This window comes from Oryx dammah, unplaced genomic scaffold, assembly GCF_014754425.2.
Source record: "Oryx dammah isolate SB20612 unplaced genomic scaffold, SCBI_Odam_1.1 HiC_scaffold_28, whole genome shotgun sequence".
Classification (NCBI taxonomy): domain Eukaryota; kingdom Metazoa; phylum Chordata; class Mammalia; order Artiodactyla; family Bovidae; genus Oryx; species Oryx dammah.
This window is the reverse complement of record NW_024070212.1, coordinates 88,215,732-88,287,820: the sequence shown is the minus strand read 5'-3', so window position 1 is coordinate 88,287,820 and position 72,089 is coordinate 88,215,732. Positions and strand designations below refer to the sequence as shown.

The 72,089-nt window shown below is 40.2% G+C and overlaps 1 protein-coding gene and 1 pseudogene across 1 annotated transcript; both read left to right on the top strand.

The window, feature by feature from the left end:
- Positions 1–17,487: 17,487 nt before the first annotated feature.
- On the top strand, positions 17,488–22,966 carry LOC120856582. The gene is given in 6 exon segments (XM_040231939.1): positions 17,488–17,706; positions 17,795–17,906; positions 18,095–18,594; positions 19,021–21,197; positions 21,199–21,408; positions 21,505–22,966. Coding segments are annotated over 6 exon segments (4,680 nt in total).
- Positions 22,967–23,150: 184 nt separating this feature from the next.
- On the top strand, positions 23,151–62,116 carry LOC120856581 (annotated as a pseudogene).
- The last annotated feature ends 9,973 nt before the right edge of the window (positions 62,117–72,089 follow it).

Below are 72,089 nucleotides of genomic sequence, written 5' to 3'. Positions count from 1 at the left end.
TCTGAGATTCAAATTGGCAGCTGTGCACAGAGGTTGAGTTTTTGGCATCAAGATCACCAAAGTTTTTTTTTAATCAGATTAAAGATGACAAAATGGCAAAGGAAATTAAGAAGTCAGAGAGAAAAAGCAGGCAACTGTGGAAGTTAGATGGTGCATGGTCAGCCGTGTTAAATCCTGCTGAAAGACTGAATTAGACAAAAACATAAAGGTGCCATTGGATTTCACATCATGGACCTCATTGCTAACTTTGACAAAGGTCATTTCAGTCAAGTGCTATGCATAGAAGCCAAAATGGCTTCACATTCTCTGATTTATTTTTTGAAAAACCCTGTGATGCGTGGATTATTACCACATATAAATGGAATACAATTGGAATAAAAATGGAATTGAGTTGGAATAAAATTTCCAACTCAAGTTTCTGATAAGTCCAGTTTCCTTTCTACTATCTCAAAAATTCTTAAAATAATCAAGGTCCTTCCTTTACAAGCAATGACATTGCAAAAATAAAAGGGTTCCAATCATTTCTTGCAGAAGTTCTGGCCACATGAACTGGGTCCACATGGAATTGCAAATTAAAAAAAATATACTGAGATACAAAATTCCACAGCCTGTAGGATTTCTCATTGAGAGGCACTTTGAGTGTGTACAGATGGAAACCAGGAGTAGGTATGGTCTTCCCATTACCACCTCCCCCAACACTTATTTTATCATTCTTCCCTTAAAGAGCAGAGAAGATTTTGTGTTCTGATCCCTTTATTTTAAGGAAGCAGCAGGGAACTTTAGATCATAACTGTCAGCTAAAAATTCCAAGGAAGCTGTCTGCATGCAAGTCAGGCTCAGAAGATGAAAGGTCAAGTAATAACTGGTGAGGTGATAGGAACTGCAAAAGAGGAAAATGAAAATCTATTGAAAAATGGGGAGTTACTGTGGAAGGCTAAATAGCTGAGAAAGACCCCAGGAGAACATTTCCAGCTGATTCCAGAAAGTCCACGGAATCATGGCCTGGAATGAGTGGCATCCACCAACATATTAAGATGGAGAGGAAGATTTTAGTAAGAATGACGTTTTGTCATCTCTGAGGCTTTAAATTATTTGGAGAAAACCAGGTACATTCCTTATGCCAGTTCCTAGATTTCTCTCTCACCTGGATTTTTGCAATAATCTCCTAATTTGTCTCCCCACCTTTGGTACACCTCCCCAGAATGACTCTCTCCACAACAACTAAGGTGATCTTCCAAAAGCACAAGTCTAACCACCCCTTTAACCTCTCCAGTGCTTCCCATTGCTCTCGGGATAAAGTGAAAATTCCTTAACATAGTCTACTTCTTTTACCTTCTCCACCCTTCTCCCAGCACACACACACACCTCAAATATTCCAACTGCAATATAATATCCTATTGGTTGTGTTTCTCTGGAGAACCTTGACAAAGGGTGTTTAAAACTTGTTATCATCAGATCTTATAGAATTGAAAGGAGTCTGAAGGAACTAATCTAAGTTTACATACTGTATACAAGCAAGTATAATAGAAGTAGCACAGAATTCTGGAGTCAGATTGCTTGTTTTTGTATCCTAACTCCATCTCTTACTTTGAAGAAATTACTAACCATTCTGCACATCAGTTTTTCTCATCTGAAAACCATGATACTGGTAGTGCCAACCTCAAGTTCAATGTGATTTTGAAATGACCTAATATGTGTCCAGCCCCTCTGTTAATGGTCTATTAAGAATTTTATCAAAGTCTCACTTTGTTTGATATATATCTGTCTCTATCTACATTTTTTATCAATCCATCCATCCACACTAAATATATATGCAACATATATACCATATACTTGAGCAGATTATATTTTGAAGTTTAATTAAGATGACATTATTTAATAGTATTTTGTAACAGTTACATGAGACTGCCAATGTCCTTCCTGTCCCTTCTCCTTTCATGCTGCTTATGATAGATGGAGACAAGGAGTGTCTTTTTCTCTTCACTTAGTACTTATGCAGTTTCTCTGCTTGAAGGAGCTGAGGCATACCCAGCAGGAATACTGGCTCTGTGACAAAGACTGTACTTGGGTATCAGAGCCCAAGCTGGATAGTGCAACTTGTCTTCTAGAGAGGCAGAATGATCAATTTCATGTTATAGATAAGGATATAGAAGATTTAGTTTAGAAAAAAAAAAACAAACATTGACTCATGTTGGGACACAGCTAGCACCAGAAAGTAGTTTTCTGCAACTGATGCAAAGCAGCAATATCCAGTAAGCAATTCTGATGCTACTAGAGCTATGATTTCTGCAGTTTGTCCTGTTCTTTTTCTCACTTCCTAACCTCACTATTGACTTCTTCATTTCATTTCTCACTTCACAGTTGATCTTTCTCTTCTAAGTTGTGATAAAGACAAGGTAATTTTTTTTCTGGCTGAGAGCAAAGTGTCAGCAGGTTTTTATTTATTTATTTTTTTTTTTTGAGGGCTTGCAGACACATGCCCTCTTGCTGTGTCCTCACATTACCTTTCCTCCACATGAATCCCTGATATGTCCTTGTATGTCCATGTTTTCTCGTTTCATAAAGACACCAGTCATGTATACAGATACCAGTTATATTGGCTTCATTTTAGCTTAATTGCTTTAAAGACCCTATTTCAAAATACAGTCACAATCTGAGGTACTGAAGGTTCAGTATGAATTTAGGGGGACACAATTCAGTCCACAATACTTACTAATGGATAGCAGCCATTCTGACCAGCGTGAGATGGTACCTCGTTGTGGTTTTGATTTGCTCCTATCCAAAAGTCTACAAACAATAAATCCTGGAGAGAGTGTGGATAAAGGGGAACCCTGTTACACTGTTGGTGGGAATGCAAACAAGTATAGCCACTATGGAGAACAGTGTTAAGACTCCTTAAAAAACTTGCAATAGAACTGCCATATAACCCAGCAATCCAATGCTGGGCATACACACCGAGGAAACCAGAATTGAAAGAGACACATGTACCCCAATATTCATAGCAGCACTGTTTATAATAGCCAGGACATGGAAGCAACCTAGATGTCCACTGACAGACAAATGGATAAGAAAGCTGTGGTACATATACATAATGAGATATTACTCAGCCATTAAAAAGAATACACTTGAATCAGTTCTAATGAGGTGGATGAAACTGAGGCCTATTAGACAGAGTGAAGTAAGTCAGAAAGAAAAACACCAATCAGTATACTAACACATATATATGGAATTTAGAAAGATGGTAACAGTGACCCTATATGTGAGACAGCAAAGGAGACACAGATGTATTGAACAGTCTTTTGTACTCTGTAAGAGAAGACAAGGGTTGGATAATTTGAGAGAATAGCACTGAAACATGCATATTATCATATGTGAAACAGATCGCTAATCCAGGTTTGATGCATGAGACAGAGTGCTCAGGGCTGGTGCACTGGGATGACCCTGAGGGATGGGATGGGGAGGGATGTGGGAGGGGGGTTTAGGATCCAGAACACATGTACACCCATGGCTGATTCATGTCAAAGTATGACAAAAACCACTACAATATTGTAACGTAATTAACTTCCAATTAAAATAATAAAAAAGTACTTACTAATGGGGTTTATGTCCCTATTGTACATTGTCCATGCTTGCTAAGTCTCTTTAGTCATGTCCAACTCTCTGGGGACTCTATGGACTGTGGCCTAGCAGGCTCCTCTGTCCATTGGATTCTCCAGGCAAGAATACTGGAGTGGATTGCCATGCCCTCCTGCAAGGGATCTTGCTGACCCAGGAATAGAACCCATTTCTCTTACATCTCCTGCATTGGTAGACGGGTTCTTTACCACTAGTGCCTCTTGGGAAGCCCATTGTACGCTGTACCCTTTCTCAAACCTTGGATCATACTGGACATTGCCAACTTCTCTTCAATTTTCATGCATTACAAGCTTGACTCCAAAATGACGGACAAAAGCATGATAATATGACATTATCAAAAGGAAGGTAACACAGTGTACTTTCCCATACTGCTAGAGTTAGTGTTGCTCTTAGTGTTAGTTGCTCAGATGTGCCTGACTCTTTGTGACCCCATAGACTGCAGCCCACCAGGCTCCTGTGTCCATGAGATTTTCCAGGCAAGGATACTAGAGTGGGTTGCCATTTCCTTCTCCAGGGGATCTTCCCAACCCAGGGATCAAAGCCGTGTACACTGCTAGAAGCTAAGTTAAAAACCACTTTTTTGAAACTCCTTTGCAATTAGGGTTCAGGATGCAAGTTAGGATTTGCAAATTAGATGTGTTCATGTGAACTTTTAAGAAAGGAGTAGAAGAGAGGTCATCGTCATGCTTGACTCATGTGCAATGTCATTCCTATAACTGACCTCTAGTCTTGAGCATCAAGATAGTTACAGCACTGAGCAGATTCAGTGCTCTGTTGCTTAGTCACCAAATTCCTGGAAGCCAAGTGCAGTGGTGATGATGGCAATGGGAGCGTCACAATTGGGCTTCCTGATTTTTCCATTGCATTTGATGAGGTAAATTCTGGAACTTAGTTTCAGTAGCCACCCCCAAATTCCTCATTTTTGGACTGCAACAAAAATATCAGCTATGAGATCGAGGGGGAGGGTCATTCTTGTGATGTACTGTAACGTTCCACACTTCTAGCCCTTTGAACACTTTAAAAGCCATAACTTCCTTGTTAAAAGATCTTTAACAAATCCTTGAGTGATATATGTTTCCAACACATAAGTCTGAGTGATATCAGTATATTACACATAATATAATAAGACTTATGAAAGAAAACTACAATATTTGTGTTAAAGAAATAAACACATAAAAGAGCATTACAGCCAATGTGGCCTGAGTGTTTAGAAGGTTTAGGCAGGATGAAATTCATGAACCTCAAAAGACATAATTAAATTCAATCTAAAGTCCAGTGGCTATTTAAAAATAAAAATGCCAGGAAATTAATGAGCTACTCAGTTCAGTTCAGTCGCTCAGTCGTGTCCGACTCTTTGCGACCCCATGAATCACAGCACGCCAGGCCTCCTTGTCTATCACCAATTCCTGGAGTTCACTCAGACTCACGTCCATCGAGTCAGTGATATCCAGCCGCCTCATCCTTGGTCGTCCCCTTCTTCTCCTGCCCCCAATCCCTCCCAGCATCAGAGTCTTTTCCAATGAGTCAACTCTTCTCTTGAGGTGGCCAAAGTACTAGAGTTTCAGCTTTAGCATCATTTCTTTTAAAGAGATCCCAGGGCTGATCTTCAGAATGGACTGGGTGGATCTCCTTGCAGTCCAAGGGACTCTCAAGAGTCTTCTCCAACACCACAGTTCAAAAGCATCAGTTCTTTGGTGCTCAGCTTTCTTCACAGTCCAATTCTCACATCCATACATGACCACTGGAAAAACCATAGCCTTGACTAGACAGACCTTTGTTGGCAAAGTAATGTCTCTGCTTTTGAATATGCTATCTAGGTTGGTCATAACTTTTCTTCCAAGGAGTAAGCGTCTTTTAATATCATGGCTGCAATCACCATCTGCAGTGATTTTGGAGCCCCCCAAAATAAAGTCTGACACTGATTCCACTGTTTCCCCAATGAGCCACTACCCATTTAGAATTCATTAGACAGTTTAGACAGATGATTTAAAGGGGAAAAAAAAAAAAACACATTTCCATGTTTATACTACTAGCTTTATTTCTTGGGAAATACACATGCATGCATATAAATGGTTGAAGCTTACCTTACTTTACTAAAAACATGAGGAAGGAAAGAGGCTCTATTTTAATACCAATAAAAGTGACTAATAAATAAAACTTGGCTGAGTATCAAAAGAGCAAATTCCTTCTGATGAACCTAAATTTAAAAAGCTCCTCAATCTTGTATATTATCTTAAATTTAGGACATTATCTTTCCTACAGGACTAGTCCCAACAAAAATGGGCCATGCCTTGGTAACTGCTCCATCAAAGAATGGGACAGCCTGTGCTTCATATCCAGTCATAATGTCATTCAGATGCATTTGCCTTGTAAATAAGAAAAGGCATCAGAGATGTTTCTCTCCTTAGGTCAGTAGTATCAGTCTGAGCCCTGGCAGGAAAATGGAAAGCACACTCAAAAATATAATTGAAGAGGGTTTAATGAAAGGTCTATTTACACTTAAGGTCAAGGTTAAGGGACCCAAGACTCAGAGACCAGCAATAGTGATTTACTGCAGCTTCTGCTATGCATACTCTTTTTACCCTGTCCATTCAGAACTAGGAACCATTGTGGCCTATAAGCTCTAACTGGGCAGACAAGATGATCATTATTGGAACATGATGAGAGCTTCAGCCACGGGAAAAAATATGGCTGGCTGGAGCTGTAGCCATAGGTACAGAAAGGCAGCTACTGATAGCCTAGCAGAACAATGGAGCTGGCAATGATACACAAAAAGAAATGTCCCAAAGTGTCAGGGAACATTTAACAGGAGGATTCCTGCATGCTGTTTTCTATTTCTCAAGGATTCTCTGTTCCTTATCAGTTCCTATTCCAAAAGTGAGTAGAGCTGCATGCAGTTCTCAGGACTGAGGTCATAGGATGAGACATACAGTGACTCTTTTCAGCATCAATGACCTTGTATGTATTAGACTATCCATATTGTGGCTATTGATGAAATTTCATCCTGTGTAATAGCTGAGTAATCATCTTGCTAAAGATATATAAGCCTGCATTTCTGCTAATAAAGCACCCTTGCTCCATCAGAGCTTGGGTCCCCGTGTCTTTCTTTCTCTCTCTCTTTCACTTTCTTATCATCGACTCTGGACCACCAGGTTCTGGTCCATTAAAGGACCACAACACCAAACTCCATCCTACATGGTTGGAAAGTTTCAGATTTTGTAGCAAAACAAACAACAAACAAAAAAACTTGCTTCAATATGATGTACTGATCAAATGTTTCGGGGCAGGTTACTTATGTGATCTGAAACTGTCCTCTCAATTTGAAAATAGGAATAATAATGCCAAGGATGTCGGAGGGATCAATGGGGAAAATACATCTAAGAGTGCTCTGAAAATGATAAAACACAAGAGAATGGCATTTATTTTAATCATCATTTCTATTGTGTTATCTTCATTAATCATCACTGTTATTATTATCATCTTCAGAGACACTCTAACTTCAAAAGAAAATTTGAATAAGCCATCTTATGACCAAATATGATTTTCTTACATGCAAGTATGTTTCATTGCTTAGTAGTCCCTGCTGGCTACTAATATTTAAATATCAGGGATCCAGGTACAGTAACATTTTCAGAGATTAATAGAATAGTCTTAAAAGAACTTATAGAAACACAAGAGAAAATTTCCTAAATTTTTCTCTATGTGAAAATTGGGAGAGATGTTCATTCAGTGGGTCCTTAAATCTAATGCAGCAAATATAGCACAATTTTGCAACGCCCACCTCATGCACTCATGGTAGACATTACAGAGCCTAGAGATAACATTAGAACCAAACAACATTAGGGTTCAAGATAACATTAGTATCTTCCTTAATTCAGCATTCCAAACAGTCACCAGTGAGTTATTGATTGGAGGTGGCACATGAAATGAATCATATCCACTATCCCTGGATATTCAACTGATAGGTACTTTGTTGAAACATACTGGTTTAGGTATTGTTTTGGGTTTCACAGTGGATTAAGGATTTCAGTAAATTGGAGAAAGTCCAGAAAAAAGCAATCAATTTAGTTGAAGTTTTTCCTAAAAATGAGAAGACTTGGGAAGGATAAAAGTAAACTCTTCAAATATTTGCAAGGCTGTATGCTAAAGAAGGGACAATCAGTTTCATTGTGGCCCTAAGAAAAGAACTTGAGCCAATGCATAGAAGTGTCTGAGAACCATCTATCAGCTCTTTAGCATCCAGAGCTAACCATCATGGTATAAACTTTTAAAATCCTAAGTTTAGCTAAGCCTGGCTGAACCTTTGAAAGAGGTGTTTTGAAATAAAATAATTTTTGATTTAGGAGAGTAGGGAAGCTAGACAACTAGTAATAGCCATTCCAGGTGTAAATTTCCACAGTTCTAGGTCAATCTGGGTGTTCAGTGGTGCACAGCAGTTCTCAGAGGGCAGTTGTAAAGGAAAGTCATACTGGTTCATTTGGGAATCTTCAGATGGGTATAGAATTGGCAAAGTCCCATTCGATCCATTTGCCAGCTTTATTTTATAATGTGTCAGCCAGAACACCTATAGCCAATATTTTGTGCCCCAGAAAGGAAAGCCCACAATGCAGTAAATTATCTGTGATGCTGCCAAAAAGGAATTTCACTCTCAGATCAAATTTGGATTAAATGTAGTAAATCCAGAGCATTAGTGTTTAATCAAAAAGTTCTGTTGATGTACTTTAAGAGAATAAAACTCCCCTCCTTTAAAGGTCTGTTTGATGTAACACTTGAAAGTTGAGATGCAATCAATCATTAACAATGCTTAATATTCACTACCTTCTAGAAATACAATACAGTCAAGGTGCTGAGGTGTGAAAACTGGCCAAAGCTCAATTCTCATATTAGATGAAACCACTTTTGAAGTATCATTTTCATCTCTTCATTTGATTTAGCCATTTCTTCAGTACATCACCTTGATCCATCACCACTTATTTAAATTAAAACTTTACCTGTTTCTTGAGTCTCCAGGCACATGTAGAGACAAAAGAGGACCTAACATAAAAGACACAAGAAGAGCAGATTCTAGTTCCCAATTTCTGTGTAAAATGACCAAGCAGCAAAATGGGATTTAGATTGACTAGGTATTTATTTAAATATGAGCTAACAAATATCTGTAATGCCGCCTCCTTTGAGGACAACCTTGAGCACATAGATTCTGTCTTCTCTGTTTCCTTAACTCTCAGCACGGTGGTTGAAACATAACAGGGATTAATAGGTATGTAGTGAATTGAATCAAATATAAACCGCCAAGTGCTGCCTTCTCTGTACTCCTCAGAGTATTCAGCATGTGCAATTATCTTGTTTTGTTTTGTTTTTTTCTTTCTTAAATGTGTTTCCCGCCCTAGCCTATGAGCTCCTTTACAGCCCAAAGGATTACACCTTATGTCACTGATTCCTAGTGTCTAGTTCAGTGCCTGGTGGGCACTCCTTTAGTGTTTGTTGAAGGAATGATTTCTGGAGTGATATTACATCCACATACTCAAACAGGCTTTACTGAAGCCTGGGTGGTAAGGAACAATGGTTTTCAGAGTGACTGGAGTCCTAAATCAACCATTTACAAACCATGTAATCTATAGAAACATATTTATTCTCTATGAGTTCAACATCCTTATTTGTAAAATAGGAAGAGCAGTAATTTAAATATATGACATTTATCACTTACAAAGCTCTTTCGTACATATATTCATTCTATTCCGTTTTCATCTTCCTAGTCACAGTGGATGTACTCTAGGCAAGACGGTCACATGACAAGTAAGAGAAAAAGCTTTAGAGTTGGGTTTTCTGATTTGAAGCACAGATTTGATTCCTTAGAGATTTGATTTATTAGATATTAATTAGATATAGGGAGACTTACTCCTATGCCTCAAGTTCCTCTTCTATAAAATAGGAATAGGAATAGTAATAGTACCTAATTTACAGACTGTTGCATGTAAAGCGTGTAGAATGGTGTTTGGCACATGTATACAGAAATTTTAGCTATGAATATGACTATTATTGGTATTTCTGCATCTCTGCCTTCCTTTGAATAGAACCTGGAAGCTTCCATGTATTATTTAACCCAATTATCCAGCTGCTTGAACTGAGAATCATCATCATCATCTTCTAATGACATTTTCTTGATAAAGTGATATTGGCTCATATTGTCTTTTTATTAATTTGATGAGTTCCAGAGCTACATTTTTATTCCTCTAGTCATTGAGTAGTTTATAGAATCACTTAGATCCAACTTTAGCCCAGTAATCTAGCCCCTCTACAGTGAGATCCATCTCAATTAATTTTTCTTCTACCTCTCCAGCAACTCTGATTAAATGTTTCAAAATTGTCTTCCCTCTCCCTAACAGACTTTTATCTCAACATCTTAGTCTTTCTTCATAATGTCCCCCAAATCCATCTTTATACTACTAAAAATGTAGTTCAGATCACACCATCTTTTACCTAGGCAATTGAATCAGCCTCCTAACTGGTCCTTCAGCTTGTAGTCCCCCAATTTCATCCTCTATTCCACAGTCAGGCCAACCTTTCCAAAGCACTGCTTAAGTATTATGAGCCTCTCCTCAACCTTATTCAATAAGGTTCCAGATTGCTGACAACGTAAAAGTGAAATATAAGGTTAACATCTGTAGTTCACTCAACCAGCACCCCTTTGCCTCTCTAGAAATTAAGTTCCAAAATTATATGGGAGGGGAGGGACTTCTCTGGTGGTCCAGTGGTTAGGACTCCATGCTTTCACTTCAGGGGGCAGAGAATCAGTCCCTGGTCAGCAAACTAAGATATTGTATGCCACTAAAAAAAAAAAAATGGGGTGGGGGAGGGCTAATATTTATTTTAGAGCCTACCTGAGCTAGAATGATGCTAAGATTTTCTGCTCCATCTTGATTCTCATACATTCACTAGCATATGTCTTCCAGCAGACATAGGAACTACCGCAGGCTACTTTCCTTCCAGAACAGACATGATGCCAGACTTACTCACCCACCCCCATTGCCCTCTGTGAGTCTCCTCTTTACTGGTTGTCATTTTTATTTGTATCTGCCTTCACAGTCTGCCTCCATTTCCTGGCCGTGACCCACTGGATCAGTGATGGAATTTCAGAGTACTCAGATGGGCCATGATCTAGTATTTCCTTAATGTACTCCTTTCATGAGCTGCAAACATAGAAATTATTAGCAAAATGTGCCTTTTTGAGCTTTTGGAACACTGTGAGAGCTAGACGTATGTTCCAGTTTCTGGAACATATGCCCACCACCACTGCAAGGTGGGCATTGTTACCCCATTCTTAATGGAAACTGGGGCTTAGGGGATGGTGAAGTACCTGGTTCAAAGATGCACAGCTAGCAAGTAGCAGATCCACAATTGGAGTCCAAGTGGTTTGAGGTGAAATCCTATGCTCTTTTCCAAGTACGTGCTTCTTGCACAGATAGCAAACTAGGTCACTTTGTTCTATGTACTTACACAATTCAGTAGTAAAAACAACATATCATATTAGGTTGGGTGGTGAAAATTCTTTTCTGTACTACTGTCTCCATTCCTAAAGTCTCTGGAATAAAGTAAACTCTGACTTCTCATAATCAAATAGCCGAAAACATCCCCTTACATTATGGAGGCAGCGTGAAAGAGAAAAGCCTTAAGAATCAGACCAGACAAATCGTAGTGTACTAGCTTGATGACCTTGAGCAAGTTATTAACTCTCTGGAGGCATTTTCTTATGTAGAAAATGAGAATGTACTTCTCATTCCTATGTCTGCTGGGTATTGGGGAATGAAAACCATATTTTAAACACCTAGACAAATCAACAAACGTTAACTCACCATCTCTTTTATTCCCTCAATGACTATCTCCTTCTGCCAATAAAGAATGTTTTTAAAGAAGGAACTTATTTTGCCCATAAAATTCTACCTCTTTCAATTATAGTCTTCCAAAGAAGACTGAATTTGGCTTTGTTTTGAGTGTTAACACCTTCATATAAAACAGCATCTATTGGGAAGTGTTGGGATCAAATGAAAGATCAGTCTAATTCCTTTCTGTAGATTCATTATTCAAGGAAGGCTAGAACCCACTAGCTGCCAAAGCCATGAGTAAAGCGTAATTTCAAAAACTAAACCATCTTACCACATAAAGAGCAATACAATTCTAACCTCAGAGTTATCCAACCTCAGATGGAGAGAAATGAAATAAAAATATGAGTTATATAAGTGAGGAGCCCAGAGCCAGTTTGCAATATTTTCCAAGAATTTCTTTATAAAAGCCATGGAAAAAACACGGAATAGTTATTTTGGCCTTAACAGTGTGTGTGGCAGAGCACCTCACAAAGTTTTCTGATTAGTTTTTACTGCTATTTTATTATACAATCTGTGTTGTATAAATGTTTCAAAGTCAATTAGATTCAGAAGGTCCCTATTACATGATCTCAAGCAATATTCCACTTAGGGAGAGCCTCTCATCCTCAGTGTACAGGGCTGAATATTTACCCCCTGCTTGAGGGAAGAAAAATAGTGGGAGGGAAGATAAAAATAGCCATAAATGGTTATGAAACACTGTACTTCATAGGGTATTACTAATATTAAATGAGGTTACAGTACTCTTTATTCACCCAAATGTTACTTTCTTTGAGAAAACTGGCATTGAATTTAGCTCTAATAATATTTTTCTAGGTTTTACTCCTTTGTAAGTTCTTTATTCTCTGCCTATCAGCTAGTCAGTGTCCATGGTGGGATGTCAGCCTACATCCTCTTCTGTGATTCTTCTTGACAAGCTATGCATATACTGATTCAGTCTCTAACTCTTCACTGGTAATTCTTAAGTCTCTAGCTGAAGTTCATAACACTATCGAGCACAAGAAACCATAAATCTGATTTCTAAATATCTTCACTTGACATGAAAGAGAAAACTTAAAAATTTAGTCCAGAATTGAACTCATCATATTTACCCTCAAATTTCTCTTTCTTCTTGACAATTAGTCAAAAGTATAATAAACCTTAGTGTTTACTTAGGGGCTTTCAACTCAAGTTCTAGAGTCAAAGCAGAAGTCTAAACCATAATTAAAGTGAAGTCGCTCAGTCATGTCTGACTCTTTGTGACCCCATGGACTGTAGCCTATCAGGCTCCTCCATCCATGGGATTTTCCAGGCATGAGTGCTGGAGTGGATTGCCATTTCCTTCTCCAGGGGATCTTCCTGACCCAGGAATCGAACCCGGGTCTCCCGCATTGCAGGCAGACACTTTACCATCTGAGCCACTAGGGAAGCCCCAAAAGGGAATAAGAATTCCCCCCAAAGTATCTGCCACTAGCAAATACTCAGAATCTGATCAATTTATAGCAATGTTATTTTCTTTAAAAAAAAAAAAAGACTTTTTGAGAAAGTATAACTGATATGCAAATTACCTCTTTTTCTAGAACATAATGGAATAACAAGGAACATATCTGCTTTACTCCTTAAAATAACTTGAAATCTGTGAAAAAATACATACAAAAAACTAGTTTTCAGGTATTGGCCAATAGGTAGCACAAGACTGAGAGAAGGGAAACAAACAAGATGAGTCCTTTGCCCAGCCTAGTGTTGAAGAGCAGTGTAGAGTTGCAGAGTAGTCTAGAGAACACTCAAATAGATCAGAGTTTGACAGGCAAAATTTGCTAGAATTTGAGAGACACAGTATCAGATTGTAGGGAACTCCAGAGATCTGCAGAAGGTTCCTTCAAATTTCTGGCTGAGGACTAGTCTATGCTTGCATAAAAGAAAATCATCTGAAGTCAGGGAAGAGCCATATAGAGGGCTGAAAGAGCGTGTGTCAACTGACTAGAGTTAAGTAAAATATAATAGTTAGGGCATCAGGTCAAGTTCTCAGAAAGAGGATCATCTTAATAGTGGCACTAAGTTAGCTTTAGATATAAATATACTCTGGACATGCCTTTAAAAATCTTGAAAGCAAACAACTGATTCCAAATAACTTAGCCACATGCCAAAACAAAAAACTTTGCATTATGTAAAGGAATATAACAAAACTCAGCACCTAACAGTGTAAAATCACAATGTCTAGCATCCAATACAAAGTTAACAGATATTCAGAGGTGCAGAATAATATAAGAAGTAACCAGGAGAAAAATTAATAGAAACAGACCCTTGTGTGATTAAATTAGCAGACAAGTATGTTAAAGCATATGTTCTGTATATTTATGAAGACACAAAAAACATAAGGAGGATGCAAAGGGAAATGCAAGAGATAAAAATGAGACTCACATGAAACATATAGAAATAAGAAAAGCAATATCTGAAATGAAAAATAGATGGATTATATCTTGAAGAAGAAAATTAACTTGAAGATCTAACAGTTGAAACTGTCAAAACTGAAACACATAGAGAATAGGAAGCAGAGCATCAGGATAGACCAAAGGAAATATTCTTCAAAATGAAATACATTGTCTAAAAAAATTCAAGACCAACAAAGTAGTATGGAATTCACATACAAGCAGATCTGCACTGTAAGGTTTGTTAAAGGAAATTCTTTAGGCAGAAAAAAATGCTACCAATTGGAGATTCAGATCTAAACAAAGGAATGACCCGCTGCCAGAATGGTAAGTATATATTTTCTTATTGTTAATATCTTTAAAACAATTAACTTAAAACAATAATAACAATGCTGAATTATAGAACATAGATAGAAGTAAAATTAATAATAATAGAAGAGGGAAACTGAAGTATGCTGTTGTACAGTTCTTACACAGTACATAAGGTGGCATAATATTAATTGAAGGTGAAGTGAAGTGAAGTGAAGTTGCTCAGTTGTGTTCGACTCTTTGTGACCCCGTGGACTATAGCCTGCCAGGCTCCTCTGCCCATGGGATTCTCCAGGCAAGAATACTGGAGTGGGTTGCCATTTCCTTCTCCAGGGGATCTTCCTGACCCAGGGATTGAACCCAGGTCTTCCGCATTGCAGCAGACGCTTTAACCTCTGAGCCACCAGGGAAGCCCCAATTAAAGGTGGACTGTAATAAATTACAGAAATATTTTGTAAACCCTAAAACAACCATCAAAAAATTTAAGGAAAAGAGATTAAGACAATAGTGAGGAAGGAAAAAACACTAAAACTATTCATTCCCAAAGAAGGCAGGAAAGGAATAAAGAATAGAAAGAACAACTAGAAAACAAATTGCAAGATGGCCATTTAAGCTCACCAAGTTGATAATTACATTAAATTTAGATGGCCAAAATGCCCCAGTTAAAAGAGAGTGATTTTCAGACTGACTACAGGAAATCCATTTTAATATATATACATTGATGTCTAAAAGTTCAGTTCAGTTCAGTCGTGTCTGACTCTTTGTGACCCCATGAGGCATGCCAGGCTTCCCTGTCCATCACCAACTCCTGGAGCTTGCTCAAAGTCATGTCCATAGAGTCAGTGATGCCATCCAACCATCTCAGCCTCTATCATCCTCTTGTCCTCCTGCCTTCAATCTTTCCCAGCATCAGGGTCTTTTCCAGTGAATCAGTTTTTCCCACCAGGTGGCCAAAATATGGGAGTTTCAGCTTCAGCATCAGTCCTTCCAATGAATATTCAGGACTGATTTCCTTTAGGATTGACTGGTTTGATTTTGCAGTCCAAGGGACTCTCAAGAGTCTTCTCCAACACCACAGTTCAAAAGCATCACTTCTTTGGTACTCAGCTTTCTTTATGGTCCAGCCCTCACATCCATACATGACTACTGGAAAAACCATAGCTTTGAAATAGACAGACATTTGTTGTTGTCTAAAAGTAGAACTTTGCCAAAAGTATACCATGTTTACATCAAACAAAGGAATATTGGAATGACTATATTAATATTAGGCCGAGTAGATTTCGGAAGAAAGAATATTACTAGAGTTAGAGAGGAATATTTTATAAAATGATTAAAAATGTTACTTCATCAAGAAGGTATACCAATCTGAAAATATATATATGTGCATATAAGAACAGAGTTTCAAGGTAATATGAAGCAAACCCAAGCAAAATTGAAAGTAGAAACAGAAACATCCACTACTACAGTCGGGTATTTCAAAACTTCACTCTCAGCAACCAGTAGAACAAAAATGATAGAAAAATACCAGGATGTAAAAGTCTTTAACAACACTCTCAGCCCACTTATTTATAAATAAATAAAATTTATTGGTCGTTCCACTCCAAAAGCAGAACACAAATTTTGCAATAAGATAGATCACAGTCTGGGGGGTACATATCAGGTCTCAATAAACTTACTCATACATAATTGATTTGACCACAAGAAATTTAAACTAGAAATGGATGTCAAGAAGATATCTGAAAAATTTCCAAATATTTGGAAATTAAATAATACACTTCTAAATAGCTCATTAATCAAAGAAGAAACAGGGAAATTAGAAATTACTTTGAACTGAATGAAAATGAAAACACAACATATCAACACTTGTGGAATACAGATAAAGCAGTTCTTAGTGGGAATTTTATAGCACTAAATGCTTACGTTATAAAATAAAGTTCTTAAAATGATCTAAGATGCTATTTAGGTCTTTCCTGGTAGCTCAACTGATAAAGAATATGCCTGCAATGCTGGAGGCCTGGGTTGAATCTTAGATTGGGAATATTCCCTGGAGAAGGGAAGGGCTACCCACTCCAGTATTCTGGCCTGGAGAAGTCCATGGATTGTATAGTCCATGGGGTTGTAAAGAGTTGGACATGGCTGAATGACTTTCACTTCACTTCAAGATACTATTTAAGAAACTAGGGGAAAAACAAATTTATGTACATTCATTTTTAATGTACAGTTTAGTAAGTTGTGATAAATACATGCTATCTATATGACCATAATCACCACCAAAGCATCTTTGTGCTCTCTGAAGTTAGACTATTCCTACCACCACTATCACTGATACAAGCCCAGGGTGACAACTGATCTGCTGTTAGTTATTATGTTAGGACCAAACAGGAGCCATGACAGGCTTCAGGGGGCCAAGGTAGGCCTAAGTCTCCTTTACAGAGGGGCTGAGCTATTGCCAAGGAGGAGCTGAGATCATCCTCCACCAGCGCCAGGACTCGACCAATCAGTATACTCCCTGTAGCCTGGTCCAAGCTTATCAGGACAAGGACGAAAACCCCCCTGAGAAAGCCCGCGCACGTGAAAATCTAGCCAATTAGTAGATGCTAAGGAACCCTTGCAACCAATCCGCCCCTGTCAACTCCCTGTCTTTGTCTTAACCCTATAAATACTGCTGTGATTCAGGGCTCGGGGCCCTTGTTCCACTCCACTGCGCTGGATGAAACTTGGGTCCTGGCTCGAGCTAGCAATAAATTCCCTTTTTGTGTTTGCATTGCTGTGGATGTCTTGTTTTCTCCGTTCTGGGGATTGGGACCTTGGGCATAACATTTGGGGGCTCGTCCGGGATCCCCTGACTGAGAAGAACAACACTTTCCAGGCATAAGGGAAGCCTCACTAGGAGGAGGTATATCTGGACGCCGGCATCAGGTCAGGGGGCGAAAGAGTCGCCCAGCCAGCATAAGTCCAGGGCCCAGCATTCGAGCTGGAAGGCAGCTGGTTCTGTGAGCCATTCTGTAAAGGAACGGGGGGAAACGTTTCTCCCGATCCTGAGTCTGGTGGGCAGTGGATGCTCTTCGGTAAGGTAACTTTGGGGAACAGGACAACAGCAACCCGGGATAAACCTAGTTCAGTGTTTTTGGCCGATACTTGTTCGTCTACTGTCTGTCGTTTGTCTTTGTGTGCCAGCTCCGTGCCTTTTAGTGTGTTTATTGTGGGTGTTGCCGTCATGGGTCAAAGTTATTCTACAATGACAAAGTTATTCTGTAATGACTGACCATTTTTCTGATTTTAAGTCCAAGGCTCAGAATCTATCCCTGCTAGTAAAGAAGAGCAAGCTGAAAACCCTATGCTCATCTGAGTGGCAGACATTCCAGGTCGGCTGGCCGCTGGAGGGAACTTTCGGCCTGCCAGTCATCCAGGCTGTTAAAGAAAAAATAATGGCTCCTGACCCTCGGGGCCATCCGGACCAAGCTCCTTACATCCTGGTCTGGGAAAATCTAGTAGAAGACCCTCCCGTCTGGCTGCACTGAAATCTCGCCTCCCCCATATATCCCACCACCCTTGCTCCCGCAGGTACCTCAGGTGTCGTCCAGAGAACAAAGGGGGAACTCAGAACCCTCGGCTCCGCAGCAGGAGGGGGGCCAGCCCAGGGAACTCGCGGAAGGACCTGAGGGGGTGGAGACTCGTTTGACTACGGGAGCCCAGAGGCCCCTTTGTCTACCGTTCAAGTGCTTCCTGTCAGGGTGGGGCCGGCCAATCCTGATGGGGAACGGAATTATCAATATTGGCCATTCTCTACCAGCGACTTATATAACTGGAAAGCTCAAAACCCCTCTTTTTCTGAAAAGCCCCAAGGCCTTATTAATCTTTTAGACACTATCCTGTTTACTCACACTCCTACTTGGGATGATTGTCAGCAGCTGTTACAGGTGCTTTTCACCATGGAAGAACAGGAGCGAATCCTCTCGGAAGCGTGGAAACACGTTCCCGGAGCGGATGGGAGACCGACCATGCAGCCCCATCTAGTGGAGGAAGGGTTCCCTTCCATGCGGCCGAATTGGGACTTTGAGCGCCCGGAAGGTAGGGAGCGTCTTCGAGCCTACCGCCAGATTCTCATGGCTGGCCTAAGGGCAGCTGCCAGGAAACCCACGAATTTGTTGAAAGTAAGTCTTGTAAGACAGGAGCCAAACGAGAGCCCGGCAGCCTTTTTAGAAAAGTTAATGGAAGCCTTTAGGCAGTATACGCCCATGTACCCCCAGGCTGATGAGTCACGCGCAGCAGTTCTGTTAGCTTTCGTGAACCAGGCAGCTCCAGATATCAGGAGAAAGTTACAGAAGATAGAAGGGCTGGGGGAACTGTCAATACAGGACCTGGTAAGGGCAGCTGAGAAAGTGTTTAATAACAGAGAGACCCCTGAGGAGAGGGAGGACCAGATTAGACGGGAAGAAAGAGAATATGAGGAGCGGATTAGACGGGAGGAAAGGGAATATAGGGCTGAAGAAAACCGGAGAAATCAGAAAGAGCTGGCTCAGATGCTTTTTGCGGGGACGAGAAAAGCGCCCGAAGCCCCGAGAACTAAAGACACCCAGTCAGGAGGAAAGGAAAAACCAGCTAGACCTGCCCTTAAGAGAGACCAATGCGCTTACTGCAAAGAGCAGGGACACTGGAAAAATGAGTGCCCCAAGAGAGATCTGAAGAAAAAGACTGTAAGAACGGAAGACTCTTCCTCGGGGACCCACGTCTTATATGCAGGGGAAGATAGTGATTAGGGGTGTCAGGGCCCAGCACCTCTCCCCGAGTCCTGGGCAACTATTAATGTGGAGGGGAAACTGGTCAGCTTCATGGTGGATACGAGAGCCCAATACTCAGTTCTCAACCAAAAATTGGGGCGGATGTCCAAAAAGACTAGCTTGGTCCAGGGAGCCACTGGGACAAAGAGATATTACTGGACTACTAAACAAAAAGTGGACTTGGGAGCCCAATGGGTGTCCCACTCATTTCTGGTGATCCCGGAATGTCCGGCCCCTTTATTAGGAAGAGACCTATTGGCTAAAGTCAATGCGCAAATTCACTTTGACTCTGGGGGGATATCAGTCACAGACGGGCTTGGACAACCAATCCATGTTTTATCCCTAGCACTGAGAGATGAATACAGACTATATTCACCAAAGCCCCCTGCAACTGTGGATCCTGCTATGCAACAGTGGCTTCAGAAATACCCTCTGGCCTGGGCAGAGATAGCGGGAATAGGACTGGCTAAACAAAGACCTCCCATTGTTGTTGAATTAAAAGCAAATGCTATCCCTGTGAGGGTGAAACAGTATCCCATGAGCCAGGAGGCCCGGCAAGGAATTATGCCACACATCCAGTGCCTCCTAAAGGCAGAAATTCTCAAAAAGTGCCGGTCCCCATGGAATACTCCCCTGTTGCCTGTGAAAAAGCCTGGGGGAACAGACTTTAGACCAGTCCAAGATCTTCGTGAAGTCAACAAATGGGTGAGTGACATTCATCCCACTGTCCCTAACCCATACACCCTCCTGAGCAGCTTGCCACCAGACTATGTCTGGTATACAATTTTAGACTTGAAAGATGCCTTTTTCAGCTTGCCTTTGGCACCCCAGAGCCAGGAAATCTTCACATTTGTATGGGCTGATGAGGACTGCCAAACTGTGGGGCAGCTGACCTGGACTCCCCTCCCACAGGGGTTCAAAAACTCGCCGACGTTGTTCAATGAGGCTCTAGGCGAAGATCTCTGTGAGTATTGAACCAGCCACCCCGAAGTCGTTCTGTTGCAGCATGTAGATGACCTAATGCTGGGCGCTACGACTGAGGAGGTATGCCTAAAGGCCACAGGCGATCTCCTCCAGACTTTGGGGACATTGGGGTACCAGGCAAGTGCAAAGAAAGCCCAAATTGCTAGACAGGAAGTCATTTATTTGGGATATAAAATAAAGCAGAGACAAAGATGGTTGACTCAGGCTATGAAAGAGACTATTCTACAGATCCCTGAGCCAACAACTCCCTGGCAGGTGAGGGAGTTTTTAGGGATGGTTGGGTACTGCAGGCTATGGATTATGGGCTTTGCTGAAAAGGCCCGACCTCTATATGAAGGAAGCAGAGAAAATAGAGACTGGACTTGGACTGAGCCAATGAGGCGGGCATTTCAGGAACTTCGACAGGCATTACTGGAAGCCCCAGCCCTTGCCCTTCCAGACCCAGCTAAGCCGTTTCAACTGTTTGTGGATGAAAAGCAGGGAGTAGGGAAGGGAGTCCTGACGCAGCAATGGGGACTGTGGAGATGGCCTGTGGCATATCTCTCTAAACGACAGGATCCAGTAGCTGTGGGATGGCCACCCTGTCTCCGTATCATTGCGGCCACTGCTCTCCTTGTCCATGATGCTGACAAGCTGACTTATGGACAGCGTCTCCTGGTCTACACTCCTCATGCCATAGAGGGAATCCTCAAATAGCCACCAGGTAAGTGGATTTCTAATGCTCGCTTAACCCATTACCAGGCCCTGCTGCTGGATGCTCCCCGGATACACTTTCAAACACCTTGTTTTCTGAACCCTGCCACTTTGCTACCCATCCCGGAGGAGGACGGGCCCCTCCATAACTGTGTTGAGGTGTTAGCTGAGGTAACCGCCATACAAAAAGACCTCAGTGACTTGCCATTAGAAAACAGTGAGTTGGTATGGTTCACGGATGGGAGCAGTTTTATAAAGGATGGACAGAGAAAAGCGGGGGCAGCTATAGTAGATGACACTGGAAGGATCATCTGGCCTGAGGCCTTGCCCCCTGGAACATCAGCCCAAAAAGCAGAACTGATAGCTATGACACAAGCACTAGAGAGGGCAAAAGGAAAAAGAATCACTATTTACACTGACAGCCGATATGCATTCGGCACTGTGCACATTCAAGGCCCCATATATAAAGAGCAGGGGCTCTTGACAGTGGAGGGAAAAGAGATTAAACGTGCCTGAGATTCACAGACTCTTGGCAGCGGTCCACTTGCCCCGGGCAGTGTCCATAGTGCATGTCCTGGGACACCAGAAAGGAGAGGGTGCCAGGGCCCGAGGCAACCGTGCTGCCGATGCAGCAGCCTGTGAGGCAGCTGCTGGAGACCATGAGGCCCATATACTGACTGTGGGATTGCCACCGCCGGGGATGGGAACACTTTCTCCAAGCCCCATATACTCCCCCTCTGATTTGAGCTGGGTGCAAGATAATACCACCCGTCCTGCTGGCAAAAACGGATGGTATCGGGACCAGGATGACAACCTGTTGCTTCCTGCCGACCTGGGCAAACATCTCTGTACCCATTTACATCAAACCACCCATTTGGGAGAGAAAAAGACTTTGACACTCCTACAAACAGCGCAGTTGCGGTTTCCCCAACAGAAGAAAACCATCCAGGATATAGTCCGTACCTGCAAGGTCTGTCAGATGATGAGACTGGGAAAAGGACAGCACACAGGTGTAAGATATCGGGGGGAAAGGCCAGGACATCATTGGGAGATAGATTTCACTGAGGTAAGGCCAGGCAAGTATGGGTACCATTACCTGTTAGTTTTGGTTGATACGTTTTCCGGGTGGGTAGAAGCTTACCCCACTAAAAAGAAGACAGCGGTAATGGTGGCTAAGAAACTCCTAGAAGAGATTACACCTAGGTTTGGGTTGCCAGTATCTATTGGCTCTGACAATAGACCTGCATTTGTGAGTAAAATTGTGCAAGGACTGGCCTCAGCCCTGGGGACCAAATGGAAGTTACATTGCGAGTACAGTCCCCAGAGCTCAGGACAGGTAGAAAGAATGAATTGGACACTAAAAGAAACTTTAACAAAACTGGCAATTGAGACTGGCGGGGACTGGGTGACCCTCCTTCCCTTCACGCTTTTTTGGGTGCGCAATACCCCCTATAAACTAGGTCTGACTCCCTTTGAAATTGTATATGGAAGTCCACCTCCCATTTGTCCAGTGTCTGAAGGAAAGAGTAAACCACCTCTTTCGTTACGTGCCTTCCAACAGGAAATGCTAGCTTTGAGTAAGGTGCATAAACATATCTGGTCACTGATGTGGAAAATTTATGAGAGCCAGAATGAAGGGACCATCCTGTCCCATGATATAGGACCGGGGGATTGGGTTTGGGTCAAGAGACATCAGTCAAAGACCTTGGAACCAAGATGGAAGGGCCCTTATGTTGTTCTCCTTACCACCCCTACTGCCCTCAAGGTGGACGGAATTGGACCCTGGGTACATTGCAACCACGTGCAACAGGCCAGTCCAGAAGAACAAGAACAAGAGGGCTCAAAAAGAATGGAAGTCAACACTGCATCCTTCCAATCCCTTAAAGTTGAAGCTCATCCGACAGCAGATCTTGGATGGATCACTCTGACTCTCCTGATGATGGCTGTCCTCCTCGACCCTGGAACTGCCAGCACTGACCCACATCAACCTGTCAAGATCACCTGGAGACTTCAAAATGGGCTGACACGAGAGGTACTCAATACGACCACTGAGACACATCCTCCGAACACCACCTGGTGGCCTGACTTATATTTTGACTTCAAGGACTTATTGGACACCCCTTGGTCAGTGCTTTTCATCCGATCTAGAGGTTTTGGGGCATGTCCTGGTCATAAAAGTGACGAGAAAACTTGTGGGGGTATACAACATTATTTCTGTAGGTCATGGAGCTGTGTGACTTCAAGTGATGGGGTAAGGAGATGGAAAACTAGCAACTGAGATTTAGTCAACTTCTCCTTCACTCAGCCTGTGTCAAGAGATGAATTCTATGAATTCTATGATCAGGAAGATGAGATACCTAAAGATGAGATTGCTCAGGTAAAATTAACATTTAACCAGAATTTGGGTATGCAGGAAAAGTGTTGGGTGTTTGGATTATCTTGGGGCTTCCAGCTATAGGCTGATGAACTGGTTCAATGTAAAATCTGGGGGAATCTTGATTGTAAGTCAGATCATAGAACCTATCCGAACCCAAACTGTAGGCCCCAATCAGATTGAAAATCCGGACCCACAAAGGGTGTTTAAGGCAGATCCAACTCAGAGGGCTACAACTCTGATCCCTACACCCTCCGTTTCTCGACCAGGAGGCCAGCCTAATATAGCGGAGGCCCTCGACCCCTTGTCCTCCACCTCCAACCTAGAAACGTTGGATCTGTTATGGGATCTAGTTAAAGCAGCCTTTAAAGCCCTAAACCATTCTAACCCCAGAGCAACTCAATCTTGTTGGCTCTGCTACACTCTTTACCCTCCCTTTTATGAAGCAATAGGCTTGGATGTTTCTTACAACCTATCTACCAGCTCAGGTCCACCTCAATGTCCCTGGAGAAAACATAGGGTTGGTCTCACTATGAAAGAAGTTTGGGGAAGAGGACTTTGCTTAGGTAAAGTTCCACTTGAAAAGACTCCCTTGTGCGCCCGGACAATCAATCTCACAGAACTGGACCAAATAAAATGGATTGTGCCCGAGGCAGGGGGATGGTGGGTCTGCTCACACACCAGGCTGACTCCGTGTCTATATGCATCAGGTTTTAACCCAAATAGAGAGTTTTGTGTATTAGTGACTGTGATGCCCAAAATCTTCTATCACCCTGAAAAAGTTATGTATGACTATTGGGCCAAGGAGACTATAGATCAGTTAGGGAAAAGCAGAGTTAAGAGAGAGCCTATCACAACCATCACGCTAGCGAAAATGTTCGGTCTCGAGATTGCCGGGGCAGGGACAAGAATAACATCCCTGACTATGCAAAATCAGGGATTCACTTCCCTATGAGCGGCAATAGATAAAGACATTACCCGTATAGAACAGTCAATCAGCCACCTCGAAGAATCCCTAATTTCACTGTCAGAAATGGTTTTGCAAAACAGAGGGGGCCTAGACTTGATCTCCCTACACGAAGGTGGATTATGTGCGACTTTGGGGGAAGAATGTTGCTTTTATGCAGACCACACTGGGGTGGAAAGAAAGTCTATGGCAAAAGTGAGGAAAAGATTAGCACAGCAGAAGAGAGAGCAAGAAGCCCAGCAGGGGTGGTTCGAGTCCTGGTTCCATCAATCTCCTTGGCTAACAACGCTAATTTCTATCTTACTCGGACCGCTCATTATACTCCTACTCATTCTAACTTTTGGCCCATGTATTTTAAATAAATTGATAACCTTTGTAAGAGAACAAATTAGTACCGTTCAGGTAATGGCACTGAGGCAACAATATCAGGCAGTGTCTCAAAATGGAGAGGAAGATTCCTCTCAAGGATAAAAAGACAGCGGGGAATGTTAGGACCAAACAGGAGCCATGACAGGCTTCAGGGGGCCAAGGTAGGCCTAAGTCTCCTTTAAAGAGGGGCTGAGTCATTGCCAAAGAGGAGCTGAGATCATCCTCCCCCAGCGCCAGGACTCGACCAATCAGTATACTCCCTGTAGCCCGGTCCAAGCTTATCAGGACAAAGATGAACCCCCCACCCCCACCCCCCGAGAAAGCCCGCGCGCGTGAAAATCTAGCCAATTAGTAGATGCTGAGGAACTCTTGCAACCAATCCGCCCCTGTCAACTCCCTGTCTTTGTCTTAACCCTATAAATACTGCTGTGATTCAGGGCTCAGGGCCCTTGTTCCACTCCACTGCGCTGGATGAAACTTGGGTCCTGGCTCGAGCTAGCAATAAATTCCCTTTTTGCGTTTGCATTGCTGTGGATGTCTTGTTCTCTCAGTTCTGGGGATTGGGACCTTGGGCATAACAATTATAGATTATTTTTGCTTATTGTAGAATTCCATATAAATGGATTAACTCATTATACAACTCGTGTCTCTGGCTTCTTTTTCTCAGCATGTTTTTTGAGATTTAGCCATTCAATTTTATGCATCAATGATTTTTTTTTCCCTTTTATTGCTGGGTAACATTCCATTATAAGAGTAACACAATTTGATTATCTGTCTACCTTTTGATGAGCACTTATACTGTTTCCATTGACTATTATGGGTAAAATTGCTACGAACACTTGTATAAAAATGAGTTTGGGACTCACCCAAAATTTTACATTTTCTTGGCTTCTTCTTCCCTAACCTGCTCCACCATTCCTTTACTGATAGCCTCAGGGATATTTTATTAATCACTTGCACCAGAATTCTTGGCTCAGAATCTGTGCTGAGAAGAACCCAATCTAAAACATCACCTGAAGCAAGTACTCTCAATATAATGCTTATACTTAAGATTTTCCCGGAAATCCCTCATTGCCTCCAGACTGATAGCCAAAGTCAAGTCTTAGTACAGCTTAGGCAGGAAATTGCAGTCCCTGCTCCAAGAGGAAACATCTTTCTCCTAACATTCACAGAACCATAGGGTATATGTAAGAATAGATCTTGAGGTGTGGGATCTAAGGAGGCAGAATACAAGACTAGGTAGGCAAGAATTTTTTGACTTGAGATTCAACATTCTTGCAAGTATATCTGTAACTAGTTCTAATTCAAGATCTTGGATTTTAAAGGGCCATACTGAGATGGAAGTGAAAGAAAATGATCAGAAAGTAAGAGAAGTAAGAATATTAAAATGGATTTATTAGGTGAGAATAGCATAAGGATAAGGATCAAGAGGATATTCAGTTTATCAAGGCAACATATACTATGCTATTATGTTATTTATTCTACATAAAATGCTATTGGCATCTTTGAGAAATTCAGTGATTATTGACCAGAGTGGGCAGGGGAGATGCTGCTGGAATTGTAGAGGCCAGAAGATAATATTCAACCATCAGAGATAAAGTGGACATAATTTCCAAAATGGGAAGCAACCTTGGAGTGGCAATTAAGATGCCTTGGCTTGCAGGGCTCTGTGGCGATAGCTAATATATCATGGAATTTCTAGGGGTGAAGTAGGTGGACAACACTATCTCTTAAAGTTTGCTCAAATTCATGTCCATTGAGTTTGTGATGCTATCTAACCATCTCATTCTCTGTTCCCTCTTCTCTTTTTGCCTCCAATCTTTCCCAGTGTCAGGGTCTTTTCCAATGAGTTGGCTCTTCAAATTGGTGGCCAAAGTATTGGAGCTTCAGGATCAGTCCCTCCAATGAATATTCGGTGTTGATTTCCTTTAGGTTGGACTGGTTTGATTTCTCCTTGAAGTCCAAGGGACTGTCAAGAGTCTTCACAATACCCACTCAAGACCCCCTTGATAACATATCCATTTGTTGTCTTTCTCTGCTTTATTCTCCAGTGTGAAAGAGCTGTTACATGAGACTCTATTGCTTCCATTTCCTACCAAGTTACTCAAATTTAAACCAAAGCTCTAGCTCTGAATTCTAGGAAATTCTGATTAAGCAAAGAGGATGCAAAATTATTGTTATTTCAAGGTGATGACTATCTATCCAGAAAGTCAAAGAGACATAGCAATAACTACAATGAAACTCTAGGACTAGGATTCAATGCATTGATTCATGACAAAAATGCACAAAAATTAATAACTGTTCTATATGTCAGTAATAATAAAAATTGAGTAAAAAGTGAATATACTCAACCTAAGGAAGACAAATGACTATATTCTGGGCCATAAAAGACATGAATTATTGGGAAGACATGCCATTTTCTAATATGGAAAGCTTAATGTTATAAATATGCCAGTTCTCCACAAATTAGCCTGTAAATTTAATAAAATCTTAATTAAAATTTTAATTCTTTAGACTAACAGCTTAATTTCAAAAGACATTTTAAAAAATAAACTCATGAAAACAGCCTGGGATATTTTTACAAAGAGTAATAAGAGATAAATAACCCTGATAGGCAAGTCTGATATAAAGCTATAGTTTAAAAATTATCCATTACAGCTGTAGACAGTTCAGGAACCCAGTCCAAGTAGAAACATATAATATATGTTAAAAGTGGCATAACATATCAGAGGGGAATTCTTGGATAGGTTTTAATAATAATAGCAGCACAATTGACTAGTCACTTGGGAAAAAATATATCCCCCATCACCATTCGTATAAAAATAACTTCCAGATGTAAAACAGTATCTTAATTTATTTTGTGTTCTTCCATAACTTTATTTTGGCATTTTCTTTTTCTTAACATTAAGGATTGCTATCCAACTTCATTTATTGACATTTACCTCTGGGTAGTGGAGTGGGACTGAGTTTCAGAGTGATAATAAAAAGGAGTTTATCATAAATTAGTTAGTTCATTCAACAAGCAATTACTGAGTGCCTGATGTGTGCTGGACACTGTTCTCAGGGATACAGTGAACAATAACTCTGCCCTCCTGATGCTGCATTCTAGTGGGGAGGAGAGAGACAAAATACATAAGTAATTATATACATGTGCTAAATGGTGAAAAATGCTACAGAGGAAAATAAAGCAGAAAACAGGATAAGAAGGCCAGGTTTCACTGAGAAAGAGACATTTGAGTAAAGACATGTGAGAGGTGGGGGAGAGAGCTAGGTGCATTGGGACTATATGCTCAGGCAGAGGAAACAGTGAGCAAAAAGATCTTAGGTTAGGAGGGAGTGAGCTTGGCATGTTCACTACCCTGAAATGGGTGCTGTTCCTTTGCATTGTTTGGAGACAGAGTAGTAGGAAATGAGATCAAGAAGATGAGGCCTTGCATGCAGGGTCTTCAAGGTGTTTAAGGATGTGGTAGCTGCTCTGAATAAGAGAGAAAGTTGTTGGAAGGTTTTAGGCCAAGGACAGGCACGATTTAACTTATTTTTTCTTAACAGGACTACTATGTGGTTGTTATGGGGAGAATTTTGCAATAAGAAGCTCATGATCTGAGCCAAGTCAGTTCCCAGTCTTATTTTTGCTGACTGTATTCTCCATCTTTGGCTGCAAAGAATATAATAAATCTGATATGAGTATTGACCATCTGGTGATGTCCATGTGTAGAGTCATCTCCTGTATTGTTGAAAGAGGCTGTTTGCTATGACCAGTGCATTTTCTTGGCAGAACTCTATTTGCCTTTACCCTGCTTCATTTTGTATTCCAAGGCCAAACCTGACTGTTATTCCAAGGCCAAACTTGACTGTTATTTGTATTCCAAGACCATACCTGACTCCAGGTATCTCTTGACTTCCTATTTTTGCATTCTAGTCCCCTGTGATGAAAAGGACATCTTTTTTTGATGTTAGATCTAGAAGGTCTTGTAGGTCATCATAGAATCATTCAATTTCATCTTTTGGGGGGTTAGTGGTTGGGGCATAGACTTGGATTACTGTGACGTTGAATGTCCCAAAGAAAGGCAATTCCAAAGAATACTCAAAGAAAGAAAAAAAGAAAGTGAAGTCATTCAGTTGTGTCCGACTCTTTACGACCCCATGGACTGTAGCCCATCAGGCTCCTTCATCTATGGGATTCTCCAGGTAAGAATACTGGAGTGAGTTGCCATTTCCTTCTCCAGGGGATCTTCCCGACCCAGGGATTGAACCTAGATCTCCTTCATTGCAGGCAGACGCTTTAACCTCTGAGCCACCAGGGAAGCCAAGAATACTCAAACTACTGCACAATTGCACTCATCTCACATGCTAGTAAAGTAATGCTCAAAATTCTCCAAGCCAGGCTTCAGCAATAGGTGAACCATGAAATTCCAGACGTCTAAGCTGGTTTTAGAAAAGGCAGAGGAACCAAAGATCAAATTGCCAACATCTGCTGGATCATTGAAAAAGCAAGAGAGTTCCAGAAAAACATCTATTTCTGCTTTATTGGCTATGCCAAAGCCTTTGACTGTGTGGATCATAATAAACCATGGAAAATTCTGAAAGAGATGGGAATACCAGACCACCTGACCTGCCTCTTGAGAAATCTGTATGCAGGTCAGGAAGCAACAGTTAGAACTGGACATGGAACAACAGACTAGTTCCAAATAAGAAAAGGAGTACGTCAAGGCTGTATATTGTCACCCTGCTTATTTAACTTATATGCAGAGTGCATCATGAGAAACGCTGGGCTGGAAGAAGCACAAGCTGGAATCAAGCTTGCCAGGAGAAATATCAATCACCTCAAATATGCAGATGACACCACCCTTATGGCAGAAAGTGAAGAGGAACTCAAAAGCCTCTTGATGAAAGTGAAAGAGGAGAGTGAAAAGTTGGCTTAAAGCTCAACATTCAGAAAACGAAGATCATGGCATTTGGTCCCATCACTTCATGGCAAATAGAAGGAGAAACAGTAGAAAGAGTGTCAGACTTTATTTTGGGGGGCTCCAAAATCACTGCAGATGGTGATTGCAGCCATGAAATTAAAAGACGGTTACTCCTTGGAAGGAAAGTTATGACCAACTTAGATAGCATATTCAAAAGCAGAGACATTACTTTGTCAACAAAAGTCCATTTAGTCAAGGCTATGGTTTTTCCAGGAGTCATGTATGGATGTGAGAGTTGGACTATAAAGAAAGCTGAGTGCCAAAGAATTGATGCTTTTGAATGGTGGTATTGGAGAATACTCTTGAGAGTCCCTTGGACTGCAAGGAGATCCAACCAGTCCATTCTAAAGGAGATCAGTCCTGGGTGTTCACTGGAAGGACAGATGTTGAAGCTGAAATGCCAATATTTTGGCCACCTGATATGAAGAGCTGACTCATTTGAAAAGACCCTGATGCTGGGTAAGATTGAGGGCATGCCGGGAGCCAGCACAGGAGATCCCACCCATGACAAGGTCATGCGGAGAGGCCTGATGGGCAAGGTGAGTCAGGTCTCGAGGGGTCCTCTGTCTGAGCATCTACCGTGAAACCAAAATCTGACTGTTTACTCTCTGCTATACTATACTCTTCTGACATTACCACCTTTTCTCTGGAAAGAGTTAATTCAGAGCTCCAGTTAACAGTCTCCTGCATATAAAAAGAATGTCTCAGCTTAACCCCTTTGATGGCTTTCTAACCTATCTCACCGGTCTGCTTTACAACTTGTGGATTGTTTACAGCCCCCAACTGTGAGAGGCACGAAGCTTAAAACATCTTAAAGATATAGAGCCTTTTAGAGTTAATAATTAGTTTGGTGAAGAGTTTGTTGAGTTAATGTTTGCCGCCAGGCCTCCATATCCTTTATCTTTTAGGTACCTGGGAGGATATTAATCAATGTAATCAGGATGCAGAAATAGGAATATAGTAGTTTTGATGTTAGCAATACTAGACTTTTGAGTTAATTAATTTTCTCTTTGTTATAAATCACTGTACTCCACTTTCTTGTTATAAAATGTTGTATCCTTGCTATTCTAAGAATGTAACTTTATTTAGTGCTTTCTGAGAGTGGCACCAGACTTTGGGAAGAACAACACTATTACCTTTATCAGAAAAGGGCCATAAAATGTTAATTGGCCTTCTGGCCAGAAGATGATGTAAATCACCTAAGACATATGTATACAACTAGGTATGCAGAGAGAAAGCCTGGTCTCAATAAGAGTCAGGGCGGCTGATGCTGCATAATTTTGTATTATCCATTGATCTCTATGTAAAATCAAAAGGTATATAAGACCATTCCGGACAATAGAGGATGGGCCAGTCATTGGAAAGACTGGTTTCCCCCGTGTCTTCTTTTCTTACTCTATTTTCTGGCTGAATTCCCATCTGGGGTGTGGAGGCTCGCCATGTCTACTTATTTGCCCTGGCTTCTAAGATCCGTGAGAGAGGGAGCCCAAGGTGGGGCACCCTCTGATATTCAAATGGGTGCCGGTGGCCCAACGTAGATGGTGCAGATCTCTTGTCCTGAGATTTTATTGGCTTTCCCCATAAACCAAGTTATTCAGCATCTTTTGTCCACTAAATTTTCCTACTATACTATTTCTTCCTAATCTCTCTTTATATTTCTAATTAAATAAATAAGTTTTCCTCGCCTATGCCGTCTCCCCTTCGAATTCCCTGGATCCACCGGGGCAGGACCCCAGAGAGGGCAGGAGGAGAAGGGTCGACAGAGATGGTTGGATGGCATCACCGACTCAGTGGACACAGATTTGGGTAGACCAGGAGTTGGTGATGGACAGGGAGGGGTGGCATGCTGTGGTTCATGGGGTTGCTAAGAGTTGGACATGACTGAGCAACTGAACTGAACTGAACTGATGTTTAATGGTTTGCCTCAAAAATGAACAGAGATCATTCTGTCATTTTTGAGATTGCACCCAAGAACTGCATTTCTGACTCTTGTTGACTATGAAGGCTACTCCATTTCTTTTAAGGGATTGTTGCCAACAGTAGTAGATACAATGGTCATCTGAATTAAATCCACCCATTCCAGTCCATTTTAGTTCACTGAATCCTAAAATGTTGATGTTCACTCTTGCCATCGTTTGATCACTTCCAATCTGCCTTAATTCATGGACATAACATTCCAGGTTCCTAAGCAATATTGCTCTTTACAGCATTGGCCCTTGCTTCCATCACCAATCACATCCACAACTGTGTGTGTGTGTGTGTGTTTTGCTTTGGCTCCATCTGTTTATTCTCTTTGGAGTTATTTCTCCATTGATCTCCAGTAGCATATTGGGCACCTACCAACCTGGGGAGTTCATCTTTCAGTGTCCTATCTTTTTGCCTTTTCATACTGTTCATGGGGTTCTCAAGGCAAGAATACTGAAGTGATTTGCCATTCATTCTCTTCTCCCGTAGACCACATTTTGTCAGAACTCTCCACCATGACACGTCTACCTTGGGTTGACCTACACGGCATGGTTCATAGTTTCATTGAGTTAGACAAGGCTGTGGGCCATGTGTTCAGTTTGATTCATTTTCTGTGATTGTGGTTTTCATTTATCTGCCCTCTGATAAATAAGGATAAGAGGCTTATGGAAGCCTCCTGGTGGGAGAGACTGACTGTGGGGGAAACTGGGTCTTGTTCTGATGTTCTGCGCCATGATCTGTAAATCTGTAATCCAATTTTCTGTCGATGGGTGGGACTGTTCCCTCCCTGTTTTTTGGCCTAAGTCCAAACTGTCAACACACACTTCTACCAGAGATTCCTGGACACTCACAAGCAAGTCTGATTCAATCTCTTGTGAGGACACTGTTCCTTTCTCCTGGCTCCAGGTGTGTACAAGGTTTAGTGACAAATATATTTAAAGGGATTAGATCTGCTAGACAGAGTGCCTGAGGAACTATAGACAGAGGTTTGTGACATTGTACAGGAGGTAGTGATCAAGATCATCCATAAGAAAAAGAAATCCAAAAAGGCAAAATGGTTGTCTGAGGAGGGCTGATAAGTAGCTGAGAAAAGAAGAGAAGCTAAAGGCAAAGGAGAAAAGGAAAGATATACCTATCTGAATGCAGAGTTACAATGAATAGCTAGGAGAGATAAGAAAGCTTTCCTAACTGAATAATATAAATAGGAAAATAACAGAATGGGAAAGACTAGAGATCTCTTCTTCATGGGAAATAGATGGGGAGACAATGGAAACAGTGTCAGACTTTTTTTTTTTTGGGGGGGGGCTCCAAAATCACTGCAGATGGTGATTGCAGCAATGAAATTAAAAGACACTTACTCTTTGGAAGGAAAGTTATGACCAACCTAGATAGCATATTAAAACGTAGAGATATTACTTTGCTAACAAAGGTCCGTCTAGTCAAGGCTATGGTTTTTCCAGTAGTCATGTATGGATGTGAGAGTTGGACTATGAAGAAAGCTGAGCACCGAAGAATTGATGCTTTTGAACTGTGGTGTTGGAGAAGACTCTTGAGAGTCCCTTGGACTGCAACGAGATCCAATCAATACATCCCAAAGGATATCAGTCCTGGGTGTTCATTGAAAGGACTGATGCTAAAGCTGAAACTCCAATACTTTGGCCACCTCATTTGAAGAGTTGAGTCATTGGAAAAGACCTTGATGCTGGAAGCGATTGGGGGCAGGAGGAGAAGGGGACGACAGAGGATGAGATGGCTGGATGGCATCAACGACTCGATGGACATGAGTTTGAGTGAACTCCGGGAGCTGGTGATGGACAGGGAGGCCTGGCATGCTATGATTCCTGGGGTCGCAAAGAGTTGGACACGACTGAGCGACTGAACTGAACTGAGAGATCTCTTCAAGAAAATTAGAGATACCAAGGGAATATTTCATGCATAGATGGGTACAAGAAAGGACAGAAGTGGTATGAACCTAACAAAAGCAGAAGATATTAAGAAAAGGTGGCAAGAATACACAGAAGAACTATACAAAAAAGATCATCATGACCAGAGAACCACAGTGGTGTGATCACTCACCTAGAGCCAAATATCTTGGAGTCCGAAGTCATGTGAACCTTAGGACACATCATTACAAACAAAGCCAGTGGAAGTGATGGAATTCCAGCTGAACTATTGCAAGTCCTAAAAGATGATGTTGTTAACGTGCTGCACTCAACATGCCAGCACATTTGGAAAACTCAACAGTGGCCACAAGACTGGAAAAGGTCAGTTTTCATCCAATCCCAAAGGCAATGCCAAAGAATGCTTAAACTACCCCACAATTACATTCATCTCACACGCTAGCAAAGTAATGCTCAAAATTCTCCAAGCCTGATTTCAACAGTATGTGAACCAAGAAATTCCAGATGTTCAAGCTGGATTTAGAAAAGGGAGAGGAACTAGAGATCAAATTGCCAACACCTGTTGGATCATAGAAAAAGAAAGAGAATTCCAGAAAAAACAGCTACTTTCTGCTTTACTGACTATGCCAAACCTTGACTGTGTAGATAACAACAAACTGTGGTTATCCAGACCACATTACCTGCCTCCTGAGAAATCTGTATGCAGGTCAAGAAGCAACAGTTAGAACTGGACATGGAACAATGAACTGGTTCCAAATTGGGAAAGAACTACGTCAAGGCTGTATACTGTCACCCTGTTTATTTAACTGATTTGCAGAGTACATTATGTGAAATGCCAGGCTGTATGAAACACAAGCTGGAATCAAGATTTTTGGGAGAAACATCTATAACCTCAGTTACACAGGTGACAACACCCTTATAAAAGAAAGTGAAGAGGAACTAAAGAGCTTCTTGATGAAAGTGAAAGAGGGGAGTGAAAAAATTGGCTTAAAACTCAGCATTCAAAAAACTAAGATCATGGCATCTGTTTCCATCACTTCATGGCAAATAGATGGGGAAACAATAGAAACAGTGACAGACTTTATCTTCTTAGACTCCAAAATCACTGCAAATGGTGACTGCAGCCATGAAATTTTAAAATGCCCTCTCCTTGAAAGAAAAGCTATGAGCAACCTAGACAGCATATTGAAAAGCAGAGAAATTTCTTTGCTTACAAAGGTCCTTCTAGTCAAAGGTATGCTTTTTCCAGTAGTCATGTATGGATGTGAGAGTTGGACTATAAAGAAAGCTGAGTGCCGAAGAATTGATGTTTTTAAACTGTGGTATTGGAGAAGACTCTTGAGAGTCCCTTGGGGCTCAGACAGTAAAAAGTCTGCCTGAGTGAACAAGATAGCAGAGAAGTAGGTAAACTTGGAGTACATCTCTCTCCACGGATACATCAGGAATATACCTTCAGACACAGAAGTGCATGCAGAACACAGTTGAGAATGGACGGGAGTATGTGACCAGCGGAAAAGAATACAAAGACCCACGCAAAACTCAGTAGGACCAAGGAACTATGGGAAAAAGCAGGAGTGTTAGTAGGCAAGACCTGCCCTTGGCGGTCCAATCCCCACATCGGGGCACCTCTCTGAGTCAGAGGAGAAACATTTAAGGCTGAGAGTGAAACAGCTCGTCTGTGGCAGCGTAAATGAATGAGAATCAGACAGTCCTTGCAAGAACCATACACACCCCAGACTGCACAGTGGCTGGGGACTGGAGTTTAGAGATTGTGGTGTAATCCCCAGGCAAGGGCTGCTGTTGACTGCAGAGTTACAGATCGAGGGAATGTGAAGGAGGAGATTATGGGAGGGAATGCCTGTGGAGGAAAGCCGGGCAGCCATGGAAGCAAGGCGATACTGCTGAGTCACGTGTAAGGGGGTGGAGCCATCACCATAGCCTCTTTCCCCAACAGGCCAGCATTGGCAGCTGAACAATAGAGAGGCTGGCCCATCAAATGCCTGACGCACTGAACTACAAAGTAGCACCCCACCCAGGGTGCTTCTTTAAGTGACTGATGTGCTGATCTACAGAGTATGACCCCAGCCAGGAGGGGCCCCCTCTATGTACCTGATGCACTGAACAACAGAGAAGGACCCCAGGCAAGGAAATCCTCTAAGTGCCTGAACGGGGCAGAGCTACAGAGAAAGACTGGCCAAATAGGCCTTCTGATTGCCAGCTACAAGATGCTTTTGAAAAAAGACTCTGATAGGGACACAACTCCTGGGGTGGAGGCAGTCTATGTCCCTGTACACATGGTGCTGCCAGGGTGCCCAGAAGCCAAGCAGCTGTGACACCTTCATGCTCAACTGTCACTGGGGCAGAGCTGCCACAGGCAAAATAGTCTTGTGCCTATGAGCACAGCGTCACTTCAGTAGTGTCCAATTCTTTGTGACCCTGTAGACTGTGGACTGTCAGGCTTCTCTGTCAGGGAGAGGGGTTCTCCAGGCAAGAGTACTGGAGCATATTGGCCAGTACTGGTTGCCATACCCTTCCGCTGCTGCTGCTGCTAAGTTGCTTCAGTCGTGTCTGACTCTGTGCAGCCCCAGAGACGGCAGCCCACTAGATTCCCCCGTCCCTGGGATTCTCCAGGCAAGAACACTGGAGTGGGTTGCCATTTCCTTCTCCAATGCATGAAAGTGAAAGTGAAGTCGTTCAGTCGTGTCCGACCCTCAGCGACCCCATGAACTGCAGCCTTCCAGGCTCCTCTGTCCATGGGATTTTCCAGGCAAGAGTACTTTCCCGGCAAGTGGGGTGCCATTGCCATACTCTTCTAGAGCACTGTATTTCCTGCTTCCCTAGCCACCAACTCCCCTGAGTACCTGGTGCTTCCAGAACTCCTGCTACCCAAGCAACTGCACCACTCACTCCAGGGCAGTCCTAGCAGCAAACCCCAGTGGACGACCCACATGCAGAGGTGGAAATAAAACTACAATTGAAACCCAGGGGCAGTGTGACTAAAGAAGACAAAGCCTTCCCACCAGGTGTACAAGCTGCAGATTAAATCCACAGGATCAACTAGGCAGACTCTGTGCCTATGGAATATACAAAAGGTCATTGAGACCTCCCACGGAAGAAAACGCACTAGTTCTTTTTTTTTTTTTTTTTTTAATTTATTTATTTATTTTTAATTTTTACTTTACAAACGCACTAGTTCTGATAGCTGTGGCTATTGGAAGCAAGAACACAGAGGAGTAGGACCAGATTAGAATATGAGCTGCCCCCACAGCAGGTCCAGAGATCAGCACAGTGTTAGAGGACATTCTAGGGAGGTGAGGTGGACTGTGACTCCCAGTGAGGGAAAGGACTCTGACAGCAGTGACTCAAGAAAAACATTTTTTTATTCTTATGTTTTGACTTGTTCTGTAGATTCTTTTGGATTTTTTTTTTCTTTTTCTTTTCCCCCGTCATTGTAGTTGTTGATTTTATTGGCACTATGAAATATAATTAAGCTTTTGAGTTTTCTTTTTCTTTTTTTTCAACATATTTATTGTTGTTATACTGCCTCTACGTTAGGCTTTTGCAGTTCTGGGGAGTTTTCCTTTCCACCCCCGCCCCCCTTTCTCTTTTTTAGTTTAAATTTTTAAAACCTATGTTTTTTTCCCTACACTTATTCCTTTGTTGGCCTTTCCCACTGTTCTTTTCCCCTTGCAATTGATCTTTTATGTATATAAATTCTTTTTCATCTACCTCTATTTAACTTTGCATATCTATTCTTTCTTTATCTTCTTTCTTTCTTTTCCTCTCAACATATTTGTTAGTTTTATTTTCATTGCTTTAGTCCCCAGTTGGCATCTTGCTTTAGTTTTTTTTTTTTTTTTTCCAGTTTGTGCTTTAGTTAGTTTTGTTCTGGTGGGTATAATTTTTGGTTCCCTCTGTTCGCCAGGTCAATCTATTGTACTTTATTCTTGTTGGACTGTTTTGATTTTGCTTATAGGTGTGTATGTGTATATTCAGTCACAATTTTTATTGTTGTATAAACCTCTGTATCTACGTTGGGTTTTTGCAGTTCTGTGGAGTTTCTCTTCTTTCTTCCATTTTTTTTCTGTTCTCTTTTTTATAATTTTAATTTTGTAAACCCAGTCTACTTTTTCTACATTTACTCCTTTGTTTGCCTTTCCTGCTGCCCCTTTCCCCTTGCAGTTAATCTTTAATGTATATAAATCTTCTTCATATATCTCTATTTAACTTTGCATATCTATTTGTTCTTTCTTTTCTTTACTTTCAACAAATCTGTTAGTTTTGTTTTCATTGCTTTATTCCTCACTTGGCGCCTTGCCTTAGTTTTATTTTCCAGTTTGTGCTTTAATTAGTTTTGTTCTTAGCTGATAAATATAATTTTATATTTCCTTTGTTTGCTGGGTCAATTTATTGTACTTTACTTTTGTTGGACTGCTTTGACTTTGATTGTGGGTGTATATGTACATGTGTATATTCCATTATTTTAATTATTATTTGCCCAATTTTGTAACTGCCATTTGTTTGGGGTTCATCTTTGGTTTCACCTTTGTGGATATTTGTTTTACTCTCACTTAACGCCATAACAACCACCTGTGGAATCTTCGTTCCTGACAAGAGATAAAGCCCTGAGCCTTTGAAGTGGGAGCACTGACTCCAAGGTCCTAAACTACCAGAGAACTAACCCTAGGGAGTATCAAATAGAGAGAACTCACACAAAGGAAACCACTGGAATACAAGACCTGGCATCACCCAACCACCAATAGTACCCTGTGCAGGACACCTCATCTAAACAACAAACAAAAGAAAAATACAAACCCAGTCATTAGCAGACAGGATTAGCATCTCACTCAGCCTTGCCCATGAGAGGAAAAGCAAAACAAACAAACAAACAAACAAACAAAAATTCAGCACAAATCTCACCCTATACGAACCTTACACAAACCACTGGGCAAACCTTAGGAGGGCAGAAACCAAAAGGAAGAAAGAGTTCAACCTTGAAGCCTGGGAAAAGAAGACTTCAAACACAGTAAGTTAAAAAAAATAATAATGAAAAGGCAGAGAAATACTACATAGATGAAAGAACAAACTAGAAACACAGAAGTCCAAATAAATGAAGAGGAACTAGTCAAACTACCTGAAAAAGAATTCAGAATAATGATAATAAAGATGATCAAAAACCTTGAAAACAAAACTGAGAAAATGTAAGAATCAATTAACAAAGACCTAGAAGAATTAAAGCATAAACATCCAGAGACAAACAACACAATGACTGAAATTAATTGAAAGTAATTGTGAAAGTAATTCACAATTACTCTAGAAGGAATCAATAGCAGAATATCTGAAGCAGAAAAAAGAATCTGTGAGCTGGAAGATAAAATGGTGGAAATAACTTCTGAAGAGTAGAAAAAAGAATGAAAAGACCTGGGGACAGTCTCAGAGACCTCTGGGACAATATCAAAAGCACCAACACTCGAATTATAGGGGACCCAGAAGAAGAAGAAAAAAAGAAGGGGTATGAGAAAATTTTTGAAGAGATTATAGTTGAACATTTCCCCAACATGGAAAAGGAAATAGTCAATCAAGTCCATGAGGCACAGAGTCCCATACAGGATAAACTCAAGGAGAAACACATCAAGACACATAGTAATCAAACTAACAAAGACTAAACACAAAGAAAGAATATTAAAAGCAGCAAGGGAAAAGCAACAAGTAACAATGTTACAACAAGTAACATTGTTACATAACAAGGGAAACCCTATTTGCTTAATAGCTGATCTTTCAGCAGAAACTCTGCAGGCCAGAAAGGAATGGCAGGATATATTTAAAGTACTGAAAGGGAAAAATCTACAGCCAAGATTACTGTACCCAGGAAGGTTTTCATTCAAAATTGAAGGAGAGATAAAAAATTTTTTCAGATAAGCAAAAGAGAATTCAGTACCACCAAACCATCTTTACAACAAATGTTAAATGAACTTATATAGTCAAGAAATACAAGAGAAGAAAAAAAAAAACCTACAAAATCAACCCAAAACAATTAAGAAAATGGCAATATGTGTATATATCAATAATTACTTGAAATGTAATGGATTAAATGTGTCAACCAAAAGACACAGACTGGTTGAATGGATACAAAAACAAGACCCATATATGTGCTGTCTGCAAGAAACCCACTCCAGACCTAAAGACACCTATAGACTGAAAGAGGATGGAAAAATTTATTCCATGCAAATGGGAAGCAAAAGAAAGCTGGAGTAGCAATCCTCATATCAGACAAAATAGACCTTAAAATAAAGATTACAAGAGATAAGGAAGGACACTACATAATGATCAAGGGATCACTCCAAGAGGAAGACATTAACAGTTGTAAATATCTATGCACCCAACAAAGGAGCACCTCAATGCATAAGACAGACATTAACAGATATAAAAGAAATTGACAGTACCACAATAAATAATAGTAGGAGATTTTAACACCCCACTCACACCAATGGACAGATCATCAAAACAGAAAATTAATAAGGAAACACGTTTTAAATGATACATTAGATGAGATGGATCTCATTGATATCTTCAGGACATTCCATCCAAATGCAGAATACACTTTCTTCTCAAGTGCACATGGAACATTCTCCAGGATAGAACATATCTTGGGTCACAAATCAAATCTCAGTAAATTTAAGGAAATTGAAATCATATCAAGCATTTTCTTCAACCACAAAACTATGAGACATTTTGACATTGAAGTCGCTCAGTCGTGTCCGACTCTTTGCGACCCCATGGACTATAGCCTACCAGGCTCCTCCATCCATGGAATTTTTCAGGCAAGAGTACTGGAGTGGGTTGCCATTTCCTTCTCCAGGAGATCTTCCCAACCCAGGGATCGGACCCGGATCTCCCGCATTTTAGGCAGACGCTTTACCGTCTGAGCCATCAGGGAAGTCTTAACAAAGCTGTGAGACTACATATCAATTACAAGAAAAAAAAAAAAAACCGTAAGAAACACAAACACATGGAGATTAAACAACACATTTCTAAATAACCAACAGGTTACTAAAGAAATCAAAAGGGAAATCAAAAAATTTCTAGAAACAAATGACAATGAAAGTACAACAACTCAGCAGCAAAAGCAGTCCTAAGAGGAAGTTTAAAGCAATACAATCATACCTCAAGAAACAAGAAAAACATCAAAGAGACAACCTAACTTTATTCCAAAAACAACTGGAAAAAGAAGAACAGAAAACCCCAAAAATTAGTAGAAGGAAAGAAATCATAAAGATCCAAGCAGAAATAAATGAAAAAGAAATGAAAGAAACAATAGTAAAGATTAATAAAGCTAAAAGTTGGTTCTTTGAGAAGATAAAATTGACAAACCTTTAGCCAGACTCATCAAGGAAAAAAGAGAAAGGAATCAAATTAACAAAATTAGAAATGAAAAAGGAGAGGTTACAACCGACAATGCAGAAATACAAAGGATTATGAGAAAGTATTATGAACAACTATATGGCAAAACAATGGCTAACCTGGAAGAAATGGACAGATTCTTAGAAAAGTTCAATCTTCCAAGACTGAACCAGGAAGAAATATAAATTATTAACAACCCAATTACAGGCACTGAAATTGAAGCTGTGATTAAAAAACAAACAAACAAACAAAAAAAAACTCCCCCAAAACAAAAGCCCAGGGCCAAATGGCTTCTCAGGAGAATTCTATTAAACATTTAGATAAGAGCAAATGCCTATCCTTCTAAAACTCTTTCAAAAAATTGCAGAGGAAGGAACACTTCCAAACTGATTCTATGTGCCATCACCTGCTACCAAAACCAGTCAAAGACAACACACATACACAAATACTACAGGACAATATCACTCATGAATATAGATTCAAAAATCCTCAACAAAATTTTAGCAAACAGAATTCAGCAACACATCAAAAAGCTCATACACCATGATCAAGTTGGGTTTATTCCAGGAATGTGAGGATTCTTTAATATATGCAAATCATCAATGTGATACACCATATTAACAAACTGAAAGATAAAGACCACATGATCATCACAATAGAGGCATAAAAAGCTTTTGACAAAATTCAACACCTATTTATGATTAAAACTCTTTAAAAAATGGGTATAGAAAGAACCTACCTCCACATAGTAAAGGCCATATATTATAAGCCTATAGTAAACTCTATTCTCAATGATGAAAAAATGAAAGCATTCTCCAAAGATCGGGAACAAGACAAGGGTGCTCACTTTCAACACTACTATTCAACATAGTTCTGGAAGTCCTAGCTACAGCAATCAGAGAAGAAAAACAAATAAAAGGAATATGGATCAGAAAAGAAGAAGTAAAGCTCTCACTGTTTGCAGATGACATGATACTGTACATAGAAAACCCTAAAGATAGTATCAGAAAATTACTAGAGCTAATCAGTGAATTTAGCAAAGTTGCAGGATATAAAATAAATACATAGAAATAAATTGCATTTCTATATACTAACAATGAAAAAGCAGAAAGAGAAATTAAGGAATCCATCCCATTCACCATTGCAACAAAAAGAATTAAAGACCTAGGAATAAACTTACCTAAGGAGACAAAGGAACTGTACACAGAAAATTATGATATTGATGAAGGAAATCAAAGATGACATAAACAGATGGGGAGATATTTCATGTTCCTGAGTAGGAAGAATCAATATTGTGAAAATGACTATACTACCAAATGCAATCTATAGATTCAATGCAATCCCTATCAAATTACCAATGGTATTTTTCACAGAACTAGAACAAAAAATTTCACAATTCATATGGAAACACAAAAGACCCCAAATAGCCAAAGCAGTCTTGAGAAAGAAGAATGGAGCTGGAGGAATCAACCTTCCTGACCTCAGATTATACTACAAAGCTACAGTCATCATTACAGTATGGTACTAGCACAAAAACAGAAATATAGGCCAATGGAACAAGATAGAAAGCCCAGAAATAGACTCATGCACCTATGGGTACGTTATTTTTGACAAAGGAGGCAAGAATATACAATGGGGCAAAGACAGCCTCTTCAATAAATGGTGCTGGGAAAACTGGACAGCTACATACAAAAGAATGAAATTAGAACACTTCTTCACACCATACACAAAGATAAACTAAAAATGGATTAAAGACCTAAATATAAGACCAGAAACTATAAAACTCTTAGAGGAAAACATAGCCAGAACACTCGATGACATAAATCAAAGCAAGATCCTTTATGACCCACCTCCTAGAGTAATGGACATAAAAACAAAAGTAAACATGTGGGATCTGATTAAACTTAAAAGCTTTTGCATAGCAAAGAAAATTATAAGCAAGGTGAAAGGACAACACTCAGAATGGGAGAAAATAATAGCAAATGAAACAACTGACAAAGGATAACTTTCCAAAATACACAAGCTGCTCAAACAACTCAGTGCTAGAAAAACAAACAACCCAATCAAAAAGTGGTAAAAAGGCCTAAACAGAGATTTCTCCAAAGAAGACATACAGATGGCTAACAAACACATGAAAAAATGCTCAAATCACTCATTACTAGAGAAATGCAAATCAAAACCACAATGAGGTATAACCTCACACTAGTCAGTATGGCTATCATCAGAAAATCTACAAAAAATAAATGTTGGAGAGGATTTGAAGAAAATGGAATGCTCTTGCACTGTTGACGGGAATGTAAATTGATACAGCCACTATGGAAGATGGTATGGAGATTCCTTAAAACACTAGGAATAAAACCACCATAAGAGCCAGCAATCCTACTCCTAAGCATATACCCTGAGGAAACCAAAATTGAAAAAGACACATGTATCCCATTGTTCATTTAGCACTATTTACAATAGCTAGAACATGGAAGCAATCTAGATGTCCATCGACAGATGAATGGATAAAGAAGTTGTGGTATATATACACAGTGGAATATTACTCAGCCCTAAAAAGGAATGCATTTGAGTCAGTTCTGATGAGGTGGATGATTCTAGAACCTATTACACAGATGGAAATGATTCAGAAAGAGAAAGATAAATATCATATTCCAATGCACATATATGGAATCTAGGAAAATGGTACTGAAGAATTTATTTACAGGGCAGCAGTGGAGAAACAGACATAGAGTATAGACTTATGGACATGGGGAGAGGGGAGGGGAGGGTGAGATGTATGAAGAGAGTAAGATGGAAACTTATATTACCATATGTAAAGTAGATAGCTGATGGGAATTTGCTGTATGGCTCAGGAAACTCAAACAGGGGCTCTATATCAACCTATAGGGGTGAGAGGGGGAGGAAGATGGGAGGGAGGCTCAAAAGGGAGGGGTTATATGTATATATGAATACCTATGGCTGATTCATGCTGCCGTTTGATAGAAAACAACAAAATTCTGTAAAGAAATTATCCTTCAATTAAAAAAAAATGAGAGAGAGTCCCTTGGACTGTAAGGCGATCAAATCAGTCCTAAAGGAGATCAGTCCTGGGTGTTCTTTGGAAGGACTGATGCTGAAGCTGAAGCTCCAATACTCTGGTAACCTGGTGGGAAGAGCAGACTCATTAGAAAAGACCTTGATGTTGGGAATGATTGAATGCATAAGGAGGAGCAGAAGAGGGGATTGTATTAGAGAATGAGCTGGTTGGATGGCATCACTGATTTGATGGACATGAGTTTGAGCAAACTCTGGGAGTTAATGATGGACAGGGAAGCCTGGAGTGCTGCAGTCCATCGGGTCGCAAAGACTCGGACATGACTGAGTAACTGAACTGAACTGATGGGGAGAATAGGGTGACAGGAAAGCAGATGAGTCCACTGCAAACCTAGAGGAGAGGACTGATAGAGGTCAGGGGCAGGGTGGTGGCAGGACAGGTTTTGTATGATTCAGTTCATTTCAGTCACTCATTTGGGATATATTTTGAATGTAGAGCTAGCAGGATTTATTGACTATCTGGATATTGGCTGTAAAAGAGTGAGTATTTCATGGGGTCACAAAAGAGTAAGGCATGACTGAGTGACTTTCACTTTCAGATTACATTTTTAAGCCATGAGACTGAATGAGAAAACCAAGGGAATGGGGGAACATTTCAGTGATTCATTATAAATATTAAAGTTTTTACAATAAATTATCAGTTCAGGCAGTTCAATTGCTCAGTCATGTCCAACTCTTTGTGACCCCATGAATCGCAGCACGCCAGGCGTCCCTGTCCATCACCAACTCCTGGAGTTCAACCAAACTCATGTCCATCGAGTCGGTGATGCCATCCAGCCATCTCATCCTCTGTTGTCCCCTTTTCCTCCTGCCCCCAATCCCCCATTCCCTCCCAGCATCAGAGTCTTTTCCAATGAGTCAACTCTTTGCATGAGGTGGCCAAAGTACTGGAGTTTCAGCTTTAGCATCATTCCTTCCAAAGAACCCCCAGGACTGATCTCCTTCAGAAGGGACTGGTTGGATCTCCTTGCAGTCCAAGGGACTCTCAAGAGTCTTCTCCAACACCACAGTTCAAATGCATCAATTCTTCAGCACTCAGCTTTTTTCACAGTCCAACTCTCACATCCATACATGACCACAGGAAAAACCATAGCCTTGACTAGCTGGACCTTTGTTGGCAAAGTAATGTCTCTGCTTTTGAATATGCTATCTAAGTTGGTCATAACTTTTCTTCCAAGGAGTAAGCATCTTTTAATTTCATGGCTGCAGTCAACATCTGCAGTGATTTTGGAGCCCCCCAAAATAAAGTCTGACACTATTTCCACTGTTTCCCCATCTATTTCCCATGAAGTGATGGGACCAGATGCCATGATCTTCGTTTTCTGAATGTTGAGCTTTAAGCCAACTTTTCACTCTCCTCTTTCACTTTCATCAAGAGGCTTTTTAGTTCCTCTTCACTTTCTGCCATAAGGGTGGTGTCATCTGCATATTTGAGGTGATTGATATTTCTCTTGGCAAGCTTGATTCCAGCTTGTGCTTCTTCCAGCCCAGCGTTTGTCGTGATGCACTCTGCATATAAGTTAAATAAGCAGGGTGACAATATACAGCCTTGACGTACTCCTTTTCCTATTTGGAACCAGTCTGTTGTTCCATGTCCAGTTCTAACTGTTGCTTCCTGGCCTGCATATAGGTTTCTCAAAGAGGCAGTTCGGATGGTCTGGTATTCCCGTCTCTTTCAGAATTTTCCATGGTTTATTGTGGTCCATATAGTCAAAGGCTTTGGCATAGTCAATAAAGCAGAAATAGATGTTTTTCTGGAACTCTCTTGCTTTTTTGATGGTCCAGCAGATGTTGGCAATTTGATCTCTGGTTCCTCTGCCTTTTCTAAGACCAGCTTGAACATCTGGAAGTTCACGGTTCATGTATTGCTAAAGCCTGGCTTGTAGAATTTTGAGCATTACTTTACTAGTGTGTGAGATGTGTGCTAATGCGCAGTAGTTTGAACATTCCTTGGCATTGCCTTTCTTTGGGATTGGAATGGAAACTGACCTTTTCCTGTTCTGTGGCCACTGCTGAGTTTTCCAAATTAGCTGGCATATTGAGTGCAGCACTTTCACAGTATCATCTTTCAGGACTTGAAATAGCTCAACTGAAATTCCATCACCTCCACTAGCTTTGTTCGTAGTGATGCTTTCTAAGGCCCACTTGACTTCACACTCCAGGATGTCTGGTTCTAGGTGAGTGATCACACCATCATGATTATCTGGGTTGTGAAGCTCTTTTTGTACAGTTCTTCTGTGTATTCTTGCCAGCTCTTCTTAATATCTTCTGCTTCTGTTAGGTCCATACCATTTCTGTCCTTTATTGAGCCCATCTTTGTATGAAGTGTTCCCTGTTATCTCTAATTTTCATGAAGAGATCTCTAGTCTCTAGATCTTCAGCACTCAGCTTTTTTCACAGTCCAACTCTCACATCCATACATGACCACAGGAAAAACCATAGCCTTGACTAGCCGGACCTTTGTTGGTAAAGTAATGTCTCTGATCACATCAGCAAGGGAGAATGCTGGAACATCTCCTAAAACCATTAAATGCTTCTGCCTAGGACAGGACACACTCATTTTCATTGGCTAAAGAATTTCACCATGGCAAACTGCAAATGAAACCAAGTCATGCCAATCCTCTGTGTGCCTGGTAGGCAGAGAACTGGAAATACTTGGAAGCATCAATCAGTATTTAACTCAACCTTTGCTTAAGATGGATGTCTTGGTGGAATATAGATAGAATTGCAGTGCATTTTTTTCTTTCAGTATAAAAATTGTGATTCACTGTCTTCTATTACCTGGAAAAGGCAATGGCACCCCACTCCAGTACTCTTGCCTGGAAAATCCCATGGACGGAGCCTGGAAGGCTGCAGTCCATGGGGTCGCTGAGGGTTGGACACGACTGAGCGACTTCACTTCACTTTTCCCTTTCATGCATTGGAGAAGGAAATGGCAACTCACTCCAGTGTTCTTGCCTGGAGAATCCCAGGGATGGGGGAGCCTGCTGGGCTGCCTTCTCTGGGGTCGCACAGGGTCGGACACGACTGAAGTAACTCAGCAGCAGCAGCAGCATTCTATTACCAATGTTGTATCTAGAAATTCAGATATTTATTTTTGTCTTTCCACCTACCACTTATTTATCTATTTACCAATACATTTGTATTTCTGTGCTAGTTGAGGTCTACTAAAATGACACAAAGAGAGGATTAGATAGGTAAGAGATTTATCAAAACAGGAAGTGAAGGGCAGGAGAAACTTTGACCACAATGGAGGTATAAGACCTATGAAAGCAGAGTGGTAAAGAAAGAAGTTAAGGCAGGAGCTATCTCTGAGAGCAGTTTCTCCTTTGCTACAAATAGCTGTGAAAAGAAGAGAAGTGAAAAACAAAGGAGAAAAGGAAAGATATAAGCATCTGAATGCAGAGTTCCAAAGAATAGCAAGGAGAGATAAGAAAGCCTTCCTCAGCGATCAATGCAAAGAAATAGAGGAAAACAACAGAATGGGAAAGACTAGAGATCTCTTCAAGAAAACTAGAGATACCAAAGGAACATTTCATGCACAGATGGGCTCGATAAAGGACAATAAATTATATTTATATACTATTTGTTCAGTTTGAAAGACTAGTAAAGTGCCAGAAGAAAATATATGCAAAAGTTTATATCATCTATAGAGTAAAACATTCTAGGCTTGATACCAAAGATAGAGTTATAAAGGAAGTCACTAACAGATATGATTATGTAATGTTTTATTTCCTATAAATCACAAATGACATTAAAAAATAAACTGATATTATGCAAAATTAGTGTCAATGTATATGATATACAAATGTCTAATCTTTATATGTAAATATTTTTGAAAATTAGTAATATTTCAAGATGAAAAGTAAGTAAAGATTTAAACTCAAAAGTTACAAATAAAAAAAAATGGAAACACTCATTAAGTATACAGGAAATGTACAAACTAAAATAATAACAGTTTCACCTAATTTGGTAAAAACTATCTCAGACAGTAAAGCGTTTGCCTGCAATGCGGGAGACCATGGTTCAGTTCCTGGGTTGGGATGATCCCCTGGAGAAGGAAATGGCAATCCACTCCAGCACTCTTGCCTGGAAAATCCCATGGATGGAGGAGCCTGATAGGCTACAGTCCATGGGGTCGCAAAGAGTCGGACACGACTGAGCGACTTCACTTACTTATCTTTATTTGATAAGACTTAGTTTGGGGAGTGGCTCTCGGAATAGTACGTTCTTTATACTTTTACTGTAAGTTTGTATTAAATTTCCTGAGTGGTGAAATCTGAACCTTACAATGCACATCATCCTGACTAGAAAGACCACCTCTCATAATTTACCTTAACAGAAATGCTTTTGTTTATGGATCATGTTCCACTTAAAAGGTGGTGAATTATAATATTTAATTTAGTAAAATAGTAGTTATTAACTCAAGGGAGAGAAACTTAAATAACTATTAATAATATTAGTTGAATAAATAAATTTTGCTACATTTGTGTGTTATGCCAATATAGGCATGAAAATCATATTCCAGGATGATAGTTATTTACAAAAATATTTGTGGGTGAATATTTTGTTAAAGGAACAAAGTTGATAACAAAACAAAGGGTAACAGCTTCCCATATTAAAATAATTATAATCCTATAATCTGCAGAGAAAAATCTGAAAGAACATATTTGAAAATATCCAATTCGGTTTTGTTTGGGTAGTGAAATCATAAGTGATTTTTCATTTTCTTTTTAATTATATTTCTCAGTCTTTTACAACAATCAGTTCAGTTCAGTTCAGTTCAGTCGCTCAGTCATGTCCAACTCTTTGCCACTCCATGAATCGCAGCATGCCAGGCCTCCGTGTCCATCACCATCTCCCAGAGTCAACAATGACAACAACAACAAAAAACAAACACGAGAGAGAGGGAAAAAAAGGTTTTCTAAGTTTGTGTGGTTAAAAAAATGAAATCAAAATAAAAAGGAGTAAAAGAAGAAAATCCAACAGTCCTGGTTGCCATCCAGTATTATATAATCCTGGAGTTCTTCAAAACCACTCAGTTGTATGCTGACAGCTTGAGCAATGTCTGGGATGAAAGTTACAGAACATCTTTGTCCCAGCAAATTGGATGGCTGGGCATACAAATAACTTGGCCTTTGTTTTATTTATTTGCACTGTGACAAGGCAGTTCTCCCTGGTATTATCATTTTGCTTTTCTGTTATAAATTCAAGGCATTTTACTATATACTTAATATACTTTATGGCATCCAGGCAAATAGCTCCCTCCAAGTTGAGTGTTAATATTCCACTTGACCAATAAGGAAACTGAGGCCCAGAGAATTGGAGTAACTTGCACAATGTAATCGACAAGTAAGAAGTAGAGCTAAATTTCAAAAGCTTGTTCTCTATCTCCAGAATTTTTCTTTTTCCTCTACAATTTTTTCCTAAAGAGTGAGTGGGGAAAATATGATTTCGGTGACAGAAAGACATCAATTAAGTGACAATAAATCTTAGTGTGAAACAACTTGTCCCTTTTTCATTAAGTTTTAAACCCAACTACACAGAGAAAAACTGCTTAGTTTTATGAGTCTGTCTATACAAACTTTTCAGAATTTGTTAATTCTCCTTTTTTTAATAATAAAAGGGCAGATCTAATGTTGAGCGCCTCCTTAAAATCTAATAATATTGCTTGATCTCATTGTATTAATTTTACTTTCTATTTAGAACAAAAGACATTGGTTTTTTCCATATATACCTATAATATAAATTTTGTCTTTAAATAATTTAAAATTTTCATAAACATATTTAAATAAAACATTCTATCATTAACAGTATAAGTAAGCCACCAACTATTTTAAAAATTGCCAAGGGTAAATGCAAAGGCTTCTGAAATATTATGTGCTGCCTTTTCTCACCATTTTAGGAATTTGAAGTAGGACACAGTTAACATTTATTAATCCTTATTGTGTCCTAGTAGTTTCTATGATCCCACTTAATTCTCACAGTTGTTTTGTGAGTTTGGTATTGATACACCCAGTTTACAAATTTGGAAATGGAGGTCCTGAATGGTTATGCAACCTAAGGGCATCCAACTAGTAAATGGTGAACTTGAGATTTGAACTCAAAGTCCTGGGTCTTTAAGGACTTAGTTTTAGGCTATGCCATTCATAGAGAGATAGCTAATTTGTGTGCTTTTTGCAATTCTTTTCAAGTGTGAAGTCATGCACATATAGTAAATTCAAGAGAAGTTCAGTTACTGGGACTGTTGTGGGCCAGGGTTGACACTGGTGGCTTTGCAAAGTGGATGTGGCTGATTTAGTCTTCTCTGAAGAACAGGTGGAAGGAGATTCAAGTGCATTCTCAAGCAAACAATTGAAGTACATTCCATACCACTCAGGCTGGCTTCTGAAACACAGCACACAGCATCTTACCACCCTCCTGCTTTATCTCTGCAAATGCTCGGGGCGGGGGGCGCCGCAATATTCTAAGTTTCTATCAACACTTCACACCTTACTGTGAATTAATTTTTGATGATGTTAATTAACATTGATGACAGCAAGTTGAAACAATGGAATGTGATCCAAGATATCATCAAAACACAAACACTACCAAACAGGCAGTGTGAAAGCAGTGAAGCTGAGACTCAAGTATGTGTCCATTTTGATAATCACCAAGTCACTACCCACTTGGCTGTGTAAAGGGCTTTTTACCACAGTTGCTCAAATATCAGGTGCATTCTTTACAAAAGCTCAGGACAGTTGTCTGGCTCATATAAATTTTCTAATACATTTCTTACTGTTGTGTTAGCCATTCCATTGTGTCTGACTCTTTGTGACCCCATGAACTGTAGCCCTCCACTCTTCTCTGTCCTTGGGATTTTCCAGGCAAGAATACTGGCATAGGTTTTCATTCCCTTCTCCAGGGGATCTTCCCAACCCAGGGATCATACTTGGGTCTCCTACATTGCAGGCAGATTCTTTACCATATGAACTACTGGGATAATATTTTTTAAAAAATGAGTGGAGATTTTCAAGACTTTATGAAACACATGGTTAAAATTTCTGACCAAGCTTTCTAGCCTGTGTACTGGTAAAATTCCAGTCAGGGAAACAACCCTCATGGGCCTCTGCTGGCCAAGGCTCCGTGTTTATTGTTGGGAAGATCACTTTCAGCCCCAAGGAGGTCACAGAGTTGACTTGACATGCTTCCTATCCTTTCTGCTCTTTAGCTGGTCGTTGAAGACATTTAAACCTGACACCTCAGATCCTTTCATCCTGAAAACCAGATGTGCTCAGCTGGAGAGAGGAAAGGGCGGAACAGAATCCAAACCCTCCATAGAGAAGAGGGCCAAATGGACAAGCAGCCCAAAGGTTTGTCTTTTCTGCCCGCTCCGTGACCTCTGCCTCCTTCCTATTCCAAAATTGGCTTCAGCTTTCCACCTAAAAAGAAGGCCAGTTCAGTTCAGTTCAGTCGCTCAGTCATGTCCGACTCTTTGCGACCCCATGAATTGCAGCATGCCAGGCCTCCCTGTCCATCAGGTTTTATCAAATCCCCAGTTCTGAGCAGCCCATGAGACCTTGAGGTGTTGGTGTAATATGCTACCACATCTATACCACCCTGGCCCCTGAACTCATCCAAACTTCCTCCATGACTGCCCTAGATTATGAAATAATTTCTTTTCTCTTCCCTTCAAAGATAATTCTCTGCATTCTAATAATGTTTATCAAGCAGGTAACCATCATGGAGACAGTGGCTACCATTGCTTGAGAGGGTTGCTGTCAATGTGATTAATGTAAGCATTTTACACACCTGGTTTCTTCTATCCTCCCCCACTTCCACAGCATGGTCTTCACTAAAGATACCATGAGCTGCCTCCAGTTCCTCTGGGTACCTTACATAGTCTACCTTGTGATCTACCGCAAATCACAGTTACCACTTGGGACTCTGTTTCCTCAACTGTGTAATGTAGATTCTATAATATCTAATGTCTGTTAAGTCCTGTGGGTTTAAACATGCTGAATGAGTTTCCTCCTCCTCTAACTTTGTGTGCTCCTGAGATGAGGGAGGGGGGACAGTGAATGAGATGTTTCCCCTTTTAACTACTTAGCTGGCTCCTGGCACAATTCCTTTTACAAACTTTCTCAGGTGTTTACTATTCCCTCTGATGTTACAGACCTTGACTGTGTCAGATCGAAAAGGGTAGTATACCGTTGGGATCAATATGGTTTTATATTTGCACCAGTGACCTCATGTCACTGACTTGTGTATCCCCATGTCCTTCAAGGTTAATAGTGATATGCCTTATACTTTTTCCATATCTACTCACAGCATCTATCAATATCATATAAGTCAGGGGAAGATGAATGGGAAGTAATATTTATAACATCACAGTTCAGGGAATTAACTCTGAAGACTGTCATCTTAGGTTCATCTTAAATCCTGACTTTGGTACTTACTGGCTGTGTAACCTTGGGCAAGTTGCTTAATCTCTTTGATCTCAATTCTACTTCATAAGTTATTTTGAGGGTTCCCTGGTGGCTCAGGTGGTAAGAAATCTGCCTGCAATGGAGGAGACCAGGGTTTGATCCCTGGGTCAGGAAGATACCCTGGAAAGGGAATAGCTACCCACTCTAGTATTTTTGCCTGGAGAATGCCATGGACAAAGGACCCTGGCAGGCTATAGTCCATAGGATAGTAAAGAGTCATACATGACTGAGAAATTAACACTTTTAGACTTTAGATTATGAGAATTTAGTTAGTTAATATAGGTGCTTAAAATAGTGCCTGGAACATAGTTAAGGGTTATTGAGGTATTAGGAAAGATATACCCATCTGAATGCAGAGTTCCAAATAATAGCAAGGAGAGATAAGAAAGCCTTCCTTAAGTATTCAGTGCAAAGAAATAGAGGAAAACAATAGAATGGAAAAGACTAGATGAGATACCAAGGGAACATTTCATGCAAATATGGGCAAAATAAAGGATAGAAATAGTATGGACCTAAAAGAAGCAGAAGATATTAAGAAGAGGAGGTAAGAATACACAGAAGAACTATATAAAAAATCTTAATGACCCAGATAACCATGATGGTGTTGTTACTAACCTAGAGTCAGACATCCTGGAGAGTGAAGACAAGTGGGACTTAGGAAGCACCACTACAAACAAAGCTAGTGGAGGTGATGGAATTCAAGCTGAGCTATTTCAAGTCCTAAAAAATGATGCTGTGAAAGTGCTGCACTCAATATGCCAGCAAATTGGGAAAACTCAGCAGTGGTCACAGGACTGGAGTCAATTTTCACTCCATTCCCAAAGAAAGGCAATGCCAAAGACTATTCAAACCACCACATAATTGCATTCATTTCACATGCTAGCAAAGTAATGCTCAAAATTCTCCAGGCTAGTCTTCAACAGTCTGTGAACTGAGAACTTCCAGATGTTCAAGCTGGATTTAGAAAAGGCAGAGGAACCAGAGATCAAATTGCCAACAACCACTGGATCATAGAAAAAGGAAGAGAGTTCCAGAGAAACGTCTGCTTCATTGACTACATAAAAGCCTTTGACTGTGGATCACAAGAAACTGGAAAATTCTTCAAAAGATGGAAATGCAAGATCACCTTACCTGCCTCCTGAGAAACCTGTATGCAGGTCAAGAAGCAACAGTTAGAACTGGACATGGAACAATGGACTAGTTCCAAATTGGGAATGGAGTATGTCAAGGCTGTGATTGTCACAAGGCTGTATATTATATGCAGAGTATATCATGTGAAATGCTGGGCTGGGTGAAGCACAAGCTGGAATCAAGACTGCCAGGGGAAATATCAGTAACCTAAGATATGCAGATGACACCACCCTTATGAAAGAAAGTGGAGAGGAACTAAAGAGCCTCTTGATGAAAGTGAAAGAAGAGAGTGAAAAAGCTGGATTAAAACTCAGCATTCAAAAAACTAAGATCATCGCATCTGGTCCCATCACTTCATGGCAAATAAATAGATGGGGAAACAATGGAAACAATGACAGGCTTTATTTTCTTGGGCTCCAAAAATCACTGCAGATGATGACTGCAGCCATGAAATTAAATAATGTTTGCTCCTTGAAAGAAAAGGTATGACAAACATAGACAGTATATTAAAGAGCAGATAATAATTTGCCAACAAAGGTTCATCTTGTCAGAGCTATGGTTTTTCCAGTAGTCACATGTGGATGTGAGAGTTGGACTATAAAGAAGGCTGAGAGTCAAAGAACTGATGCTTTTGAACTGTGGTGTTAGAGAAGACTCTTGAGAGTCTCTTGGACTGCAAGGAGATCCAACCAGTCAATCCTAAAGGAGATTAACCCTGAATATTCATTGGTGGGAGTAACGCTGAAGTTGAAACTCCATTACTTTGGCCACCTGATGGGAAGAGCCGACTCATTAGAAAAGACCCTAATGCTGTGGAAGATTGAAAGCAGGAGGAGTAGGGGATGACAGAGGATGAGATGGTTGAATGGCATCGTTGACTCAATGGAGATGAGTTTTAGCTAACTCCGGCAGATGATGAAGGACAGGGAAGCCAGTTGTGCTGCAGTCCACGGAGCGCAGAGTCATACCCTACTGAGAGACTGAACAGCAACTATTTTTATTTTTAAGAATTTGTTCCTTTCCAAGGATTATGCCAGAAGCACTAGATAATAATAATAAAATCATAATAGATACTAATTATTGTATACTTGCTAGATGCTTTCATTCATACAATATGCTGTTCAGTTGCTCAGTCATGTCTGATTCTTTGTGATCCTATGGACTGAAGCCCACCAGGCTTCCCTGTCCATCACCATTTCCTGGAGTTTGCTCAAACTATTGTCCATCAAGTTGGTGATGCCATCCAACCATCTCATCCTCTGTCGTCCCCTTGTCCTCCTGCCTTCAATCTTTCCCAGCATCAGGGTCTTGCCCAGTGAATCCGTTCTTCACTTCTGGTGGGCAAATTATTAGAGCTTCAGCTTCAGCATCAGTCCTTCCACTGAATATTCAAGACTAATTTCCTTTAGGATTGACTGGTTTGATCTCCTAGTAGTCTAAGGGACTCTCAAGAGTCTTCACCAATACTGATTCTCAATTCTTAACAGTAATGTGTTTCATTTTACAGATGATAAAATTATATTCTCAAATATGAGAAATAATAGTTTTCTGAAATAGACTAACAGACATAGAAAGCAAACTTTGATTACCAAAAAAGATAGTGGGGTGGGGAGAGATATATTAGGAGTTTGGGGACTACTATATATAAAATAGGTAAACAGGAAGGACCTATTGTATAGTGCAGGGAACAATACTTAAAATCTTATAATAACCACAACTATAATGGAAAATAATCTGAAAAATTATATATATATATAACTGAATCACTTTGCTGTACACTTGAAACTGACACACTATAATTTAACTAACCTCAATAAAAAATAAAATAAAGAATATGTTTAAAAACCAAGGCTGAGACCCAGAACATTTGAGTCCAAAGCTCATACTGTTTCCATCATATCTACCACACCATAACTATTTCTCATCTAATTGTTTTTAATTAATATAATTACATTCTGTTGAGACATGCATAGAAGATGAAGCTCACAGCCTCGTGTTCTCCCCTGTGCTGAGCATCCACTGAGAGAATGTTTGTCTGTAGCTTCTGCATTCAACATCCCTTCCTCTCTCCCCTTCACATACCATAGTTATAATGCCATCCCTTTTCTTCCACTCAAAAAAGCATTCTATAAAGTACATAGAGAGGTATTTTTATAGAGTTAATCTGACTCCATCTTGATATATTATCTAAGTGATAGCCTTCCACACTTCTCTCACTTCCAGGGTCATCTTCTTCAGAGTACTACTTAGCTTATTATTCTGGATGGTCTCCCACATTTGGTCTCCCACCACTGGAAGCCCCTGCTCATTTGGAAGTAGTCCTCACCTGAAACTCCTGGACCACACTTCCCCCTGAGATGGTGCTGTACCCCCTATATAAGCAGCAGTGTAGGCAGAAAAACCATGCCCCCCGGTGCAGCCCCTTACCTCTGTTCTCCATTACACCACTTCAAATGGCCTTAGTAAAGTTTGAGAAGTTCTCTGAACAAAATTCAGAATATGGTAAAATGAAGCAGGGAAGATAGGCAAAAGATAAAAGATACCAATAGCAGACACCACCATGTTCCAACAGGACTATCAGAATGTGCCTGATAGATATCTAAGAAATGAGACATTTCTACAGTCTATCTCTCCTTTAGTGAGTCCTGCTTACTCTTGCAAAGACCTGGCAGAATCTTCTTTACTTTTAGATCTAATTCTCAGACAGCACTGTGAGGGAGGTATGATGAGCATCCAAAATCCTCAGACTTGGGATTTCCTGGGTGGTCCAATGGTTGGGACTGTGTACTTCTGCTGCAGGGGGTGCAGGTTTGATCCCTGGTCAGGGGACTAGGATCCTGCATGCCACATGGTATATCCTAAAGTTAAAAAAAAAAAAAATCTTCAGGCTGAACTAACACCTAAGGGTAGAAGAATAGAGGTTGTTCTTCCAGTATTATTATTTTTTTTAATTAAATTTTATTGGAGTATAGTTGCTTGAAATTAAAAGATGCTTACTCCTTGGAAGGAAAGTTATGACCAACCTAGACAGCATATTAAAAAGCAGAGACATTACTTTGTCAACAGAGGTCTGTCTAGTCAAGGCTATGGTTTTTCCAGTAGTCATGTATGGATGTGAGAGTTGGACTATAAAGAAGGCTGAGCGCCAAAGAATTGATGCTTTTGAACTGTGGTGTTGAAGACTCTTGAGAGTCTCTTGGACTGCAAGGAGATCCAACCAGTCCATCCTAAAGGAGATCAGTCCTGGGTGTTCATTGGAAGGACTGATTTTGAAGCTGAAATCCCAATACTTTGGCCACCTGATGCGAAAACCTGACTCACTTGAAAAGACCCTGATGCTTGGAAAGATTGAGGGCAGGAGGAGAAGGGGACAACAGAGGATGAGCATCTGGCATCATCAACTCAATGGACGTGTGTTTGGGTAGACTCTGGCAGTTGGTGATGGACAGGGAGCCCTGGCATGCTGTGGTTCATGGGGTCGCAAAGAGTTGGACACGATTGAGCGACTGAACTGAACTGAGTTGCTTGACAATGTTTTGTTAATTTCTACTGTACAGCAAAATGAATCAGCCATACATATAATCCCTCCCTTTTTTAACTCCCTGGTTGGGAAGGTCTCCTGGAGGAGGATATGGCAATCTACTCCTAAATTCTTGCCTGAAGAACCCCATAGACAGAAGAGCCTGGTGGGCTATAGTCCATGTGGTCCCAAAAAGTTGGACATGAATGAACAACTAAGCATGCACCATTCAGTAGCATTCCTTTTATTTTTATTATAATTTTTTTGAGTTGTGAGTTAAGTTTTATTTGGAGCAAAATGAGGACTGAAGCCCAGGAGACAGCATCTCAGATAGTTCTGAGAGACTGCTCCAAAGTGGCAGTGGGGGAAAGTAAATATATAAGGTTTTGTTGAAGGGGGAGTTCAATACCATGAAGCACTCGTTTTACAAAAGGTTTTTGTTAGTCATGAGGATCTGATAACACCATGAAGGGATTTAGTGCTTCTGTAGATAGGAAGAGATGCAAGGACAGAGATCCTAAAATCTGTTCCTAAAAACATCACTTCATGGGAAATAGATGGGGAAACAGTAGGACAGTGTCAGACTTTATTTTTGGGGGCTCCAAAATCACTGCAGATGGTGACTGTAGTCATGAAATTAAAAGACACTTACTCCTTGGAAGAAAAGTTATGACCAACCTAGATAGTATATTCAAAAGCAGAGACATTACTTTGCCAACTAAGGTCCGTCTAGTCAAGGCTATGGTTTTTCCTGTGGTCATGTATGGATGTGAGAGTTGGACTGTGAAGAAGGCTGAGCGCTGAAGAATTGATGCTTTTGAACTGTGGTGGTGGAGAAGACTCTTGAGGGTCCCTTGGACTGCAAGGAGATCCAACCAATCCATTCTGAAGGAGATCAACCCTGAGATTTCTTTGGAAGGAATGATGCTAAAGCTGAAGCTCCAGTACTTTGGACACCTCATGAGAAGAGTTGACTCATTGGAAAAGACTCTGATGCTGGGAGAGATTGGGGGCAGGAGGAGAAGGGGACGACCCAGGATCAGATGGCTGGATGGCATCACGGACTCGATGGACATGAGTCTGGGTGAACTCCGGGAGATGGTGATGGACAGGGAGGCCTGGCGTGCTGTGATTCATGGGGTCACAAAGAGGTGGACACGACTGAGCGGCTGAACTGAACTGAACTGAAAAACATCCAACTATGTAAAGACCTGTCCCACCAGATTCCCTGGAGCACAGAGCGCCTCACTCCATCCTAAACTCCCTCAGAGGGTGTTGAAAGTCAACAGCTATAGCAACATGGGGTTCAATCTCCATAGAGGCAGATGGCAAACGGCTTTGTTGTTCAGTCATTGGCAATGCTCTTGGTAAGTGCCAATTTGTAGTTGACACTGCCCCCTTTTAGTCATAAATCTGACCATACTTTGGGGGGCATTTCATGACCATTTTGTCCAGTGTTGCTGGGAAGGCTTATTCCCAGTTCTGAAGAAGGTTTTTGTTGATAAGACACTCAATGTGCTATTACTGGACTAAGGTCTTAATAGTCAGAGATCTCTGGACACCTGTCTTCTAGTTATGGTCTAGGAAAGTAGTCTCTCTCGTTGCATCTTTTCATACCTGGAGCTACACTGTTATAATCATTGACTGTATATCGAGCTATACATTTAATCAACTGCTTCAAGTCTAGTTATCATTTCCATTGGAGGCTCAGTCATTAACTTGGTAATACAAGAAATAATCTTGTGAAACAAGGAAAATACAAATGATATAGTTAATAACATTAGTGGAATTAAAAGTAAATATTTTAGCCATGAGTCTCCCACACCAGTTTTTTTTTTTTTTCTTTCCTTTTTTAAGATCATCAAGACTAGGGAATGAATCACTTAAAGCAGAAATCTCATTTTTCATGTGGTTCAAATGTGTCACGTTAAAGGATTCATCAGGTATGAAAATACAGCATTCAGTTTAAATTGTAGTGCAGATATCTCCCCAAAATGCTGTAAGGTGTCAAGGGCCTTACAGTTGTGTAGCACTGCCTTTCTTATCATAGAGACAGAATTCAATAGGCGAATAGTCCAGTTACATATCATTTAAAGCTTATGAAAGTTGTTAAGGCTTAGGTATGGTCAATTACATCCTTCAAGCCCACTGAAGGCAGGCGCACACACACACACATGCACACAAACTGCTACTGACCACTCATCGAAAATAAATTTCCTAGGAGGTATCCAATCAGAGTGAGCCCTAGAGGACAGAAATCCACCTAGAGAACAGGTAACCTAGAAGTACTAGGCACAGGTAATTGGCCAAAACCCAACAATTGGATTGAGTTTTAAACTAGCATAGAATCATGTCCATAATAGAAAACATGTGACTGATAGGCATAGGTCCAAGGAATCAAGAAAACATTATAAATGTTCATAAAATTCAGATCAGCATCTTAGGCAAGCTGTCTACTTCTGAGGCCATCTTCTTCTCATTCTGGTGCAGTGTCGTTTCCTCTGTTTGAGCACTGTTTTAAGGTGAGTTTCAGGTCAGCAGGCCTCTCTATAGACCAGTCCAGCTTAGGATTCTTTTAAAAATAAGTTGTTCCCTCTTGCCAAACTTCACCAACATGGTGTTCAGGCACTTCATAGAGGTTGGCTGGGTGACCTATGCCTCCTTGGAGTCTTATGCCTGGAAGCTGTTGTGATTGTAAGATGTTGTAAGCTGTTGTGATTGTAAGATGTTGTGTTGTAAGATAAGTTGTTGTTAGAACACGACTTTGGTGGGTGGACTTTGTACTCAAGTATGGAGCAAGGAGAGATAACAAAGCCTTCCTCAGCAATCAATGCAAAGAAATAGAGGAAAACAACAGAATGGGAAAAACTAGAGATCTCATCAAGAAAATTAGAGACACCAAGGCAATATTTCATGCAAAGATGGGCTCGATAAAGGACAGAAATGGTATGGACCTCACAGAAGCAGAAGATATTAGGAAGAGGTGGCAAGAATACACAGAAGAACTGTACAAAAAATATCTTCATAACCCAGATAATCACGATGGTGTGATCACTTACCTAGAGCCAGACATCCTGGAATGTGAAGTCAAGTGGACCTTAGAAATGTTTGGGAATGCATGTACACCCGTGGTGGATTCATGTCAATGTATGGCAAAACCAATACAGAATTGTAAAGTAAAATTAAAAATAAATAAATTATAAATAAATAAATAAAAATAGGTTAATAACCTGCAAAAAAAAAAAAAAAAGAAAGAAAGAAAGAAAGAAAAAGAAAAGAAAGCATCACTATGAACAAAGCTAGTGGAGATGATGGAATTTCAGTTGAGCTATTTCAAATCCTGATAGATGATGCTGTGAAAGTGCCACACTCAATATGCCAGCTAATTTGGAAAACTCAGCAGTGGCCACAAGACTGGAAAAGGTCAGTTTCCATGCCAATCCCAAAGAAAGGCAATGCCAAAGAATGCTCAAACTACCACACAATTGCACTCATCTCACACACCAGTAAAGTAATACTCAACAGTTTCCAAGCTAGGCTTCAGCAATACATGAACCGTGAACTTCCAGATGTTCAAGCTGGTTTTAGAAAAGACAGAGGAACCAGAGATCAAATTGCCAACATCTGCTGGATCATCAAAAAAGCAAGAGGGTTCCAGAAAAACATTTATTTCTGCTTTATTGACAATGCCAAAGCCTTTGACTGTGTAGATCACAATAAACTGTGAAAAATTCTGAAAGAGATGGGAATACCAGACCAGCTGAGCTGCCGCTTGAGAAACCTATATGCAGGTCAGGAAGCAACAGTTAGAAATGGACATGGAACAACAGACTAGTTCCAAATAGGAAAAGGAGTACGTCAAGGCTGTATATTGTCACCCTGCTTATTTAACTTCTATGCAGAGTACATCATGACAAATGCTGGGCTGGAAGAAACACAAGCTGGAATCAAGATTGCCGGGAGAAATATTAATCACCTCAGATATGCAGATGATACCACCCTTATGGCAGAAAGTGAAGAGGAACTCAAAAACCTCTTGATGAAAGTGAAAGAAGAGACTGAAAAAGTTGGCTTAAAGCTCAACATTCAGAAAACGAAGATCATGGCATCTGGCCCCACCACTTCATGGGAGATAGATGGGGAAACAGTGGAAACAGGGTCAGACTTTATTTTGGGGGGCTCCAAAATCACTGCTGATGGTGATTGCAGCCATGAAATTAAAAGATGCTTACTCCTTGGAAGGAAACTTATGACCAACCTAGATGGTATATTCAAAAGTAGAGACATTACTTTGCCAACAAAGGTCCGTCTAATCAAGGCTATGGTTTTTCCAGTGGTCATGTATGGATGTGAGAGTTGGACTGTGAAGAAGGCTGAGAGCCGATGAATTGATGCTTTTGAACTGTGATGTTGGAGAAGGCTCTTAAGAGTCCCTTGGACTGCAAGGAGATCCAACCAGTCCACTAAAGGAGATTGGTCCTGGGTGTTCTTTGGAAGAACTGATATTAAAGCTGAAACTTCAATACTTTGGCCACCTCATGAGAAGAGTTGACTCATTGGAAAAGACTCTGATGCTGGGAGGGATTGGGGGTAGGAGGAGAAGTCGACAGAGGATGAGATGGCTGGATGGCATCACCGACTCGATGGACATGAGTTTGGGTGAACTCTGGGAGTTGGTGATGGACAGGGAGGCCTGGTGTGCTGCAATCCATAGGGTCGCAAAGAGTCGGACATGACTGTGTGACTGAAATGAATTGAACTGAACTGATGGAGACAGGCTATGCCTTTCAAATGCATGCAGCTCACTGACTTCATCTTCAAGTTCCCACACAGTGCTCACCATAGGTATGTTGGAAAAGCCCGGTAGAAGGCAGATATCCCTGCAAAGTGAGTGGCCACAAGGTGGGTCAAGAACATTGAAGCCAAAAAAGAAATCCAAGATGGCAGATTTCAATTGTTAAAAAGTCACAAAGGCAAGACTCATCAAGCTTGGAGTTAAGAAACTTGAAAAGACAGCTCTCCTGAAAGCTTCTCACAAGAAAGCACTTACTGCTAAGGGGACAGCTGCAGAAGCTGTTGCCACTGCCAATGTTCCAGCGGGGGAAAAAATGAAAAGATGACCACTGTGGGTAAGGAGGCATCAGCCCAAGAGGTTCCTGCCCAGAAAGCTGCAGGTCAGAATGTAGCACCTTCTCCAAAAGCTCAGAAGGGTCAGAAAACTCCAGCCCAGAAAGCACCTGCTCCAAAGGCATCTGGCAAGAAAACATGAGAACATGAGCCAATTTTAAAGAGAATAAAGGTGATTTTTGACATGCTGGCAAATTAAAATAAATAAGTGGTTCACACTCTTTTGTACTGAGGCATCATTAGCCAACCCCTTGTGGTACACCCTGACTGAATTACATTGGGATGTTGTGATATGGTGGCTGAGATCTGACTTCTTGGACACAAACTAGGGATTCAGGCACTTGATTTCTTTTCTAGGTCTTGTTGTCTATGTTTGTGTGTCCTTCTGGAAGAATGAAATGTTTGCCGTTTTCTCAAATTTTTACTTAAGTTTTATTCTAGATCACTTTAGAAAAAAAATGGTGCTTTCTCTTGGTTCTTTAATGCACTCACCATGCGAACAATTATAAGGGCTGCATGAAAAGTTACCTGAACATGTCTCCTTCACCACAGGCTTCTAATCTAAGACTTAGAGACCATTCATTCTTTTATCTTTGTGACCCTAAGGAAGAAAGAGAATCATCTTCAAGTTGTTTCCTTAGAGCTGTACTTTGAAGACCTGCTAATTGAAAGCAATATCTCATTCACATTTGCCTTGGAAAATTTTAAAGCAGATTATTTCCATCCCTTCTGTTCTATGGAACAGCACTCGCTTTTGTGTTTCATGTGCAAATCTGTGGGTTCTTTTGGTTGTTTTGTCCTTGTGGCTACTCTATATAATTAGAGAATTTCTGAGTTTGCAAAAAGCATATGAGTTGTCTAATCTAGTCTCTATACATTAGCAATATCCTCTGCTACTGTTGGAGAACTTACTACTTTTGTGACAGTGTAGTCTATTGTTGGGTGATACTTAAGGCTTTAAAAGTTCTTAGTCTATAGTGATAAGAAGACTGCTTTCCTAGAACTTCTATTCTGGATCCTATTTTCGACCTTGAGACATCATCATAGAAATCTACTCAATCAAACCATAGTATTTTTCTCTAAATGTGTGAGATACTGATTTTATTGATCTCACTAGAAAGCTCATCACTTCATGGCAAATAGGTGGGAAAACAGTGGCTGACTTAATTTTGGGGGGTTCCAAAATCACCGCAGATGGTGATTGCAGCAATGAAATTAAAAGACACTTACTCCTTGGAAGGAAAGTTATGACCAACCTAGACAGCATATTCAAAAGCAGAGACATTACTTTGCCAACAAAGGTCCGTCTAGTCAAGGCTATGGTTTTACCAGTGGTCATGTATGGATGTGAGAATTGGATTATAAAGAAAGCTGAGTACCAAAGAATTGATGCTTTTGAACTGTGGCGTTGGAGAAGACTCTTGAGAGTCCCTTGGACTGCAAGGAGATCCAACCAGTTCATCCTAAAGGAGATCAGTCCTGGGTGTTCATTGGAAGGACTGATTTTGAAGCTGAAATCCCAATACTTTGGCCACCTAATGCAAAGAGCTGACTCATTTGAAAAGACCCTGACACTGGGAAAGATTGAGGGCAGGAGGAGAAGGGGACAACAGAGGATGAGATGGTTGGATGGCATCACTGACTCAATAGACATGGATTTGGGTGGACTCTCGTAGCTGGTGATGGACAGGGAGGCTTGGCGTGCTGAGATTCATGGGGTCACAAAGAGTCCGACATGACTGAGCAACTGAACTGAACTGAACTGAGAATGACTTATCCGTATACAGAGCCATAATATGCAATTAACTAATTTATTAATAATTCTCCAAAGCTTCCATATACCTTACAAGCTTTGGAGAATTATTAATAAATTAGTTAATTGCATATTATGGCTCTGTATACGGATAAGTATACATAACTGTTTCCCTTTTATGGGTGAGCAAACATGTTGAGATTTAGCTATCCTATGAATATATGTTTATAACATATTGATGTTTTTGAACTGTGATGTTGGAGAAGACACCTGAGAGTCCCTTGCACTGCAAGGAGATCAAACCAGTCAACCCTAATGGAAATCAGTCATGAATATTCATTGGAAGGAGTGATGCTGAAGCTGATGGTCCAATACTTTGGCCACCTGATATGAAGAGCTGACTCATTGGAAAAGACCCTGATGCTGGGAAAGATTGCAGGCAGGATGAGAAGGGAAAGGCAAAGGATGAGATGGTTGGATGGCATTATTGACTCTATGGACATGTGTTTGAACAAGCTCTGGGAGTTGGTGATGAACAGGGAAGCCTGGCGTGCTGCAGTGCATGGGGTTGCAAAGAGTCAGACACAACTGAGTAACTGAACTAATCTGAATGTGAAGGCATGGTGATAAGAGGGTATAGAATGTTAATAGGTAACAAACATGGTCTCTTATCTGTGTAGAGATTGCAGCCTAGTCAAAACTCAAAAGAAGTATGTCTACATGTATAGACAAGTGCTAGAAAAATAAAAAGGGTGAAGTGCCCCAAGAGAGTTTCCAGGGTTTGGGAGCAATGGCTGCAAGCTGAGCGTTCAGCAAAAGGAAGTTCTCTTTTAAAATACATTCAAGAGTGACATGAGAGACAGGGGAAGTATGAGTCAAAGACTCACCTGAAGAGTTAGACCTGCAAGTAGGAAGATCCAGGGTGAAAGAGTTTCATGTGGTGAAGGAACTTCAGGAAGGCCAAAGTGAAAGAGCCCAGTGATCAGAGAGGAGAGTTGGACAAGAAAAGTTTAGAGTAGTAGGCATGTAGAGTATGTTGTTGTTCAGGCACTAAGTCACATTTGACTCTTTGCAACCCCATGGACTGCAGCATGCCATGCTCCTCTGTCCTCCACTTTCTCATGGAGATAAATAAATCCAAATTCATGTCCATTGGATCAGTGATTCTATGTAGAATATTATTAGGTATTTAAGTCAATGTTTATTTTAAGCCAATGGAAATAGAGTTTTATGCAGGGTAATGACATGATCTGATATACATTTTGAAAGAAATCTGTCTTGCTACACTGTGTAGTATGGATTAGGGTGGGCAGTGAATAATGATTGGAAGGAGAAAATTTATGAAGCAAGTGCAGCAATGAAGAAAAGAGATAATAGCAGATACAACGACGTTGAAAATGGAAATGGAGAAAAGTTAATGAATAAAAGTGTTATTTGCGATGTAAATTATATGCAGTTTGATAATGAATTAGAGATGAGTAAATGAGAAGTGAAGGCTGAATCCTAAGTTTCTGGCCTAAGCAGCTTCTTCAATTAAGTCACTTATTGTAATGGAGGAAGACCAGAGTGGGAACAGATGTTAAGGATGAAGGCAAGATTTTAGCTTTTCAGAATGCAAACATTTCTTTTCAAAAGTATAGTTAATTTACAATATTGTATTAGTTTCCGATGTATAGCAAAGTGATTGTTATACATTTTTTTTTCAGATTCTTTTCATTATAGGTTATTGCTGTACCTATTTCATATATAGTGGTGTGTATCTGTTAATCCCTTCCTGCTAATTTATCTCCCCATTTTCCTTTGGAAACCATAAATATGCATTTTATAGAATACCTAACTTTTTAATGAAATCTATTTTTAATGAAATCCATCCATCTAGACCCAGATGAATTTGCAACTCATTGATTTGTTCATTTTGACAAATATTTTTGAGCAACTTCTTAGTTCTGAAAACTATGTTCGCCAATGGAAACAGAATATATAAGATAGGACTCTTGTGTATAAGAGGCTCACATCCAGTTTGGAGGAAAAAATGGTAAATCAGTGATTAGCATTTTAAATGTTGTGATAAAGATATACAGAAGGTGCCTTGGACATGGAGAACATAGGTAACCCTAACATAGGTAAAGGAATATGTATTTTTTACCATTATGACTACCCAGTTTGGGGCTATCATGAATGTCTAAACAGGAGAGGCCTGGAAACATGTATCTTTGATATTTCAGTTCAGTTCAGTCTCTCAGTCATGTCCACCTCTGCGACCCCATGAATCGCAGCACGCCAGGCCTCCCTGTCCATCACCAACTCCCGGAGTTCACTCAGACTCACGTCCATCGAGTCAGTGATGCCATCCAGCCATCTCATCCTCGGTCGTCCCCTTCTCCTCCTGCCCCCAATCCCTCCCAGCATCAGACTCTTTTCCAGTGAGTCAACTCTTCTCATGAGGTGGCCAAAGTACTGGAGTTTCAGCTTTAGCATCATTCCTTCCAAAGAAATCCCAGGGCTGATCTCCTTCAGAATGGACTGGTTGGATCTCCTTGCAGTCCAAGGGACTTTCAAGAGTCTTCTCCACCACCACAGTTTAAAAGCATCAATTCATCGGCGCTCAGCCTTCTTCACAGTCCAACTCTCACATCCATACATGACCACAGGAAAAACCATAGCCTTGACTAGACGGACTTTAGTTGGCAAAGTAATGTCTCTGCTTTTGAATATACTATCTAGGTTGGGCATAACTTTTTTTCCAAGGAGCAAGTGTCTTTTAATTTCAGAGCTGCAATCACCATCTGCAGTGATTTTGGAGCCCCCAAAAATAAAGTCTGACACTGTTTCCACTGTTTCCCCATCTATTTGCCATGAAGTGATGGGACTTTGCTATGAAGTGATGGGACCGGATGCCATGATCTTCGTTTTCTGGATGTTGAGCTTTAAGCCAACTTTTTCACTCTCCTCTTTCATTTTCATCAAGAGGCATTTTAGTTCCTCTTCACTTTCTGCCATAAGGGTGGTGTCATCTGCATATCTGAGGTTATTGATATTTTTCCCGGCAATCTTGATTCCAGCTTGTGTTTCTTCCAGTCCAGCATTTCTCTGATATTTAAAAGTAATTATTCTAGTGTTGCTGGTCAGCACTAATAAAAATAATTTGATAGCAATAAATCAAGCCATTATTTTTGCCATCCATTTTTTGGCAAGAGTTATTGTGGTAGGAGGATATCACATGAGATTTGAAGTAGATGACCAGAACTGCCTCTTGCTAGGTGTACCATCTGAACAAGACATATAATTGCTTGAACCTTATTTTTGTCTTCTGTCGAGTGGGTGGGACCATGGTATTGCTGCTGATAGAGGATTGCAATGTCCTAAAAATGGGGGTCAAAATCACCATCATTCTTTCCTTACACAGCTGTTTTGTGAATCCTTAAATTTTAAATGTAATATTAATACTTATGAATCATTTCAATTGATGTGCCATGAGTAGTTAGTGAAGGCTTGGTGTTTGGTTGAAAGAGTAAATGCCTTTGATTCGAGGTTTTAACCCTGATTTCAGCCTCTCAAACTGTATGTCTTTAGACAGGTACCTAATTTCTCTAGTTTAATTTCTATTGCATGTTATGAAAATACTAATTTTACTAGATTATGAAGTTTAAAAAGTAGTCAATATATGTTTAGGGAACCCTCTTTCCTGATTAAATCCTCTTTCTGATTAATATCTTTTTCAATCTAATAGAGAGATATAGGGAGTGTGTTTTAAACAATTTTTATGAAAGAACATTTATTGGGCTATAAAAAAAGCAATGTTAACATTTTTACCCACTTGTTGGGACATAGCGTTCTACAATTTCTTTTTATGGGTAAGCTTGTTTTCCTTCATCTTTTTTTTTTTCCTCTCCTTCACTCAAAGCCAGCTCAAATATGGTAACAGTAAATCATTCCGATTGGGTTAATACATGTTGCTATAGGTGTAGGTACCTCTCAGTCTCTTTGCTCATCTCTGAGACAGAGAAGGAATTAGCCAGACCTTCATTAGAATCCTTGCTGTGCACATTAAACCCTTGAGTACCTGTAATATGATCTCTATTTTCCTTACCTTTCAAAGCTCTGGCTCCAGAGAAACCACAACTCTGTTGGTTTTTGTGGAACAGACCACAATGATGTTTTTTAACTTTGCTTAATTTTCCTTCCATCTGTTTTTCCTTCAAAAGGCACTTGTTGCTTTTCCCTCTCCCTTTGCTGAATGCCAAGTTTGGTAGGCTTCTTTCCTTATTCAGTTGGGCCAAAGTCCTTCCTCTGCTTGTGCTTTGACCCATGTTATAGACTCATCTTCCTGGACTCCAGGCCATGATTCTCTCAGGATCACTGAAGTTTTATAGTTTCATTTATGGTCATGTGATGGTCTCCCAAATGATGAAAAATTATTTTAAAAATAATCTTTGAAGATGTTCCATCTTGAGGTATATTTTGTAAAAGGCTGAAATCTCAGTGGCCTAATCTTTTTCTTTTATGCTGTGTAGCCTGTGGTCTACCCAAACATGAGAGGATACATTAGACCCTGTTCAGAATGGCTCCTTTAAAGGAGGTAACTGCTGCATGCTCTCTGGGTACCATGATCTTGAATACAAATGAGGGTTGGATCAATACTGAGAGAAATTTCAAAGTGTGGATATTTCAGTTAATAGAAGTAGTGTGGTAAAGTTCAGTGGTCTCCTGACCATGGCACATTTGATGCCAGTAGCATATAGAATTGCTTCAGATAGTTCACAGCAGTAAATAACACCGAATCACACAGTGAGAAAATAATTTCTTTTTCTTTTCTCTTTAAATAATGATCAGGGGCCATCTTTCTGTTATGTAACTGGTCCTCCTCTTTAGAATTTCCTAATTCCTCTCTTCAACTCAGAAAGAGAAAAGGTATCAAGTTCAGAACCTCAACAGAAAAGAACAGCATGTAGCTAGAATTTAGTAATGTTGCTTTGTCTAATTGTATGTTTGCATTTTGCCTTTTATGATTGCCTTTGTGCTGCACTGATTTTCTATTCATGATAGAAATACAAAGTGTCCTTATAAAACTTCTTTATGTGACTAAAAAATGAGTCAGTTCAAAGTAAAATATCTTTTAAAATACTAGTATAAGTGTTACGTATATGGAGTAAAGATATTGAAAATTACATACAAATGATTGAAATCAGGAAAGTGTCACTATGGTTGAATGAATGTGAATTTTGGCAGGCAGCCAGAATTTAAATCCTACTTGATTTTAAATCCTACCTTTCCTGCTTGTTACCCATATTTGTAATATATTAGTATTTGTAGTATTTATAAATAGCTTACTTATTTAGTCAAAGCCTTTGTTTCCTTGTCTTTAAATTAGGGGGAAAGATCTAATCTATAGGATCATTTAAAAATAAAATATAATACTATCTGTAATATGTGCCTAGCATAGTACTTGATGCAGAGTAGAAACTCAATAACTGATATCTTCCTTTTCCCTTTTATTTTTGTGTTATACTTGTAACTTTAAAAAAATAGTAAAGATTGGATAAGGATAACAGAACTATGCATCCTTTCCTAGACAGTTAACATATATTTTAGTGAGTTACAAAAATATGTAGCTATCAGTGCAGCATGGACCTACTATTGACTACCAAGTACAACTCAAAAAAGCATTGGAAAAATTATTAAGCAAGAGTCACTGAAGAAAAGTCTGTCAAGATTCCCATTTGAGTCATGTAACTCACTTCCACTGCTAAGTGTTTCCTTCTGCAACTTCTCGCTTTATATTCAAAAGGTGCCTCTGGAGCACTTCCTGTCTCAGAGTGGCACTATTAATCACACAGATCTGCTAGCCAAAAAGCTGAGGGAGAGGCTTGTCCTGCTCCCCTCCATTCTTTTTCTCGTCCTCTTTCTTTGTCTCTCCACCTCTTTCTCCCTCTTTCCATCTCTTCCTATGCCTCTCTCTCCCTCCATCCTCTATAATTCTAGGTATATTTCAACATTAAACTCTGTCTCATAAACTTTTTTAATGCCCTTCACACTGACTGTATATATATATATATATCTACCACCTTCTCCCTAATGTATGTTTTGCCCATAGCAGTAACTACCTAGAAGTTCTACCATATTTCAATCTCTTCATCTCATCCCATCTTCCTCCATCCAGGGCCACCCAATTCTTCAAATGCTTCATAAGATATGTTCCTTGCCTTTTCAAGCCTTATCATAAACCACCTTCTCCTCTTTCACTGTCATCCACTTTTTACACACATCTTGCCTTCCTCCTGGAAAGTTCAATGTCCTTCCCATCTCTCTGCCCTACTTCCCATTTAGCTACTATTCATCAGATCAGTGGTTCCTTTCTCTGAATATCTTTCCTGACCTTCACTTAAAACATTCAGTTAGGCCAAGGCTTTTGATTATACATTTTCTCCTTGATAACACTTATCTGTAGTTAAACTTTAAAGAATTATTTGTTACTTTTCTCTCCCTGTAGTAAAATGCATATAACATAAAATTCATCATTAGTAACATTTAATACATTACACTTTTGTGCAACCATCACCACTATCTATTTCCAGAAAAGTGTTATAACACCAAAAGGAAACCCCATACCCATCAAGCAGTCAGTCCCTATTCCCTCTGTCCATAGACCCTGGCAACCACTAATCCACTTTCTGTCTCTATGAATTTGCTGACACTGGATATTTCATATAAATAGGATCATCACTTCATTGTTTTACAACTGCCAATGGGAGTCTCTTTCTCCCAGTCTAGATTTGCCTTTATTATTTTCAAACCCTATCTTTCAGTACAATTCTTTACATGCAAACAGTATGGAAAAAATGCTTCTTGAAATGAGTATTTTCCTTTTTAATTTATCATACAATACATATATATTACAAAATATATTTTTAGTTTTGAAAGTAAAGATTTTGCTGTATTTTCCCAGGAGGAAACTAAACAAGATATATAGTACATTTAATGTATTAATTTCTATTATTGTATACCCAGTTCACTTTCAAAAGTGGTTTTGAAAGTAACAGACAATATGATTTTGGGAAATCAAATAAGATATTAAAATGGAAATAGATTACCAAAAACTATTAAGGCAAAAGGGAAAACAAATCTATTAACCACTTATGCTGATAGATAACCACAATTAAGGACATCACTAAGCTTTCTACAAATGAATGTAAGAAAAGATACTATTATATGATGTTGAAAATAATCATGTCTATTTTAAATGTTGATAATTTTCATTTAATGATTCCAAAAGAAATTTGTGATTTTTCATTCCTAAATATTTATAGCTAATGAACTTGGGTTAGAAACTACTTTGCAGAATGGATCTGAAGATAAACAGTTTTTAGCACTACTTTCTAGGGGTTAAAGTTAGTATCTCTTTTATAAGACATTTATGGTGATATATCCACTAGTGCTAAAAAAAAGTCAAGCTTAAGAGTCTATGCATGAACCTGGTGGAGTTATTTACTTACTTAGATACCAAATCCCTATTCTATAAGCTTGTCAGTCAAGCTACAATTCAAAGTAATTCCAGAGCAACAAGTTTGCTGAGCTGAGCAATTTTGAAAATACCCTCTTTCAATCATAGCAGTGGGTGTAGTTTGGAAATGGGTTTCTATGAAGGCTGGTTTGAACTGCAGGTCAAGCAGAGTGACCTGTGATCATTTATACATAGGCACTATGATCATTTGTCATTGTTTTGCACCACCTGGCAAAGATTGAGTCCAAAATAGCCCACCTGTTAGACATTATGTTTTGATCAAAAATCAGATCACATAGACTGATGCTTGCTTGGAAAATTCACCCATGAGTCTGCAAAAATAAAGTACAGTTAAAGCTATTTTCTGTATTTGCAAAACCTTCCTTTTCTGTAGCTTGGCAAAGTACAAAATTAATGGAAGGTTCTCGTGGGAAACTTTTGGATTTGTTAAGCATTTGATGCTAGCTAAAAGCACTCTGAGTCAATTGAGAGGAGCCAAAACTGCCCAAATTAGAGTTTCTGGTGTACTTAGGAACAATTGCAAGGTTATTTTAGGGAAGCTGGTCTGTAAGGTTTCCTGATTTTTTTTTGTCAGCACATCACCCCAGCCTCAGCATTGGATTAATTAAGGCCACACCATGCACACTCCTCTTCCCATCCTGAGAATCATGGTAAAGGTCATAGCCACTAAAACCACAGAGGCCTCAATGACATCCCTTTTAGTGTTAGAATTTCAAGAAGGTTTTTGTTAAAATAAACATCAAGTGATTTTAAATAAACTAAACTGATTATTAGCTGACATTGTTTTCTCCCCCCTTAAGAATGATCCACTGAAACTCAAGTCAAATGCATCCATTCATT